The following is a 72,089-nucleotide window of genomic DNA, read 5'->3' on the forward strand; positions in this document are numbered from 1 at the left end:
TGCCGTCCCGACTGTGTCCATTTCTCCTCGAGTGCTGTCCTTCAGCACTGACTAGACCTTGTTCACCTGAGTAACATATAACCACAAAGAAGAGCCTGAGGCACAAATCCCACCCTCCATCATGGTTCACATGCAGAGACATGTTTCCAGCACCATTTTCTTCTGCCTCCCATGACTCAGAGCCTATCTCCTGCTAACTCCTTTGTAGTCCATCTCTCTTCCTGTCTTTTCTGTTTTCTTTCATTCTCAACCTGTAAACAATCCGCACTATCACACCCCCTTCACCGCCATCATCACCCTATCCTAGCAGTTTTGAATACTTAAATATATGGTACACACTGTGAGCACTACATAACAGGATTTCCTCTCACCATAACATTGATGCTAATAAACAGATATTAACATATTAATGGATGCCCTTCTCTTCAAACTGGAAGTCAGATTTGAAGAGTTAAGTGAAGTCGATTAAAGCCATGTTTCTGGAGAGAACAAAGCCAGGTAGATATGATAGCAAGGACCTGCAGAAAAATCTAGATATTCCCACCACTTTAAAACTATTTTCTCTGCCCTTTGTTATTTTCTTCTGAGAAAAATATGAAACACATCTGTTTCACTTACCTCTCCTCATTCCATGCCACTAACACACTAATGCATGCGTCTCCTTCAAAAAGTCGATGTTGGAGTAAAATTAAAAATAATCACGTTAAATCTTCAACCCTCTATAGAGGGATGGCATGGGATCTCCAAGAGGACAAATAAAGCTTATAAACAAAAACATGGATTATCCAGGGTCCCCAGGCAGTAAGTTTTAAGCTGAGCTGGCCCGGAAAACCGTAAGCTTAATACCCACACTGGCAAATATTTCCACAAACATTAACCCCCGTATAGCAGTGTAGAAGGTCAGAGGAGGAGAGAGACACATCTTGGACCCCGGGTGACTGTAAAATTACAAAAACCACGGATTTGGTGCTGGCCTCTAATATTTTGGCTTTTCTTTCTCTCTTTCCTCTCTCTCTCTCTCTCTCTCTCTCTCTCTCTCTCTCTCTCTGCTTCCTTCCTTTCTTCCTCCCTCCCCCTCCCTCACTCTTCCTTCATTTTAATTTTCATACCAAGGTAAATAGTTCATGGGTTGTTTATTTTCTGTCTATTCCTGGTCAAATTGAGTTCAAAATAATCAGATAACCCAGGAGCATCTCTGGTTGGCCCTGCTAATTCTAACTCGTGATTTTTCCAGAGTAGCTATGCAGTGAATGAATGGAGTTATCAGTTAAAACAAGCTTAAAACTATTAACAGAGGGAAATTACAGCTTCAGCAGCTAACCCCAGGTAGAGAGGCTCTGGTGTGGCACTAAGGCTCAAGGTTGGGGGCAGCCACTCATGCCCCCCACAACAGCAGTTGACTGTTCCATGCCAGACAACACTGCAAACTTGCTCCTGACACCTTACTCTATTTGTGGCCTTAATTGAGGGACCCAAACAAACAAATTAATCACTCTGGCCCATAAAAGTGACAGAATTCATAGGGCAGCATTCTTCATTCCCTCCAATTTGTTTTCTTGAAATCCCCACAGCGATTTATTTGCTGAATATGCGAGTTTTCCCCCCTTATGAAAATTACAAATTGTTGCCAAGGTTAAGGAGTTAATATTCTCATTCAATATTTATTTTATGGGGAGTCAGAGGAAGCGCAACTGTCTCTTCTCTCCTCTCCACTGCGAAGTCGGGTTTCTTAATCAAAGTGACAAGGACACTGTCCTTCGGATGATCCCCTGAATCATCGAGACTAAAATATGAGCTTTATTAATCAACAGACCCTGATTAATTATTATAAAGCACAGCTTCTACGGTTCTGTACATTTTAATAATTCCTGCAGAAGGCTAACAATGTCCCAAGAGAACCAGAGTCTTTGGGGTTTGAATTTTTCTCAGCAATGTCACAATAAATAGTCAAGAGCAGCAGCAAGCTTCCTCTCATCCACTCAGCTTCAAGCCAGAAAGCCAGAGACAACCTTCTCCTCGTTTCCATCTATAATTCATCATTTGCATACAAAGTAAGGAGCCAAGAACCAGCCGTTTCATCAGTTTTCAAAATACCAAGGGATGATGAGGGTGATTTATGGACAGTCATGTGATCTGGTTCACACAATCAGGCTATTTCTGTAGAGAACAGCCTGACAGGATCTACTGATAAGAGTTACCATGCTCAAGACAGATGAGGGGCAGGCTGTGGTCCTGCCTGGGAACTCCTGTGACTGTGGACACTCTGACCTTGTTTGTGTGCCAAGTCCATCTCCAGTCCTTCTTGGCACCAGGACAGGATTCTGTCCTAGTGAACCGGCCAGCATGTACGTGCCTTTTTTGAGGCCTCTGAGATAACACTCTTAGTACTAATGCCTGCATCTTTGTCTCTTGCTCGCTGTATGTATGTATGAAGGTTATCTATCAATATATTACCTAGATGTATACACATTTGTGTATATACATTTTATCATTTTAAGTTAATATTGCATGACACATACATACTTTGAATTTTTAATTCATATCTTTGATAACCTTTTAAAAATTATTAAATTGGGGTCAACTTGTTATGCAATGAACAGGACATATTTTTTTAATGACATGATGTCACAAGCTCTTCTTCCCATGCACACCTGGTGTGACCCAAGTTTAGTCCAGGAAGAAGAGCATCAGTTGCAGAGATGTCAGGAGCTCCAATGCAGAGCCCTGAAATAAGCAGAATACTACAACACAGACCCCACATCTGGTTCCTTGGCAGTTTCTTGGAACACAGAAAACATTAAGAAAGAGAAGATATTCTTACATTGAAATAACTTACTTCTATCATTTGACATAAGAACTCAAACCATTTGTAAATGCAATACTGATATATGTAATTAAAAACACAGATAAGGATACAGAAACAGATTTCTCCAGAGCTGCCAGTAGACATGTGGGGTCTGGTGGACAAGGCAACTCTACCTCTGCCCAGGAACTCTATCCCACTTATTTCTTTTCTTACATCCTTAGCCCAAGGCTTCCGGCTTCAAGTTCTTCCTAGACGTCCTCTGTGGCTACTAGAACACTGACCACTGAATCAGCATTCCAGAAAAACACAAACAAGACCTGGAAGCAGAGAAAAGGGAAACAAACCGGAACTCACTCCGGCCGGTTGTTGCTTTTTTATCTCTCTGCACTCCAGTGGCCACAGGCATCTTATGAACCAGCAGGCATTACGTGGCCACTGCTAGCTACACACATAGTTGTGAAATGTTACCTTTAACATGCTTCATGGTTACCCTGAGAATATAAGAAAGGGAAAAATAAGTATTAGGAACACGGCAGCCCCAAATCTCACCAGAGAAATTAACTTAGAGAGTGTTTGAGGCTATAAGCTTCTTCTCACATCTGTGAGGTTACAGCTATCCCAGCTGTTCCAGCCTCCTCTTCTACCACACCCCTCCTTAAGCAGGAGATAAAATGTGCAGACAGGGACACAGTACATGAACGTAGGAGTTACCCACAGTCCTTTTCCTCCATGGTCGAGCTCACTGAGAAAATACGATAGCCTGCCATCCTTATTGATGGCAGTGTGGATTATACCAAAGCTTCCCCTCCCGATAAAATCCTCTTGGGAATTCGCCCAAGTCTATGGAACTTTTGGAAACCCTACATGTGACTGTAGAAAAATCTGATAGAGAACCCTGGGCTGGGGCTGGAGGGATGGCCAAGCCGTTAAAAGCATTTGCTGTTCTTCCAGAGAACTGAAATTTCACTCCTAGCAACAAATCAGGTGGCTCACAACCATCTGTAACTCAAGCAGCAAGGGGTTCAACGCCTCTGGCCTCCATGGGCATCTGTATTTGTGCGCATATTTACACAGAGACCACAAAACTACACACAAGTAAAAACAACAAAATAAATCATAAACCAACCCTTGGCCGGTCTATCCCTAAGACATACAACAGGAGGACAAAAGGAATCCTAGCTCTGACACTTTCAGAGGTCAGCCCTGCTTGCCTTCCCACATCAGGAGTTCCATTCTGGTAACAAGGTCTGTGTAATGCACATGTCAGGCTTCCTAGAAAACCCCCAGGGCACTTTTGAGGGCAACCATTGTTAGCCTTAACACTTCCTCTCATGCAATTCGGCAGTAACATCTTTGGGCTCTGGAATCCAAGGCTCCCTCACCCGCTTGCCCTGTGGAAGGTTCAAGTTCTCATCACAGATAGCAAGGAAATGAGATTATGATGTTAGCTTTCTCTAGAGATAACAGCAGTCCAGGTCATAAAACTACCATATGGCAGATTTGGCAGCCTCCGCTGAGCACCATGGACTAATTATCACATAGACAGACTCTGGTCCCCATTTGCCAGCGCCTCAGGCCCCCTGTGGCAGGGCCTGGCAACCTGGCAGAGGCGAGAGGCTCTATTGTGTTTGGCAGGGACACGATGTGACCTTACTGTGGCCAGTTCTATCATCTCTCTTAACATTTCGCTCATGATTAAGCTTATCATTTCAAATAAACACAAAATGTCAGGTCTCAGGGTCTGCTTAACAGAGAGAGCCAAAATAGACCTCTGTTTGATTTAAAGGGGGTCTGGGCCAAGGGAGCGATCAGATCACTTCCCCCATCTGACTTTTATTAGAGCCATGCAAGAGCAGGGGGAGGGCAGGGTCCTTGCTGCTCCAATTGGATGGCTGCCACCAGCCAAACCCACTGTGTACAGCCCGCGACTCTCCTCCAGTCTCTGACATACTGACTCAGAGGGGTGGTCCTGAAGTTGACCATCCTGCTTGGTACCTGTGTGCTCTGGAGTTAGTCATTCACAGCTTTCTGGATTCAGTATGGGAAAGGGGACACTGAGTCTGTCCCTCTGAATAAACTCTCCCTGATAAGATGAGCCTTAGGGTTTGTCAGTCTTCCTGACCAGGCCTCAAGTCAGTCTGTCTTTCAGCGGATCTCTTTGATTTGGACACAGCTCGGGAATGCCTCCTCAGGCATGCCTTGGCTCTTCCAGAAGGCACCAATGGGTGAAGGGGAAGGGCTGTGATGATGCTGCTGTAGAGGAGATGCAGTGGTATGGGTTTTGCACTCCTGTGCTGGATGCCTTCACAGCTCTTCCTTCGCCCTGTCACCGGTTTGCAATTGCAGTGTGCATAATTGAATGAGTGGATGCTCCACAGCCACAGAGTCTAGGTGACTGCGGGGCTTGACGCGAAGCAGAAGTCAACGTCTCCACTTTCTTGGAGCCCATTTGCTCGTGGATTTATTTAATAAACATTAAGATGCCTGATTTGCTTCCTGTCTACTCACCAGCTCATCACTCAAATGTTTCCCTCCCTACCTCCCTCTTTCTCCATCCTCAAGACAAATGGACCTCCACTTTGTATTTTGAACAAGCCGAGGTTGGGGTCCTAACTCCTTCTGAGTTCTCTGCTGTTCCCTGACTGAGCAAATTTCTCCCTCACTACACTCAGATGCCGTTGCCTACTTACAGTCTATTCATTTATGTTCAAGGGGTCCTTCCCCAGAAGATAAACCAGGACACTGTGTTCACATGCCTCCAACAATGGCAAATAGCAGACTGACCACTGAATTCATCATGCTGTGCTTTGAAACCCACCCTCTTTCTGGCTAGACACAAGCTTCATCAAAGTCTTGGCTCTAGATTGATCAATGCAATCCCCACTAACCAGCCCAGTGTCTTACACAAAGTGGCACTCAATAAGTATTTGTTTATTGATAAATTGAGCACTTACAAGTGTCGCCAGAAGGGTCTCTCCTGAGACGATGACAGAAAGGCTCCCGGCTTACAGGTAAGGTGACAATGAAGACTCAGAATGATAAATGCTATCATGCATTGGAGACGAGGAGCTGCCATGCTGCAACATGGGCAGCTTTCGATGACTTTAACTATGTGTCTGTAGCTTCCATGAACACTCCCCAGGGGAAGGCAGATGCATGCTAAGACCAAAACAAAACAAAAGCAGTTTGCAACTGATGGAAGACAGAAAACAGATAATTCAGTGAAAACCAAAATGCTTGATTTTCAGAAATCTGGCAGAGCTATTAGGATGCTAAAAATCAATGCTAAAACTTGGAGGACTACTGTGGTTTATGCATTACCCCCCCCAAAAAAAAAAACAGTAAAGGAAGGGAGATAATTATGTGGCCTTGTTCTCATCCAGGAAGGAGATTTTTAAGTCATGACGATGATGGGGAAAGTTTTGAATAAAACCAAAGCCTTGGGCAGCTGTCCAAGAAACAGCTTTACCCTTTGTCCCTCGAGTGAAGCAACCTGAGATGAGAGAATCTGGGTGGGAGAGATGTCACCAAGTAAGCTCAGGAAAATCCCCTTCAGGAGGACATATAACTCACTTCCTCTCCCCTCCCCCTATTCACACCCAATACAACATTGTTTCAAGAAGGCATGCAAGAAACACAGGTCCTGAGGAGTTCTGGTAAGGGCTGAGAGACACCTGTACATAAAGAACTCTAAGGGCAGGCAGTGACACATAGTATCACCATACCAGTGTGGCCAAGCAATCTCAAGGTCCCAAGGAGCATGGATATGTGCAAAAACATAAGAAACAAACAAAGAATACAGTGGAGCCAAACATGAGAAGAGGATTGAAATACATGACCTTCAAGCCCCAGAGGGAACCACCTCCCTGCAGTGAAGGTCAGTGGCATGACGATGGCATGAGCCCTAGAAGTTTCTCTTTTGCTCTTGAATGGCTTTCTCTCTCGTCATATTCTAATCCTCTGAAGATCATAGAGCAAAGGAAAAATGGATACTGAAACCTCAATATTATTGAGACTAAACCTGAGAGTAACCAAAATGATAAAACCAAGGATTTTCAGTCATCAATGGAAATAAAGATCATTGGGTTACACACACACACACACACACACACACACACACACACACACACTTGTAGAAAAATAGGACTGCATGTATGCAACAGGATTCTCTCTACACTGGGATCCGTGATTATGCAGTCACCATGAAAACGAGCAGCAAGAAAGGCTACGGGAGCTGGACCATGAACTCTAAGTCTAAGATGATTAAAGGTGGAAGGAAATGAGCTGCAGTGTGCTGGGAAGGAGTGATGGACGGACAAGCATGGGCCAAAGCAAAGAGGTCTGAGTAGCCTAGGCTAAGGACATCCCCCAGTAATGAAGCAGGTTAGGAAAACCCATACAAAGCAGACTCTAAATGTAAAGTGCATGATTTCCTCCAGGGTTCTGCATTCGCCAAAGCCTTATAGGCTTTGAAAATGGAAGCTTTTAAAGTGGAGAAGACATGGTTAGACTTGATATTTTAGAAATCAGGGTTCTGAAGTCACCACTTCAGGTGACTGGCATTGCAGCCAACAAAAGCAGGAAGATCCAGCAAGGGAAGGTGACAGACAGAGGACAGACAGCAGAGGCTTGGAGACTAGGTAACCTAGGGAGACTACAGGAAGTGCATGGTGATTGGGTGTCAGAGAGGCAGTGCAATGGGAAAGGAAGCACTGCAAAGACATTTCCATCCATCTTTTGCTGTCTTTGATGCTTTTGTCTGTGGCTTAGCTCCTAGTGTGAGAGAGAGGCCAGAAGACAATCTCAGGTGTCACTCATCAGAAGCCCTCCACCTTCTGTTTGGAAGCAAAATCTCTCACCAGCATTGGGATCACCATTTAGGCTAGCTTAGCTGGAGAGTGAGCTGGAGAGTGCCTGTCTCTGACTCTCCCACTCCCCCCACTTTAATTGAATGATTAAAGGCATTCAATAACACTGCTGGCTCTTAAACTGGGTTCTGGGGCTTGAACCAAGGTCTTTGTGTTTGCGTGGAGCCCCTCCACCAGCTGAGCAATCTCCCCAGATTCAAGTCCAGTCTCTTCTGAACTACTCTCCAGTTTGAATTCTTACCGCATCCATTTTGTTGTCTCATTGCCTACATGTTTTATTATTTAAAATGTCCGTATTTTATTTTACGTATATGAGCATTTTGCCTACTTGTATGTATATACGCCCCGTGTGTCTGGTTCCCACTGAGGTCAGAAGAGGGTATAGGATCCTCTAGAACTGGAGTACAGATGACTGTGACCCACCATGCCCCATCCTCTGCAAGAACAGACCTAACCTCCACACAGTAGACTGTTTCTAATGGTAATAGCTGTGAATCCAAGCAACTACAGCTAATGCAGTAAAAATTATATTCATGGGAACCTTAGGGAAGCCAAGGGCAGGTGTGTCTGGGCTTGGCCATTAGCAGACTACTAACAGTATCAAAGAGAGTGTGATAATTGAGTTGGAGCCTTTCCTAACACCAAACCTACAGGCAACTTTTGCTAGGTAGTCTTTTGTTTGAAAAGGCCAGGTGTTATGTGCATTGCATCTTGAGAAAGTTAGCCTCTACCTCTTAGCTCCCATAGCAATAGGCCTCCCGCTCACTTACTGCAACCCAAAATGCCACAAGACAGGATTAAGGCTTACTGAGGAATTACACTTTCCTGGGGCAGGGGGAAGCATCAGTTTAACCATCAAGAGTTTAAGGAGTAAGGTTGAAGGGTTCAAACCCTACACATGCTGAGAGAAGGTCATGCATTTGTGGTACTGAAGGGCAGAGAATGCCCTGTGTGTCTTAGTTTCTCTGTCCTCAGACACAGGAGCCAAAAGAGCAAGAATTCATCAGCATGCTGTAACTGATCTCTGTATGGGAGGGTACCTTGATCAGGGTTCCCCACTTCCTGCTGGAGAATCGGGAAGACCCAGGCTCCACTTACGGGTTTAAAGGAGGGCTTCTGGAATAGGAGGAAAACTCAAGCAACTTCTACCAGCATGCTTTTTTGTTTTGTTTTGTTTTAGATTTTGTTTTAGCTCAGACAGTTTAAAGGCACCACATGGTTCTGTCTTGAAGTGTTGGAAGCAGCAGTGTATGAAGTCAAGCACGGCCACTGTAGCGATGTTTAAAGTAGGGGGAGAGAAGGGAAACGGTCCAAATGTCCATTTCAAGAGACTGATTTAGGCAGAGGCGAGTTATTATGCCCATGTTAAAAGTAGCAATATCCACTGCTATTTCTTATATTGCAAGATGTCCAGGGTGTGAGTCTCAGCCCGATTCATCTCTTCAGGGACTGATTTAACCTCTTGGGCATCCTATCTCTTTGTTCGTGAAAGAACAGTATGCACATGCCTGTCTCACAGAGTAGTCAGCATTAACAAATGAATGAATACAAAAAGAGGGTTTGAAAAAATGTGATGTGTGGTGTATATTACACAAGACACTTGTTCATTAATGCTATTCTATGCTTTAGAAAATAAAACTCAGCACAAAAATTACTCTGTTATACATCTCTGTTATACAAAATTACATAAAAGTTGCATTACTTAAAAAGTAATAGTATCTCTCTCAAAATAGATAGAAAAATTAGTGCTGGGAAGCTTGTCGGTGGGGCTGTGGGCTATAGACTAAGAGGAGAAAGTGCTCACTCTATTAGTTCATTCCTATACGGTTTTAAAATTAAAATACAACATAATTTTAAGTTTTGGGCATTTAAGAAATGACAAACACAAAGACAGCAATATTTGCAAAATATATTTGTTTCCTAAATCGTTCTGAGGCAGATTTACACGATATTTTTTTTCACAAAGCCAACGTGATGGATGGTTTTGTTTTCCTCTCGTGTCAGGAGCACTGTGGCACTGAGAAACCGTGGGAAGTGTCCAGGCCAGATTCAGCAACCAGAGCCCCATGACAGGACCAGACCACAGCCTCCAAAGTGCAGAGCGTCTCCAGGTGCTCCAGTTTAAAGACTGGGCCAAAATGGAGTCAGCCCCATCTAAACTGAAATAAGAAAGCTGAAATGATTGGGATTATTGAGATCCGCAGTAGTTTAGTTTAAACTTTCATTTTTTAATGCGCTGAGCATCTTACTTAATGAACCCAATCCATTGAAGAAATTTTTGATTTGTATAATTACACAGAAGATAATAATTATATTCATATAATGTTAAATATTTATAGGTTGAATTAGCAACATATTAGTTCTTTAATTTAATAAATATTATTTTAAGGTGTTAAACTGGCTAAATTTGATTCATAAAATATTCATTAAAATTAGACTGCTATTTATCTCTATGACACTGGCATGGGAACTCTATGGTGACCTCTCTTTCCTTCCTTCCTTCCTTCCTTCCTTCCTTCCTTCCTTCCTTTCTTTCTTCCTTTCTTTCTTTTCCCCTGTGAGGGAGAAGGATTGCAGACAAGGTTTCTCTGTGTAGCTCTGGCTGTCCTGGAACTTGCTCTGAAGACCAGGCTGGCCTCAAACTCACAGAGATCCATCTGCCTCCACCTCCAGAGTGCAGGGATTCAGGCAAGCATCATCACCACCAGGTTCTTTGGATTACACACCAGCCAGCATCAGGAATGGATGGAGCGAACAGCTCCTGTGTGCAGCAGGGCCCACCCATCCTGCTGTCAACATCCTTTTGCATTAACCTCCCAAGGACCATTTTCTCTGCAATGACCCCTCCAGCCTCCCGGGCCATGGGGGAAGTAGTTCAGAGCCCTGCTGGAAATCTGAGTGCCTTCCTCCAGGACAATATCCCCTGAACTTGTAGAACAACCCTTACCCTCAGAGAGATACCTACTTTCTAAAAATGATCCAAAGGAAAACAAAAGAACCACCATGTAACTAGCACTTTGAGAATGGGTAACTCAGGCAGTGGCATTTCCTGCGTAAAAAGTGCCCCTCTAATTCCCCCTGGAAACTGAATCAACACACTGCTCTCCCTACTCATAAAGCAATTCGCAGTAACTGTCCAGCATCAGCTGATGATCGGAGATGGCCAAGAAGCCATATTTCAGTGTCAGTTTGTGAGAATCAGCCCTGCTAAGTTGATCAAGTCGTGGTGGAGATGTCCAGCCAGAATGTAATTAACACTGACGAGTGCTGGGGTTTTAAAAACCAAATCAGGAGAAAACCACATAAAACTACAGCATAATATAAAACATTCTCAAGAGCTGGCAGGGAAGTGGACTGCGCGACCCATGGGGTCCCTGTTCCAGCTCTAATTGCTATTATTCTCTGGGATGTGATATCTTAATCAGAAACAATAGCTTGTTTAATTGACTAAGATTCGGGGAGGGCTGCCACCTCTCAAAGATATCAGAACAGCACTCATAGTAGATGAACACTGGGGTGAAATTAAGAGGCCTCTTTAGACAGTGTGGCCCAGTGGATTGTGGGATTGCTGTGCAGTAGCAGGAACTTCCTCATTTGAAGGATTTATGAACCTTCAGATGGTGCTCCTTCCTCCAGAGATGATGTTCTACAGAATTCCCTTCTGTCTGCCTGCCTACCTGTCTGTCTGTATATGTATGTGTAGATGCACTTGTGTTACAGTATATGCTCACGTAGGGGTGTGTGTGTGTGTGTGTGTGTGTGTGTGTGTGTGTGTGTGTGCGTGCGTGCGTGTTGCACCCTTGCACATGTATTTGGAGAACAGAGAAAGACAGTGGGTATTTCCCTCTGCCACCCTATCTTACTCCTTTCAGATAGGATCTCTCACAAAACCTGCAACTATGCTGGCATCCAGCTGTCTCCATCCCCGGGCAGTTTTGCTGTTACAGTGTTACAGGTGCCAGCCAACATTTCCTTTTCACATGGGTGCTGGCGAGGATTGAACCCAGGTCTTCGGGCTTGTACAGTAGGTCCTCCGTTACATTGGGCCATCTTCCCCAGATACCAAATCATCTTTTATTTGTAAGCCTGGGTGATCTGTTTTCAAAACTAAACATGTTTATTAGTATGGTTCATGTATATGGTGTCTCAGAGAACCTTTCAAAGAACATTCATGAATATTACCTTTTTGTCTGGAGTGATAACCACCACAAAATAGAGTTTATTGCCATCTGAAGTGTTCAGAGCTGGTTGCTAAAGCAGAGGCGATCTGTTTCCCATGATTCACCAGCACACAACAACAAAAATCCAGTGCACTGCGGTATGAGAAGGACTGCCTCTTGAAAACAATATTCCTGGGGGACCCTAATGTCCCCACACATCTGTTAGGAACATTCCAAGTAAACAAAACAGCATATCTGCTTTTATTCAGCTTGAGTCCCATGACAGTGGAGAAATCTCTTCCCTTAAAACTGTTCTGTAAGAGAGATTGTTCCTGTGGCACATTCCCCGAAGGTGAGGCTGGCTGGTCAGTGAGTCTGTAATTCACCTGCCTCTACTTCCCAGGCATGAGATCCTCAGTCCTTCACCACTTGAAGGGTTTTATGTGGGCACTGGGAACTGAACTTGGGAACTTGGGTTTGCACAGCAACCCCTTTACCAACTGACTGCCCTTCCCAGTCCACTTCTCCCCCTCCTTCCTCTTCAGTAGTAGCTTCGGGCCCTGCTGCTTCTGGTGGGTTCTCTGTACCCTTCCCACAGCTCTGTGAACAACTTCATCACACCCTTCAAAACTGTGCAATTTGAACAACTCAGGCGGCCAACCACAGACTCCAACCTAGGTCCAGATGACAAAATCTAAATTACCTGTTTGGCTTTGTTTTGTTTGAGACAGGGTTTCCAGCTGAGGGGAGGGAGGGACTAGAACTCTCTGAGGTTAAAGATGGTCCCCTCCCTATCTCTCTGAGAACTGGGCCTACAGGCATGTGTCACTGATGCCTGGTTCCCCAAATACTTTACGTCCACGTCACTCTCAAGCACAGCTATGGGCAAGCGGTGTCATTGCAAACTCCACTTGAAGGGTAAAAACCTTTAAAAATAAATACATGGTAGTACCCTTGAGCTGTTGGGAGGGAGACTGGTGTGTAAATCCAGGGCATTAGTGTTACATCGTTGTTACCCGCCAGTGAAATCCCTGCTGACATGAGATGGCCACTGGATACAACCGCTTCCGCCAGAGAAAATCTCCAGGAAACAGATTCTGTTCCCAAAGTCCACTCTGCTTACTGGATGCTGGAAGCTGTCAGAGGACTAACTGGTGAAGAGAGGAACCTGGGATTAACACATCAAGCCTGGAACATACCTTCTGCAACAGGGGTCAAGGGCATCATTCATTGCATGAATGGAAGGGTTGGGATTGCTTTGGGGGATGTTGCATGCAGAAGCCAGAGCGGGCATCAGGTGTGTCTTCTGCACGCTCCTCTCTATTGCTTGGAGGCAGAGTCTCTTCTCTCACTGAATTGTGAGCTCACTCTTTGGCTCAGATGCCTGGTCAGAGAGCTCTTGGGCTCAGTCTGTCCCAATAGGCTGTGACACACAGTATCATGGGGCTATAGGTGTGCTCACCCATCTTCCCCCATGGTTCTGGGGATTCCAACTGGGGTCCCCATGCTTGCAGAGAAAGAAGTATTTTCCACTGGACCATCTTTCTACACTTCCTGACATTTGAAAAATTCTAATAATCATCTCCTCTCATTGTTTTTACTTGTGTAGTTTCTACTTATGTGCTAAGGTGTTCCTTCGGCATTTCTAAGTTTTATTTTTACTACTAATATGGTAAAAAGCCATTTTAACGAACAATGTGTCTATACCCACCCTACTAATTTATTTAGATGTATTTTCTCAATGTGAATATTTCACTCAGTTCTGTATTAATTAGGACATTAGAGGAGAATCATTTTATCTATTAGATGTGTGAATCACCTTTCTGCTGTTGCAACAAAATGCCTGAGACAAATAAATTGATGAGGTGGGAAGATTTATTTCAGCTCCTGCTCAGAAATTTCAGCCCATTGCCATTTGGCCCTGTGGTGTCACCGTGTGTTGGAGTCCATGGTGGAACAAAGCTGCTCCCCTCAGGGTTACATGGAAAGGGATAGGAAGAGGCCAGGGTCCCAAACGCCCTCCAGTGACCTTCAGCATCCGTTGCATCCAACCTCATAAGAGTTTGGACACCTTCCAGCAGTGGCCAAGGCTGCCAATCAAGCCTTTTGTGCATGATCCTTTGTAGGTATTTAAAATCTAAAGCGTAGCAACACAAGAAAGTAGAGACCCCCAGTGTGCCTCTTCTTCATGCCCAAAGGCAGACAGTGAAGACACAGTGGGGCAGAGACGTGGCAGGTACACTGTGCACCCGGCACTCTTAACTTAAACTCTGCACAAAGCAGAGCAAGAGAAACAGAGAGGTCCACAGAACAGATGGATGCCGCCAGAGCATAAAAGGAAACAGCAAATGCCCCACCCAACACAGGGCCAGGTGTTGTGTGGCCCCAGCTGCTCTATGGCTTCCACAAAGATCAGAGAGCTGGCAGAGTCTTCTGTGTTTTAGAAGGGAATCTTGGATTTTATATGGAATCTCTGGATTTTATATGCAGACAGTAAGTCCATGAATGCAGCTGCAGCATCCAGGCTCAGCTTGTTGGTTCTGGGGTTGTGAGCTCTCCCCAAGACAAGGAGGTGGCTTGGTTAATTCTACAGTTCCAAGGATGGCTGCTGGAAACATTTGACAGGGCTCCTGAGTGAGCCACAGTGCGGTGACAGCACCCTGTTAGGACCATCCTGGCTGTACGTCAGGAAAACCCTCGTCTTAGCCAGGTAGGGACAATTGGTCACTGGTCTCTGCAGAAAACCAACTTCTGGCATGTGTAAAAGCTGCAGGCCACACTATCTGACCTTCAACACATGTGCTTTCAAGGGAATTCTGTCTCCTTTCCAGGCGCTGAGGTGCTAAAGCTGGGGTATCTTCACTTCAAAAACCAGAATGCTTCAGGTGCCAGGATGTGAGACTCCCTAAGGCAGCTCTTGTCCCACCCCTACCCCAAGCCAGTTTTCTAGAACTCTCTGAAAGAAGGTGAAGGCACCAACAAGCAATGACATCCCCAGGATAAATTCTGGCCGTTATTTGTCAGCAAATCCTAATTCGAATCCAGATGGGAGCTGGCCATTATCCGGGACTCACACAGTCCCAGGTACACAGCTAATGAGCAGGTTGCCAGCTCCATCTTTCTCAAGAGCCCTCGGAGACTCAACCGCGCCATTTCATAAAATATGCAGATGATAGTGCGGGGAGAAGAGCAAAGGCTTTGAAAATGATTCACACAACCTAAAAATGATGTTGAAAAGGGAGGAATTAAATATTCACAAAGTGAGAGAAATTAAGGCATATTAACTGTTAGAATGTGGAAATGAAATGACTAACGGGCATGGCGTTGATGAGTACGGCATGATTACAGATCTGTCAAAAGTTGCCAATTCTGACTCTGTGGGATGCGGAGGTGCTAGTCGGCTGGTAAGGGCAAAAAATTAGGTATGGGACAAGCTGCACGGTAGTGACAGATCAGAGTCAAAGGGAGGAAGACAGTAGTGATTAACATCGGGCACTATTCAGTGAGGAGCTTGAACTCTGAAATCACAAAATGAATGCTAATTACCAGCATGGAACAGCCTAGGAGTTGACTGGACCCTGGAAGCGGAATGTGGCTATTACGTTCCTAATGAGGAAGGCCAAAGAAAGCCTAAAGGCTGGAGAGGCTAAATCCAGTGAGGTCACTGCAATTGTCTGTATGCAGAAGCAGGGGAAAGCCAAATTGTGGCCCATCCAAACTGGAATTAGCAGTAATTATTATATAATATGTAGTGATGGGATTTAAATGGCTTACACATTTTCTCTGCTGAGATCATTTCGACGTGATTCATACAAATGATTAAATTAATAGATCTTCCCTTTTTTCAGACTGCCAGGCAGCTTAAACTAGATTTTTCAACAGAGATGGATCCTAGCAAAACCAAATGAATAGAGAGAATTGGGGGAGATTCCAGGCAATCTGGAGCCTTCAAAATAGAGAATTCACCAATAGATGAGGATTTGGCTCCTGCCCTTTGTACTTTACCCATTGTTTTTTCTTACTTTTAAATGTGGGATATTCTCAAAGGGTGTTTTAGATGATGTATCAAGCATTCTCAAAATAGACATGAAAGCCAAACCAAAAAGAAGCATAGTGATTTATTTTCCTTACCCAAGAAGGAGGAGGAGGAAGAGGAGGAGGGGGGAAGGGAAAAGAAGGGGAAGGCAGGCAGGCAGGCAAAAAGGGAAGGAAAGAAGAAAGGAAGGAAGGAAGGAAGGAAGGAAGGAAGGAAGGAAGGAAGGAAGGGAATACGATCCAGATCCATATGCACAGAAATGCCCTCTACATCGTAACAGAGAAGAGATGTTGAGAACTTTACATTTTAGTGGCAATGGAAATCCTTTGGAAAGCCGATAGAGTTTGCAGGCAAGCATGCCTTTCCCGACTGGAAAAGAAGAGAGAAAGAAGGAAGTCTCTGAGCCAGGAGGCCCATCCTTGTACCATCCCCTCCTCCTTGTACTTCTGCAGAAGCAGTTACTGGGTGTGGGAATGTTTTTGTCTTCTTCCAGCAGGAGGAGGCAGTTCTTAGGGCCAAGAGGAATCATGGGAGACCCAGAGCATGCTCCAACCAGAGAGCTCTGGTCTCCTCAGCCACACATCAGGAAGAACAACACAGCACAAGGCTTGGGCATGTAGCAATTAACAACACCTTGGTAGTTTCTTGGCTTCTTGGAATGAAAATATTAATCATCCACAGCTATGATTGCCTCCAACTCTTCTATTTCATTGCCTTGACACATCCATGGTTAACAAGACCATCTATGAAGATAGGCATGTATGTGAGTGTTCTTATCATGTGATTGCTTCCCTAGAAGACATCTTAAAGCAGATGGGAAATGTGTTTCCCTGAAGCACATGCTACCGTACTCATGATCCCTACTTGAAGTCCACCCAACCCAACCCTACTTCTGAACTTTACTTAATTGAGCACCTACTATCCAATAGAATTTTTATGTGCCTTTTGCTTCAGCCTTATACTCACTCAATGGTTGGCTCTCTAGAATGCAAAAATAGAGTTTAGAGAGTAAAGTCAAGCTGCCAGAGTGCAAGCTCTTCCTAGGCCACAGATTCAGCGGGAATTCTTGAGTACCAGGTAGCTCTGGTTCCCATGGTGCCCTCACTCTTCTTGGTCTCAGGATTAGATTACTTTGGCAGTTGATTCATTTGGAGACGCAACTCTGACTTTGTCTCCTCTTCTTCATTTTCTTTAGTCTCTGTGCACCCTTCCAACCCTTGATTTAAGCATTCAACTCAAGGCCACGTCCTTGGCTGAAGTGGGAGTGTGCATCTCTGGAGGCAAATTTATCTGGGAAATTCCCCATTGTCCTTAGGCTACAGATGGAAACTGCTTTCTTCCCAAATCTTGAATGATCCCAAGCATCTTATGTCCTAACCCTGTATCTCATCTCCCTACCTAAACATTTTATGTTAAATTTATCCATTTCTATGACAAAAGGTAGAGGAAGGGGAATGTTATTTTGACTAATGATTTTTGAAGAATCAGTCCATTATGGTGGGTATGACAGGGCGGGGCAGGGCGGGGCGGGGCGGGGCAGGGCAGGGCGGGGCAGGGCAGGGTGGAGCCAGAAGTCACAGAGAGTATTGTGTCTGTGCTGTCACTTACTGTACTTCTTCCCCCCTTCTGTTCCATCTGGGTCTGGAGCCTAAGAAATGGTGCCACCATACCCAAGGTTGGTGCTCCCCTTAGTTGATCCTCTCTGAAATTATCCTTGGGTAATAATGAAGTACATCTAGAAGCGTACTTCACAAATCTCCTAGGTGCTTCCCAATAAGGTCCAATTGGCAGTCAAGGTTAATCAATAACAATCCTTTACTAATTCTTCGAAGGGGGAGGGAGTCTGTGTTCTTAAAAGCTGGTCATTAAGGCTATCCTAAGCCTTTCACCATGCTAAGATGTCTACACCCCCAACACAGCTTTACCCACAATGCCACTCCCAACCCAACACCCTAGAAGTTTCTTTCTGTTCATAGGCTCCTTTCTAAACTTTCATTGTTTTGAATTATAAGAACCAGAGGTCAGGGAAGTCCAAAGAAAACTTCTTCCTTGTTGTGGGATAATCTTTTTGTACACTGGGAAGATGTGTCACTTCCAAGTACCATCTAATTGGTTTAATAAAGAGCTGGTCTAGGAAAAGACAGGAACTCTGGGAAGAATAGAGATGGTAATCACCAGTGAGACTTGGAGGGAGTCAGACATGCAGTATAGAAAAGAGGTAATGAGCCACGTGGCAGAATGTAGATTAATATAAGTGGATTAATTTAAGTTATAAGAGCTAGTTGAGAACAAACCTAAGCTAAGGTTAAACTTTAACAATTATTAAGAAGTATCTGTGTCATTATTTGGGAGTTGATGGTCCAGAGAAAGACCTGTTACAATATCTTCTTGATATAACTTGACTATTCCGTTCATGAGTACATAGCAGTTGAGTTTGTATACACAAAACCAAGCTGGCCAATGCTCTAACATGGAGGGGTGAATTTATTAGCTCTCACCCACAACTAAAGAAGAACAGACAGTTGATGGCTTCTGGGGGAGGAAGAATCAGATTTCTTTGAGGGTTTGGCTCCTGGTAGGTCAATCACCCATGTTCTGTTGGATGGTCCCACATTTAGGATTATATGAACAGCACAAAATAGAGCCAATGGGTTACTTTTAAAAGAAAAGGAAAGGAAGAAGGCACATATCTGTAGGGGAGGAGGTCTGGGAGAAGTTGGGGAAGAGATGGGGTGGATATGATCAAAATACATTGTCTGAAATTCTCAAAGAACAGCTCTTAAAGTTGAACATGTCAGTCTCTAGTCTACTTAGACTTATATTTCTGTGACATTGTATACCTTCGTGGCCATTGCCACAGTTAGTCAATTATTCTTTATGGGGTTGTGTCTGTCACAGGATCTGACCCTCGCAATGCATTTCATTCTTCAGGGTGGCAGACTCCAAACTCTCAAGGCCAAGCATAAAGCACATACTCAACAAATATGTGCTGAAAGAATCGATGGGTGAAGGAGGCTGCATGAAATGTCAGCCTCAGCCAGAATTCTTCCGTGTGAACTTTTGCTATCATCTTATTCAGCAAAGAACTTTTTCCTGGTGACATTCACACTCATTGGCAATAACCAAACATGATTACATCATGAGCACCCAAGGGGGAGGGAGAGTTGAATGTATGTCCTCTGAGAGGCACATGGCAGTGGGATCACTAACTCCCCAGGCAAAGGAGCCTTCCCTCTACCTCTGGCCCCCTGAACCTGATTTTATGGTCTCTTAGGTCCTTCTAAGCTTATCCTAATTGCCTGTGTGCACTACCGGCTCCCTCACTGGGCTCCCCAGGGCAAGGACTTAGCTAGCTGGTCTTCACATCCCTTCGTCATCCAGCACAGAATCTGAGTACCCTAGACACTTAGTAAATGGCTGTTGATAAACAATATCATTCAGTAGTGACTTAGTAATTGAATATCTACAGGGATCAATAAGTTAGTGAGTTCATATTAAAATCAAAGAGAGTTAATATCAATGCAGCTGTTCCCATACTATTTCTTAAACCATGGTGTCCATGCCATTGGTGTTACTCAAGGTCACTTTAAGGAATACAGAAACTAACATCGTTTTACTCATTCATTTATTGCTTGTTTACATGCTTGCTTGCTTTAGGACAGGTTCTCTTAAGTAACAGTCTCTCCTTGCACTTGCTACTTAGCCAAAACTGGGCTTGAACTTTTGATCCCCCTGCCTCAGCCTCCACACCTGGCATCAACTAATTTTTAAATGTTATTTACAGGGCAATAAAGGAGTAGGTGGTAGGGAAAATTAATTTGTATAATCCATACTTTATACCATTGATAGGGCAAATTAGGGTGCTTTAGGTTGAATAAAATAATGAGTAAGTATGATTAGAAATACATTATGGAAGATGTCCTCTCCCTGAGATTTCATGAACATTTGCCATGCTCTAGTTAAATAATATCCAGTGTTAACTCAAGAACCCAACAATCAAAATGTTATCTCATTTTATAGGTTAGGGAACGAAAAACTCCCCAAGGGATATCTTTGCCCAACGATGTGTATCTACTGAGCCCGAGCCAGGATGTACACCTGAGAGGACCTGCTACTCTCAACCACAGCTCTGCTCAGGCCCCGCAGCAGATGGACCCATGGGACACAAGAGGGCACGAGAGGACTTAATGCAAGTTCCCTTGAATACAGAACTAGCCCTTTGTCTCACTTCCTTCATTTCTTCAGCAAAAGTGTCCATTGGAGGGAGTGTCCTCTCCATGTGTTGCCTGTGTCTCAGGAAAAGGGGGCTTGTCCCGTAGCCCTCCACTGTGGTGAGGATGGGAAGGCGGTGGCTCAGTCCCCTTCCAGGTAAGTCAGGGTTTCCACTTGCTCCCACGTGACCCAGCCCACTATTATGAGCACCTGCATTGTGGCAGCACCGTGCAAGGCCCACCATACAGTGAATTCACACACTTGTATCTTGCACACTCAGTGACCCCAGGATCTCTGCCCTTGGGTTAACAGTTGCCATTCTAACTTGAGACTGGATAACATTAAATTGTTCACATTGGCCCTGAATCAGGGCCAGCCATGAACCCTTCCTCTACACCTGCACATGCATACGTGTGTATATGTCCATACACATGCTCTCATACGTATGTGCACTCACTCCCCTCCCCTCCTCACAACACACACACACACACACACACACACACACACACACACCATCTATGAGATTCTCTATGTCAGGCGCTGTTTCCCATTACCCTGGGAGAAACAAAAACATTCTGCCCTTTCCCACCCTCACCCCAGCCTGGGATACTGCCTAGGCCAAAGCCTGGAAACTGGCTCTGTGCTCAGCATGGATATGGAAATTCCAACCATCCATGGCTGAGCTTTCTAGAAGCTAGAGAAGAAGAAAGCTGTCCCTTCAGCCATCGGAAACTGCAGAGAGAATTAGGATGAAGAAACAGGAGTGGAGAATTTACAAGCTATTAGCAAGTAATTCTCCCCCAGTCTCTTCCACTTATTCTTCCTGAGAGCCTACATCTGTGACTCTGTGATGCTTTACTGCAGGGTTCATATAGCGTAGAGGGATCTCCATACAGGCTGAGTGCCCATTTGAAACTGTGTAGGCACTCAGCATCTATTGTCCTGTTACAAGTCCCCATACAGAGGTATTGCACAAAGCTGGGTTTGCAGTCTGTCATACAAACTCAGACATGATACTTTGTCTTCTAAATGTCACCTTTACAACCACCCTATTGGTGTAGTTACCCAACATCTTCCTTTAAAAAACATTTGGTGTGTATTCATTTATTTATTCGTGTGTGTGTGTGTGCACTTATATATAGGCTTATGTATGTATATGGGCACACATACATGGGCCATAATGCACATGTGAAAGTCAGAGAATGACCCTTAGAAATGGCTTCTCTTCTTTCACCATGTATGGTCTAGGGATCAAACTTGGCTCATCATGTGTGGTCTAGGGATTGAACTCGGTTCATCAGTATTGAGAGCAAGCATCTTTGTAAATGGATGGTTGGTTTGTCCCAAGCACCCAGTCCCAAATAAACACACAGAAGCTTATATTAATTGCAAAATCTCAGTCGATAGCTTAGGCTTATTATTAACTAGTTCTTACACTGAAGTTAACCCATTTCTACAAATCTATGCACTACCACATGGCTCAAAGCTTTACCTGTCCATTAGCATCTCGCTTCCCTTATGCAACTGGCTAGTGTCTCATCACACTCTGGCCCTCTTCATCCAAGTCCTCGGTTTGATTGTCCCACCTAACTGTATTCTGCTTGGTTAGAGACAAAATACTGTCTTTATTAACCAATGAGAGGAATACATATACACAGTATGCAGAAGGATAATCCCACAGCACATCTGTACCCTACTGAGCCATCTAGGCAGCCCATCCCTACTTTTTCCAAGTAAGAAAAAAGATGCCAACATGGATGAATCACTGAGTGTCACCAAACTACAGGCTAACATTCATGTTTCCTTGAGTCACCTTTTAAATAGAGGACTTGAAGTAAGTAATAAAGCCTGCTAATGAAGGAGATATTTATTTAAAATTAGAACTTAAGTCAAGGCAAATCACTGGTTTTAAAAAAAAAAAACTAACAAATCACCAACATGGCAAAAAAAAAAAAAACTTCATATTTTATTAATTGTCTGACACCTCTAAAATATTTTTTTTATTCTCACTCTTTGATAACCTCCTTATTACAGGAATTTACTTAAAAATACTTCTTTAGAAAAATAGAAAATAATTTAGTCTTTCTCCTACTATAATTGATAAAAACTTTCAAAAACTATTTACAAATACTCCTATGTGTTTAAAACACACTATTGATCTAAAGAGCATTTGCTTTTTAGTATATTTGTAAGGTTTGAGTAAGACCTTATCAAGTTCCATGCATGAGCTATAGGATTTGGGGTCAATTTCAAGTTCTCTCCTGTCATGACTGGCCTTAAGCACTCTTTGAATTGAGACTCCCACATGCCCATATGTCACTAACACCCTTAATAACACATTATGTTTTATCTATCTGCATATATTTTATTACCAAATTCAGTGTCAAATCAGCAAGATATTCCAACAGTAGAACTGGTGACCTTTTAAAAATTTCCCATAAAAAAGAAAAACAATACATGACATATTGATACTTGTGTATGCAGCACTAATGAGGGCAACTCTTGAGCGCTGAATACCCAGTTCCCACCAGGTGCTGAAGAGAATCAAGTCTTCCTCTTCCTCCTTGGGGCCAGGCCAGCTTCCAGAGTCCTTTGGACACAGCCACAGTTTTCCTCTGATGGCCGTCGGGCAGTTCAGGTTTCACTCATTTGAAGGTGCTGACATTCACCCTGAGCTTGCCCACCACAACAGTGGTTCAACTGCACAGTGGGTGTGGCATCTTCCCAGACATTCATCACTGCAACCAAGATGCTAACAGGACCTTAACCATAAGTGCCAATGACAGAAGGTCACATCAATTCATCATATTAACCCCCATCTAATCTCACCCTCGACTCACCTTTCCCATAACCAGATTTCAAAATGCCAATAGTCATTCAAATAGCACCTAATTCCAAAGGAAGGGTGAAGGGTGATGGAGAGGGAGCTGAAGCCCTTGGAGACAACATCGTAACCAATTGTTCTTAAAACATTTCCCTTTGCAGATGTTATCTAGGCAGATAACCATGACAACAGGCTGACAGAATCCCTCTCGGGGCCTTTGTTATGGTTTAACTCTGCAGTATCCACACAGGCTTCTGTATTTGAACATTTGATTCCCAGCTGGTGATGCTGTCTGAGGAGGTTGTGATCCAGCAGGAGCAAGGGGGTCATTTGATCCCAACTTCTCTTCTGCCCATTCTCTGCTTTCTGATTTGAGATGCAACAAAGCAGCCAGGCCACATTCCTATTGCCTCACACAGCCTTCTCCGCCATGATGGGCTATGCACTCTCAAACCATGAGCCAGGATAAATCTTCCCCCACCTAAGCTGCTTCTCCTCAGGTATTTGGGGACTTTACTTTCTGAAGCACGGGTCCACTCGGCAGCAGGGTCCGGGAGTACAGCCAGAAGCCAAATCTGGAAATTCTCATTCTATTCACTCAGCCTGCAGACCCTGTGCTCCAAGAAGCATCCAAGAGCCTGGGGACACCTTCTTGCTCTATATTAGCCACAATTAATAATCAGAAGCAGAGCCGCAGCCACTTAACGTATATCAACCACCCTTCTGGGAGAGGGCTGTCATCCTCTGGCTCGCTTTTCCCGAGATAGGAAAATTGATAGGTCACCAGTGTCTGTGAATAGCACTCAGAAGGTACCATATTTATTTTAGCTGCAGCTTCCAGTCAGTGGCTATCTGTGCTATGAAGAGCTTCACTCTATAAAACACATTTGGTCTTCATTTTTCAAATGCTCCTGAAGGAAGCATATGGTAATCTATTTAGCTTTGCATTCCATGGAGATACTTACTCCTCCCACAGACCCTCATGTTATTTCATTATGAAATTCATGTCCTTTTTATACCCCTGCATATTTGTCCTTCTTTTCAGTCAGAAATACCCGAGGCTATGAGACTATCCTGCTAACCATCAAATTCATGAGTCCTACCCGAAAGTCATGAAATAAAACAGAAATACTGTTCACTGGGGCCCTGGCGAGGACCTGTCTGTAGAGTCCAAACTCTCTTAGGTTTCGGAGATGAACCGTTCTGAATATGTTTTTATTTTCTATTAGGGCTCATTCTAACACAAGCTCCATCTTCTCATTTATCTCCTACTGGAATCGAATCCTTGAATTTTTTTCTCTTGACTGTCCAGTTTTAAAGGCTATATTTCAAAATCTGATTATTTTTCTAGAACTGAATCTGTCTTCTCTTTCCCCACAACCCCTGAAGTAGTGTTATTCAAAGTACTGATTTGACATCTTAAATATTCCTAAACTCACTGCCTTTCCTTTCTCCCAATGTGATCTCAGGATGGAAAATAAAATGGGAACACAGACCTCTGAAGACGGTGCTTAGTGATGTCTCGTTGTAACCAGGGTAGGGTGGCTGTTTAAGTTGTTTGCTACTATAATGGAGGGGATACAGTTCCCAAACCCTGGTTTGTGGGAAAGCCGGGGTTTCTCTTCTTAAAAAGAACAATACTATCTCTTCCCCACCAGGCACAAACAGGGACTATTAGCCCATCCTTTCGTACACAGCAGCATTGCAACACAGTGGCCCAAGATCCGCAAGCCCTTGCATTCAGATACATTTAAATCACTTCATTTAAATGGTCTCTGTTTGGTTTTCACAATTTTTTTTTCCAGTCCAGAAGTTCTTCTCTTAAGCTAAACATGTATTTTTTTTCATTGATTAATCAATTGCATGTGGTCATAAACTTTTGGGTAATGGTGCTGTGGTTCTAAATTTTAAGTGTCTAATCGCACCTTACCCCAGTCAGACTGCCCGGTATTCACCACTTACATAACAGGCTAGAGACTGCTGTGCATTCTTCTGCAAGAAGGCTTTTAAAATTCTGAGTGAACTAGGGGTCAAGATTTAGTGATCAAGCATCCTTGCCCCTGGCCTGGGAGTGCCACTATGACCTGTCACTGCGGGTGAGAGGGCTTCACTCAGCCACTGCTAATTCTTGGGAGGAAGACTGTCTGCTTGTGGCTGTCTTTGAGAAACAGCAATGATCTGAAAGTTGTTTTATTTCCCTCGACTTTTTCCCTTTTCTCCCTTAGACATGAAAAGTGAAATTTCCGGAACTGGAGACATGGACCCACAAAACTGTCCCTTCTCATTCTGTGCCCTCTTAGTCATCCAGGCAACCTTGTTCTTAATCTCTGTCCATCTCTGTCTCTAAGTATGTCTGTGCCGGTACCTGTCTCTGTCTCTGTCCATCACTGTCTCTGTCCATCTCTCTTCTTCTGCCTGCCCCTTCTCCTCCAGCTCTTCAAATCAATCTCTCCTTTCAGGAAGAACAATGATTGTAGATGCCCCACAGGTGCATGCTGGGTAAGGTGGTTTTGGAGCATCATCATTGCTGGTTCTCTCTGCCTCCCTAAATCAGGGTATAGAGTTTTAAGTGAGAAATGCCTCCCACAGGCTCCGGTATTTGAACAGTTAGCATTCCGGTTGGTGGCTGTTTTGGGGGAGGTTTGAGCTATGGCCTGGCTGGAGGACGTTTGTCACAAGGGGTGAGCTTTGAGTGCTTATGCCTTCACCCCACTTCCGCATCACTCTCTCTGTCTTGTGTTTATGGTTAGAGGTGTGATTTCTCAGCCTCCAGGTCTAGCTGCCTGCTTCCATGCCTCCCCCATGATATGGACTCTCCCTCTGGAATTATAAGCCAAAATAAATGCTCTTTCATACATCGCTCCTGGTCATGGTATTCTTTATTACAGCAGCAGAAAGTAATTAATGCATACTTACTTCCTAAGAATAACAAAATAAGCCCTCCCAAGACTGGGAGTTTCAGAGTTTTAGCATTTTTATCTTGTGTGTGTGTGTGTGTGTGTGTGTGTGTGTGTGTGTGTGTTAGGCATTTGGGTATGTGTTTGGTATATATGTGACTGTGTGTGTGTTTGGTGTATATGTGAGTGTGTATGCTTGGTGTATATGTGAGTGTGTGTGTTTGGTATATATGTGAGTGTGTGTGTTTGGTGTAGATGTGAGTGTGTGTGTTTGGTGTAGATGTGAGTGTGTATGTTTGGTGTAGATGTGAGTGTGTGTGTTTGGTGTAGATGTGAGTGTGTATGTTTGGTATATATGTGAGTGTGTGTGTTTGGTGTAGATGTGAGTGTGTGTGTTTGGTGTAGGTATGGATGTGTATGTTTGGTGTAGGTATGGATGTGTGTGTTTGGTGTAGGTATGGATGTGTGTGTTTGGTGTAGGTATGGATGTGTGTGTTTGGTGTAGGTATGGATGTGTGTGTTTGGTGTAGGTATGGATGTGTGTGTTTGGTGTAGGTATGGATGTGTGTGTTTGGTGTAGGTATGGATGTGTGTGTTTGGTGTAGGTATGGATGTGTATGTTTGGTGTAGATGTGAGTGTGTGTGTTTGGTGTATATGTGAGTGTGTGTGTTTGGTGTAGATGTGAGTGTGTGTGTTTGGTGTATATGTGGGTGTGGTGTTTGGTGTAGATGTGAGTGGTGTGTTTGGTGAATGGAGTGTGTGTGTTGGTGTAATGTGAGTGTGTATGTTTGGTGTATATGTGAGTGTGTATGTTAGTGTGTGTGGGGTGTAGGTATGGAGTGTGTGTGTTTGAGTGTGTGGGTAGGATGGGTGTGTGTTTGGTGTAGGTATGGAGGGTGTTTGGTGTAGGGAGGAGGTGTGTGTTTGGGTGGATGGAGGATGTTTGGTGTAGGTATGGATGTGTATGTTTGGTGTAGGTATGGATGTGTGTGTTTGGTGTAGGTATGGATGTGTGTGTTTGGTGTAGGTATGGATGTGTGTGTTTGGTATATATGTGAGTGTGTGTGTTTGGTGTAGGTATGGATGTGTATGTTTGGTGTGGCTGTGAGGGTAGATGGACATGTGTACGTGGGGATGTGCATACCCAGAGGCCATGGGAGGGCTGTTTGCTATCCTGCTCTATCAGTGAACCCAGAGCTAGGCTGGCAACCAGTAAGCCCTGGATGTTCCCATCCCCCACCCACACCCCATCCCCATTTCTGAACTCTGGATTCTAGACACACAGGGCCACCGGGGGCCACACAGGGCTTTTTACACGGCTGCCAAGAGAATTTGAACTAAGGTTCTTATGTTTATGCATCAAGCACTGGCCCACTAAGCCATCCTCCAAAACCATATTTTAAATGTTTATGTCTTTATTTTGATGAGTGGGGGAGCATGTGGAAACAGTGTAGCCCCTCCTGCTTGAAGCAGCCTCTCCAGTTTCCAGTCTCAGATTCACTAGTTATTAGAAGCAAGTTTCTAATCTCCGGGTTCTTTTCTCACTTACACAATGAATGATAATATCAATTCTTACCTCATAAAAATGCTAATATGTGTAAATGCCTAGACCATTGCCTGGCACATGAGAGTCATCAGTTAATGCTACCGCTAGAATTAGCTGCTCTTTCAATGACCATTTAAGGGAAACAACTGCAAAATTTCATCCTCTCCCTCAGGACAAATTTAAGTCCCATTTTTAACCCCTCTTTCCAGAACAACTATGAAACACATGTTTAAAAGTTTATTTTGTGCTTTTGTGTGTGTGTATGCATATGTATAACCTGCAGTATGTGTGTCAGTTGTATGTGTGTCCTGCTAGTTGTATGTGTGTCCTGCTGTATGTGTGTGTACTCATGTGTTTGTAGTGTGCGTATGTGTCCATGTGTGTGACCCTCTGTGTGTTTGTTATAGTGTGTGTCTGTGTGTTTGTGTGTGCCCATCCCATATGTGTGACCATGTTTGTGTGTGTGTGTTGTTGTTGTAGTGTGTGTGTCTGTGTGTGAGTATCTATGTGTGCCAAGTGTGTGGCCATGTGTGTGACCTGTGTGTGTGTGTGTGTGTGTGTGTGTGTGTGTGTGTGTGTGTGTGTCTCCTTCTCTATGCCAGGCACTGTTGTAAGAAGAAGACATGGCCCTTGTGCCCTTGTATTTGTACAAAAAATGAAAAAGACTTAACAAGTTTGAGAACAGACACTTTTGTTGAGATGCACACAGAGCCCTTAATGCAGGATCTTGTGATGGAAAAGTAAAGGAGCTGTTACTCTGAAGCCATGGTTAGGAAGGGGCTCTCTGGGAAGGTGACGTTTCAACTGAAGTCTACTGTAACAAAGAAATTACTGCATCCAGAGCCAAGAGAATGGGGCATCTGGCAGATGGGACAAATATAATTCATCAGGTAGTTATCTGAGTAACATCTGCCTCAGTCATCTAAACCACAGCAGGGAAACTGTATCTCATGGGGGAAATCTTGCCAGCATCCTTTTATAAATAAAGCTTTGTTAGAACACTGCACTGTCCATTCATTTACTATCGCCTAATGTAAATGTTGTTACCCACTGTAGCAAAGTTGAACAATTAAGGCAGAGACGGTGGACCCCTTTAGTCTGAAGTATCCATTACTAGGTGAGGCCCTTCTAGAAATGCATTGACCATGCCAGCTTTATGCCAGGAGGCCCTGGAGAGGGATGACCTTGTGTGTCTTCCTGGTTCCTCTGTTTCCTACAGCTCTTATTGTTTATGACATGGCAGGCTGGTGAAACTAGCAAGTTGTGAGCCTGTGTCAATGGAATTTTGCTTGAATGTTTTTTTTAAAACCTTAAATCTCTTAAAACGAAGTTTCCAGAATATACAGATAAGCATCACTGATTCCCACATGTATAGAGTAGCATAGAACCCCCTCATGGCTGTTCAGATAAGAGTGACTCTCTGACACACCATATGAATTATGGTGTTAAAGTATTAAGGTGAAAGCAAGGTATTAAGGACCAGGCTGGTTCTACACTAAGAATTGCACGGTGGTTCTGGGTAATGCTGCCCAATGTGGCAAAGGCAGAACTAGGGGAATTGAAGCCCTTAGATGCTGTGTGGAGGTGGTCTTGTAGAGGGCACAGCACTCACTCACAGTATCAGCCTTCAGCTTCTTATAAACCAGAGGTAAAATCTTAGCACAAAAGCTCATGGGCCAGAGAATTCTTCATGGTGGAAACTGCCCTGAACTTCCTGATCCTCAGTAGTATCTTGAGATGGTTGGTTTAATTGTCAGCTCACACAACCTAGAATCACATGGAAAGAATCTCAGGGAGGGGGTGTCTACACTGGGTGGGTCTGTGAGTGTGTCTGGGAGGAAATCATCTTAACTAAGTTAATTGACATGGGAAGATTTAACTCACAGTGGGTGGCACCATTCCCTAGGCAGAGAGCCCTGCACCGTGTGAGAGTGGAGAGACATTGGTCTGAGGATAAGAAAGCAAGCAAGCAAGAGAGCATGCCTACAGTCATTTCTTTCTGCTCTCGAGCAGATGTGATGGGGGCCAGTTGTTTTAAGTTCTTGCCTTGACTTCCCCATGATGCTAGACTATAACCCTGAATTATTGGTTTAAAAAAACTTCTTTCTTTTTCTTTCCTAAGTTGCTTTCTGACAGGAAACTTTACCACAGCGATGGAACAGAAACAGCCACATACTGCTTCTCAACTCTGGATGTGACAGTTAAAATTCTGTCTAGATTTTCCCGGTGACCCCCAGGGTACTGTGCACATGGGAGAGTGGACATGCCTCCATGTTTGAGAAGTACCACATTCTCTGTAAGCCTATTCCTCCTTCTGGGAGAACCTGAGTTGTCTATAAAAGCTCTTCAGAGATCAATGACATGAACCAGCCAGCCCTTCAGTTCAAGTTATCCTATGTCAGTGGTTTTCAACCTGTGGGTCAAATGACCCTTTTACAGGGGTCACCTCTCCTGCATATCAGATATTTACATCAGAATTCATAACAGCAGCAAAATTACAGTTATGGAGTAGCAACGAAAATAATTTTAAGGCTGATGTCACTACAACATGAGGAACTGTATTAAAGGGTCTGGGCTGAGAACCACCATCCTGAGTCACTTTTATCTCCAGTGGGATGAAGCTTGCAGTGGGTTATCTCTGGTAACAATATGGAAATTGAGTTTCCCATACAAGGAAGACTTTTGTAACATTGCAAGTTCAGGGCTGTATTCTGTCTTTAGTCTTCGATTGCTACAGTGGCTGTTGTCTGAACATCCTTCTGGGCATGAGTGCCATCACAGGCTGGTCATTCTCACATTGGTCATCCATCAAAGGTGATAAGAAGCCGATGAATTCTCCCTCTGCTGTTGGTGAAAGCTGAGCAATGTTTGCCCACGCGTGGCCCCTGCCTGCCCACGTGTGGCCCCTGCCTGCCCACGTGTTTCCCCTGCTCAGTTAGATTCAGCACCCAGAACATGAGCACAGGCAGGTAGCCTTCTTTGCTGAGGAGACAGAAGATCTCAGAATAAGAGAGATACGAGAAAAGCCAGAGAGGCCAGAACCCACATGGGTCAGCCCTTTCAATAATAAAAGAAAAATGGCATTGATGTTAATTCTGGGATAGGAAACTTACAACACTGTCACTCTGGCTTAATTAGGTATTGGATCTAAACACTCAGTGCGTGTTAATGTATTTTACATCCCCCAAATCACTTGACCCTTTTTGGGAGGGGTGACCTAGGTTAGCCTAGAAGTATGTAGTTTAGGCCAGCCTTGAACACTCCGTCCTCCTGCTTCAGCCTCCCAAGTGTGGGGGCGAAGGTGTGAGCCACCATGTCTAACTCAGCACAGTTTTTGACATTGTAGGATAATATTTCTTATTATATAATCAGACAGCTTTAGCAATAATTTTCCTAACAAATAAGGTCTCCTGGGTTGTGAAACAGAAACCTATCAACACATTTGCACGCATATACGTAAATATATGAACGTGTACATAAATAACAGCTAAATGACACAATATGAATACCCTTGATTCACATTTTAATTTTCTATTTGAGTGACAAATATCTAAAATTAGTAAAGATGTTTTTCATGGAAGAGTTTGGATGGCTTCTTTTCAAAACCTGATGAATTTGACATTACCCCTAGACCCATTTCCTTATGAGACAACAATGCCTTGGAGGAGAGTGGAAGGTGTGTCCTCAGCCCTTCCTCCTCCATCCCTGATGCTCAGTTCTTCCCCCTTCCATGTCTGGTGGTCTGCCTGGTATGTGCCGGCAGCTGTGAGATCGCCACTCTTCTGTAACTTTATTCTCATGTTCATCTTCAGCCCAGTCAAGTCTCTCTGCACTTTCAAATAATCTTGCCCAAAATGCATTATTTCCACAGCAATTTGCCTGACTAATCTTATGTAAAGTTCTTCTTTCTGCTGCTTTCTCACTCACATATATATAACACCTTAGACTCGGTAACATTTCCCCTAAATGCATGATCCGAAACAAATTTATGTGACCTAGAAAATAAAAGGAACCGGGCTAGAGAGAAGGCTTAGCAATTAAGAGCACTCAGTAGCTGCAAGGTGGGTTCCCTGAACCTACACAGTGGCTCTCAAATATATGTAATTCCAGTTCCAGGGACTCTGAAGCTCCCCTCCCCCCCCGCCCCCCCACCCCCCCCCCGACTTCTCCAGGTATTGCATTCGCGCATGCGCGCGCACACACACACACACACACACACACAGAGCACAGCACACATACATACACACACTTTCTCCATTCTCTTCGGTAATGTTTTCAACCACAGCTATGTTGAGAGGTGATTGTGAAGGAGAGGTTACACCATCATAGAAAAGCCAACTTTCTCCTTAATTTTCTGAGGGATGGTCTTATGTAGCCTAGGCCAGACCTCTAACTCACTGTGTAGCCCAGGATGACCTTGAACTACTGGTTTACGCCTCTCTACCCCCTGAGTGATGGAATAACAGGAATACAAATTTGCCAAAGGTCATCCATAGAACAAAATAGAGAAGCTGGCATGGTGGCACACACCTATAATCCCAAGACGATGATGTCTGGGACAAGAGAACCACTACAAGTTCTAAGCCAGCCTAGACTACATGAGACCTTGTCTTAAAACATCGTGTGTGTGTGTGTGTGTGTGTGTGTGTGTGTGTGATGTGATATAATAAAAAAGCAAAATTTAACCACCAATGACAATAAAGATATTTTCATGCAGAAGACATTTTAATAGGTGTGTGACATTTCCTTGCTTGCTTTCTGTTATTTTGTTGAAGATCTGTTTTTGTTTTTTTCTTTTTTTTTTTTTTTTAAGAAGTAATCCAATGTACAAAAGTGAATTTAGAAGCATTGATCTATACTGGATTCATTCTGGCAGCTGTATAACCCCAAAACTATTGGAAAATTCATTCAGTCACAAGAGCAGAGTCAGTGGGCGATTCTGTAAATGCTTCTTTGGAGATATAGGAAAACTCGAGCAGTGACGTGAGATGCGAAGGGGGAAGAGATGGAAGTGGGCTTCGTTGAGAGAAGTATCTGGTGGCTCCTCTTCCATCCGATCTGCTCTACCATGCCTCAGAATCACCCTGTCCCTGTGGCGTTCTTGCGTGAGCGGCACTCCAGCCTGGGTGGGCCAACACTGATGGGGCACAGGAAAGGACCTTGAACTGAACAGATCTGAGCCAGCAAGGTGGTGCTTGGACAGCTGCAGGATTGTCTCCCAACACTTACCAGAGATGCTTTTCAGGCTGTTTTGAGAACAGCTTGTGTAACTTAAAGGAAGTTCCAGTACAAGGCTCACATGTTCCTCCACTATTTGCCCTGTGCGGACAGATCTTGTCCTCTTACAGGAGGGTTATTGCCTGGCTGAAGAGCAGAGCCCACATAAGGCAGGGGCTCTGTGGGTGTCCTAATATAGTTTATAAAGGATGCCAGTGGACTATAGTGAGGGAGTGGGGAGCTTCCAAAGAATCCGTTTCTAGCTGAGAAGATGTTTGCTTGTCTGTTTATTGTTTTACAGTTAATGGCTCCACAAGAGAGTAACCAACCGTTAAGGACAAGAGAAGATGCATAGTTTAGGACCCTCCATGCCCAGGTACAGTAACCCTTTCCCTAAATGCCTTTGTGAGGAAAGAAATGAACAAAAACCAGAGAAAAGTATCTTTCATGCTCCTGTTTTACATTTACCAATTAAAACCTTTGTTTTGACTCACATGCAATTGTTAATGCTACTGGGAGATCCTATGTGCCCTTGACCCAGTTTCTCTGGGAGGAAACATCTTGCAAAGCCACGGTGCGACATTACAGGCAGGACATTGACAGTGATAAATACCCCATTACTTCCTCCACTGCAAGCATCCTTCATACTGCCCTTCAGTAGCCACAATCCCCCACCCCTGGTAGAAGTCCAGCTTCCCTACTGTTGTGTGAACTTTTCCTGGGTGATGAACAAATGTCTATTCACCCAAGATAGAATCTTCCCCCTCCCTTCCCCAAAAACTACCAGAGAAATTATTCCATTCAAACAGAGCCTAGTGCAAGCAGAGGATCCAATATGGGTCAGTTACAGGGACACGTGAAGGATTACCCATAGTATCATACACTACTGAAGACAATGTTCCCCCTCTTCCCAGCGACCATTAACTTGTTTATATATCCTCAGTGGGGCTGAGCCTCACAAGTCCCTTCTCCCTCGAAATTTTTAATTAAATGTCAATACCTGTGCTCCATGCCAGGACTCCAGTGGCCCAACTTTTTCCAGTCACTTGTGGGTAATCTCAGTCCTGAGTGTACAGCATTTTCATGAGAGTCCTCCTCATACTCATGTCTATATCTACACACACACACACACACACACACACACACACACACACACACACACACACACACACGCTGTTTTAGATACCTTTTTATACTGTGACAAAAACATCTGACACAGATGTTTAAGAGGGGCTTCTATTTCAGCTCATGGTCTCCAAGATGTTTCTTGGCTCCACTGACTCTAAGCCATGGTAAGGCAGGAAAGTATGGTCGGGGGAGAGTGTGGCCAAGGATGTTCATGTTATGTAGACAGGCAGCAAGGAAGGGGGAATACAGAATACATCCCACATTATGTACTTTTTGTAACTAGGTTATATACCCTTCCTCACCACCTCCCATTAACAAGGAATTAATCCATAGACTAAGTGAGAGCCCAAATGGTCCAGCCACACTGTAAAGGCCACATAGGAGCCTATGAGGGGCATTTCATAGTCAGATCATATCATACGTGCATACATACATATATACATGCACACATATGTATGCAAAATGTTCAAGGTTTTCATTGTGGAAAACTATATATACTCTCTCCCTTTGTACATTAAAAAAGGAAATTTAAATTCCTTGTGCATAAAACATTTCAATAACCTTGAAAACTATTTTTTTAATGCAGGTAATCACTAAACTATTCTATTAGTTTTCATCCACTTGCAAGCAGTTCCCATCAAATTCCAACTGATGGCTATTAGGAATCCATGGTGAATTTAATAAATAATAAACTTAATAATTTCGGACATGAACCTCAGTTTATCTCGACTGTCATTTTGAGTCCCATGCATAAGTACACACAGGTCCTTGGTGACAAGAGGCTTTGGTCACATCTACTGTCCCCTCCATTAGGGCAAGTAGGTTTTTTAGGGGGTGAACTTTTCAGAACCTAAAAGAAAATTGAAGAGGCTGTGATTAGAGACACTAGAGTTGGAGTAATTTCTACCCTGCTTTGTTGAGGCAGGGAAGATAGAAACAGCAATGAAGGGAAGGTTTTCGTTTGCTTTGCCCACAAAGTGTGTTTTCCCCCTTTTAAAGAAAGCTCCTGTGTTGGGGAGGAACTCACGAGTCTGTAGCCTTGGCTTCAGATCGCCAGAATGGGTACCCTATCACAAAGGTTTGTAATTCGTGTGCTCCCTTGGTGAGAGGCAGACAGGAACACCAGATCCCCAGAAAGCTGAAAGCTGGTATACAACATAGCAGGCAACAAGAGACCCTGTCTGACGTTGGGAAGCAAGGATGGGTACCTTCGATAGCACTCTGACCTCTACATAGTGCTGTGCCCACATTTACACACACGTATACACACATTCATACATTCACACACATCCACATCACATTTACACACACGTATACACACATTCATACATTCACACACATCCACATCACATTTACACACACGTATACACACATTCATACACACACACACACACACACACACACACACACACGAGCACACACTTGCATACACACATTCTTTAAAAAAAAATAACAAACCTAAATCTCAATTTTACAATTTTACCAATAAAGACTCAGGAGTCAGGTGCTGCAGTGAAAACCTGCTAGCTCAGAGAGGCCAAAGAGCAACCAGATGTCCTTCTTCCTTTGCTGATATCCCAGAAAGAGTTTCTCTCCCACTGCCCCAAACAAAAAAGCCACAAAACTCAAAGCCCCTCCTTACTTCCTGTGCCTTTCTCTATCAGTTTCTCAGATTCTTTGCACTCTGTATGGCCACCTCCTGTCAACTAGTTCCTGGCTCTGCCTCTTGACCCAAGGTTGATTTTATTTAATTAACACAATCTTGGGGGTCAGCGTGTGACCAAATATTCTGCAACATATACACATGCACACATACTTGCACACACACTGGAACACACACACACACACACACACACACACACACACATTTTAAAAGAGAAAGTTCCCAAGTCACTAACATTCTTTGAAAAGAGAGGGGGGAGGTTCACTGTTCCTTTTTAAAAACGTTCATTTATTTTTAAAGTTTCTTGCAAGTATACCTTGTATGTTGAGCATGTTCCTGTACACCCATCCTGCCTTCCTTTTCCTCCTCTCTGTCTCCCTACCAGCCCTTTTGAATTCCTAGAAGGCTTCCTTCACTCTACTTTGCTGTTACAAAGACACACATGAATGTATGTATCTATATGACATCTAGGAAGCATGAATGGGAGAAAATATGACTGCTCCTATCTTATTCCGCTTAATTTGACGATCTCCGGCTGCCTGCATTCTTCTGCAGATACCCGTCTTTGCTGTCCTTTGTTGCTCAGATGTTTCTACGCGTGCCCTCTTTTCTTCATACACCCCTCTGCTGTCGGCCCCATAGGTTGGTCCTATAACTTGGCAATCATGAGCAGTGCTACCATGAACATCAGGACCATTTGATGCTCTCCTCCACAGGAAGTAATCTCTCTTTAGTACTTGGGACTTGGAGAAGCTGCCAGGCTCCTGTCTGCCAGCATAGAGTAGGTGGCAGGAAACATGCAGGCGGCAGAGAGAAGCCTTATGCCAAAGACATTTTGATCTCCCCAACCTGTGTGCCAGGCCCTTGACTCGGCTCACCCCTTCCCTCCTTCTAGAATCAGGGTGGAAACACTGTGAAACACTCAAGGAAAGAACCCAGATCTAAGATTTAGAAGCAGTCATGAAGAGAAACTGTTCCTGGCCTGGAATGTGGCAGGCCGAAGCAAGGGCCTACGCTTATAATTTGGAACTGAACACTGAAAATAATTGAAACACCTGAAACCTCAGTGTCTAGAAATCTAGCAAAGGGTCCCTGAGTTAGCCATTGGTTCAGGAAGTCTTGTTCTTCACTGATATTTGTGCACAGGTTAAAAAAAAAAAAAAAAAAAAAAAAAAGCCATGTTTCAGAATTTCCAAAACATGCTCTGTCCACCGACAGCTCTAATCCGTTTATCTTTCTAGTGCTTTTGTCTTGACTTTCATTATAATTAATCTCATGTGTATATAACATATTGTGTGGCATGTGAGTGTGAGCCCTGGGCGCCACGGATATGTGGCAATCGTTGCTCAGAAAACTGTCTTGTGTATTAGTTCCCAGGCTCTCTCCACCCAGTAGCTGGGGTTTTCTTTCCAGCCTGGTCCTGCTGCTGCTTCAGCCCCAAATAAACACACATTTATATTAATTATAAATTGTTGGCTGATGGCTAGGGCTTCTTACTGGATAGCTCTCTCTTTATTATTAATCCATTACTATAAATCTATGCATTTCCACGTGGTCTTGGCTTACTAGAGAATGCCTGGACCTATTACTCCTTTGGCACCTTCATGGAGTCTCCTCGTGGCACACTCTGCCTCTCTCCTCAGCATCCTCCTCCTCTCTTAGCCCCACCTATCTTCCCGCCTTTATTGGCCAAACAGTGTTTTACTTATCAACCAATAAGAGAAGCAATGTATACAGAAGGATGTCCACATTACCGCCTTGATGAATGTCTTGTTCATTCTGCTGTTGCCTTGTATATGCCCAGCTAGGCAACCCCTGAGCTCCTGGATAGTTCTCTCTCCATCTCCAGCCTCTTGACTTACAGATGCATGCTAACACACTAGACTTCTTTCATGGGTTCTGGAAATATGAACTCAGGTCATCAGGCTTAAATAGCAAGGACATGTACCCATTTATTCATCTCCACAGGAATGAATGTCTTATTTGATTTGATTTAGTATCCCCAGTACCCAGCAGGTGACAGACATTGGGCATCACATGTCATATAATGATGAATCTTCTATCAACAGAACCATTTGGAAAATACAAAAGCATTTGTACACTATTTAAGAATGAAAACCTTAACCCTGAAGGGTAGGGAATCTAGACTGTCACAGATTTTAAATCTACACGCATATTCATAGTAGCATCATTTTGTGGGCAACAAGTCAGAAACAACATAGTCAAACACCCCAAAATGAACAGGACCCTCAGCAGTTTTGAAGGAATGCACATTGACACTGGGGGACCTCAGGAACATGGCTGAAGGAGAAAAGCAAATTACATGTTATGTTCTGCTCAAGGACACTTCTAGATAAAAGCAAACAGAACACAAAGCAATTCTATACTGTTCATGTAAGAATAACAAAACAATTATATGTATTTTCTCAGGGAGAAGAGCATAGAGGTAATTTATGCCATTACAAAGTGTTCAGTCACTTTGGAGTTGGGGGTGGGGTGGAGTGGGGTGCAGTGTGCTTATTGTAAACACTAGAGGCCTTGGGCTCAAGCCCCAGTACCACAAAAAACAAACAAACAAATAAAGTGCTCAGAAAAACCATACTGCAAGCTTTTAGATGTCTTCCTGGGGGAAGAAATGGAAAACGAATATGAGGTCAAAGGGGACTTGGCAAATATTCTTTTTAAAAGTTTTTTGATCTTTGTATCTGTGTATGTGTGAGCATCATGTGTATGTGTGCCTTTGTGTGTATGCATCTGTGTGTGCATCTGTGAGTACATTTGTATGCATGTGTGTACATCTGTGTGTGTCTGCACATATGCATGTGCACATATACCTATGCCTGTGTGCTCATATGTATGCATGCAGACATGTATATGTCAGAGCACATGTGTGGAAGTCAAAGGACAGCCTTAGCTGTTAGTCCTACTTCCCACCCAGTTTGACAGAGGGTCTACTTTTTGCCAAGCTAGATGGCCCAAGTTGCAGAGAAATTCTCCTAACTCTACCTTCTACCCCATCACAGACACACTGGAACTAGGGGACCATGATGCCATCTCCAGCTTCATATGGGTTCCTGGCACCTGAATTCAGGTCCTTGCTCTGTGTGGGAGCTCTTTGTCCACTGGGCCACCTCCCCAGCCTTTGATTAATATTCTGATTGGTCATTTCTATTCTTTTCAGAGTATTTTGTTTGCAAATATCATGCCTATTACTGTCATAGTTAAACGGTTTTTCTTTTATATGCTGAAAATCATTAAATTACTAGACTCCATACTTCCTTGTTGTGATACCCCCCTCCCCAAGGCTCCAGGATACCTTGTGAGGATTTGTGGGCTGCCTTCATCCCTTTCTTCATCCAGAGCACTGAAAAACACTTGCAAAGGATAGTTGCTGTTTAGGCCGATCCTCTTTATTCTGGAACCATCTCTGTTTGTCAACTGCCAGCATTGACATTCTCTCTCACTTCCCACGGTCTGGCATCAGAGAAGGGATCTTGAGCCAACTTGATTCCCCCTCTGAAGAAACAGCTTTGCAGTCTGCACTGTGTTTTCAGGGAACTAATAAAATGTGCAAACCCCACCCCCAAATGCCTGAGTGTGTGTTAAGATGGGGGAAATCTGCCTTGTAGTGGAAGTGAGCCATTAGCATCCACCATGAGAGTTACTGGTTAATAGCCCTCAGTCCTTGATGGAAGGATGTGACAGCATATCAAAAAAGCTTCTAGATTCTGCCCCTTATTTCCAAAAGTTTACAATTAAAAGCAGGCAATATGAATATAGATGCTTTGTAATAAAATATAATAATGCTGGCAGGTGCTAAACACTCAGTGTCTCCAGGAACCAAGACCCTGACAGCCTCTCGAGCTATCTAGCTCTCAGCACATGCAAACCCTCAACAAACACTTCTCAAATCCAGGAAAGTTGTATGTATGGCAGACGAAAGGGCACTGTGTAAAAGCAATAGCCAAGATAACTACTCACAGTATAGAGGCAGTGAATATCATGACCTCGTATAGAAAATCAACATGGGGTCAGTCATGAAGATAGAGCAATCTTCCAAATGTGGAGACATTTCTCTGTCTTTCTATGCTTTCTCATTTGGCTGGAAGATTCTCATTTACCCTCTAGTGTTGGGTGACCCACCCTCCACATGGCACGTGATAGAAAACTATTCCTTCAATTAGGGAGTAACCAGCTGATTATGGATTAGCTGGATGGGCCTGATGTCATCAGATGGATTTATGAGAAAGTGAAGCATCAGAGGAGCAAGTCCTTGCTGACCGAGTAACCCACCAACCACATCACACACTGTCTCCAGGACTCTGGACAAAGCTACAAGTGAGCTCTGGGGTCTGTGTGAGTGAGCTCTGGGGACCGTGCATCGTTCCTGGTACACATGTAGCAAAAAACAGAGCTATGCCAGCCACGATGGGACCAGAGATGAGATGGGAGTCCTAGCTTCTACCAATACCCAGTTGGCACTCGCAGAGACCCTGATCAGAAAGCCCCGCTAAACTATGTCCTGGTTTTCAGCCATCAGAAACTGCAAGTTACAACATTTTTACTGTTTTTAGCTGCTGATTTAGTCTTCATTTTTCATATATGAATAGAAGACTAATTGGACAGTGATGCATCCTATAAGGGTATAAAACTTAATAAAGATGAATTGTTTAGCACTTGTAAGATTCTAATACATACTGCTGGCTTCACTGTGAGCAATTAAGCTTACTATTAGAATAGCAATATAGCAGTAGTTGCTAGTCCAAGACACAAGTGTGAAGATTGGAGTTCCAACAACCATCTTGACCAACGAATTCAAGAATCACACTAGATAAATGGGAGAGTGGAAGGTGCCTGGAGCCCTTAACCATCATAGAACAACTGTACAAACTCAGATCTGTGTACATAAGCAACACTCCTCAGGACTCAGGAGCTACCATCTGGAAGTTTGTCCACTAGTTCCCACCAAAGTGAATTCTAATATCAACATGTTTCAGTCAACCAGGGCATAATCCAATCTACTGCTTCATCATCAGAGTCTCAGAAAAATAAACTGACATTCTGTTGCCGTGGCTAGAGGCAGGGTATTCTAGAGACCAATTCAAGTGCCATATACTTTGTATTTTTTAGCTTTGGTTTTGTCTGATACAATGTTTCCAGTAGCCCAGGCTAGCCTCGAGTCCCTGACCCTCTTGCTTCCCCTTCCCCAGTTCTGGCTGTATCATTGCATCCTGCTAAATCAAAGGCTGCCCTAGGACTGATCCTTCTGTCTTTACCTCCCAACTGCTGAGATGATAGGTTTGCATCACCCTCCATGCTAAGTAATGTATCCTTTTCAAAAGAATGGAGGGTTACTCTCTTGATGGCTAAGAATGTTGGAGGTGAGGTGAGATTTTTGTCTTTGATTGGATTCGATAGAAATAAATGATGAATGAGAAAGAGAGAGCTCACCCAAGACTGCACTTGGAGCGGCTGATTCTGCAGGCCCCACCCTGCTTAGGAAGCATCCATCCCCAGCACTGCCATTATCCCTCAGGTCAGAGGAGGAAGAACATCCTCATCAATGGAGAACCAGCTGCCCCCACCCCCGCGCCATCTCACTTCAAGGCTTTCTCTGCAGCCTCCCTTTTCCTAAAGAGAATTCCTATTTTATCATTAAAACTGCTGATCGTAACCCCGCTAATAGACGAATATTGCTCACACACACAGAAAAGGAGCTAATGCGATCAAACACAACACTAATATTAAATTACTGTAACTCATTTACCTCTCCTGGGCGTGCTGAGCCCCTCCCCTCTGTGAGAGCTCCTCCATGCACACAAAATCTATAGACTCTTCCCCGTAACACAGAAGCTTCCTCTCTGTTCTGGATAAGAAACAGGACAGTCACTCTCTCCTGACATATTTGTTCTTTAAAAACAAATCAATGGCGCAGGGATTTGGCACCTGAATGCAGCGTCTAGGCTTGATGAGGCAAAGATTGTCTTCATTAAGGACATTAATATTCATAGGGAGTAGGAAATCTGACACAAGAGAGGACTCGCTAACCTTTTCTCATATTAGATTTTTACTTCTTAACACAATTACAGTCCGGCAATGACTTAATTAATGCCGCTTGTCGTCAGCCGCCTTTAAAGGGCTGTCAATTTGGTCCTGCTGAGGCTGTCAAGGAAACAGAAAGACAGTCATCTTGGTGAAAAAGACATAGGAAGAAATTCGAACACTTAATAATATTCAAAATGCTAAGCAAAGTCACATATCAACTGGGGCCGAGGAAGGCTTTGTCTTCTTCCTTTCTGCTGGCTGCCCTGAGGCTCAGTAATGGTGGGGTTGGGAGTGACCACTGCAGAAAAGGATGCAACAAAAGATGCAAGAAGAAGGAGAGAAAACCCCTACTCAAGCACAGCAGCGTGTCTGCAGCCTGCAAGTCAGGGTGCCCTGGCTGCTCTCCTGTGAAGCCACAGGGCACAGCGTTGAGAACTGTAGGGACCCACTATGGAGAAACTTCAAGGAGGATACTCATCTCCATGAGTCTGTCTTCAACTTGGCTGGTGCACACCTGAGTTTTGCAGACCAATGTTAATGTTCTCCCAAGATACTTTTCTTTCCTTACCCCAGATTTGGGTGATAATTTTAATTCAAGAATTGGCTGAGAGACCATGTTTTACGCTGTGGGCTCCTTTCCTGGAAGATTCAGAATGTTCTGGAACTCTGCATCTTTGTGTCTTCACAGCCATGCTGCAGTCAGGACACTGGAACATCCCTCTTGTTCCACTGTGTCTCCTATCTGCTTCACTTCCCACCCTTATCCTTCCTGCTGGCCCTTTGAAATGCATGCAACTGACTTCACCCCTCTCCAACATTTCCAGGCCTTTTCGGGGGTCAAGCTCTGTGTGCAACTGTAGAATTGGCAGCTTGAACAATCTGTGGTATTCCCTAAGATAAGACACTGGTTATTTTCTGGTTCTTGCCATGTGTGGAAATTCTCCTCCCAGATCTTATCCTACGTCAGTGCTTCTTGGCCATGATGCTGCTGGCAGTTGGACCCGAATAGTTCTCAGTGGTGGGAGCCATTATGAACACCATGGTGCATTCAGTAGTGTCTTTGAACTTCAATCTTAGATGCCAGTAGCACCCCAATACCCCTTCAGTGAAATAAACAAAAGTATCTCTAAAAATTAGGGCTATAGTTTTGTGGGCAAAGTACTTATTGACAAGCTTGCAGACCTGAGCTTGGACGTCCAACTCCCACATAAAAAAAGGCAGGCACTGTGGTACACATTTGTAACTCCAGCGCTGTGAGAGATCATGAGATCATTTGCATGTGAACTATCCTTCACAGGTTCATGTTTTTGAACATAGCTGCTTTGCTGTTTGAGGTTATGAAACCTGTAAGAGTATAGCCTTCCTGGAGGACGTATGACTCCAGGGCCAGCATTTGAGGGTTTAGAGCCTCACCCTACTCCCCCCACCCATCTCTCTGATTCTTGTGTGTGGATGAAAATGTGATCAGCTAGCTTCCTGCTCCTCCCACTTCATTCATGTCTTCTCTGTCATGATAGACTCTAATCCCTTAGGAATGTTAATCTATAATAAACCCTTTCTTAATTAAACTGATTTGGTCGTGGTATTTTATCTCAGGAGAAAAGTTACCAATATAAGTGGAGACCAGAGGATCTCAAGGGCTTGCTATTCAGCCAGTCTAGATAAATTAGTGGGTTCCATGTTCAGTGAGAGAACCTACCTCAGAAAAAAATGATATGGAGAGAAACAGAGCAATATACCAAACTTTGGGCCCTGACCTCTTCACCTATATATATACATATGCACATGCATACACCACTCATACATGGTATCTCTAGAAATTACCAAGGGTACATTCAAACAAAAGTCACTCTGAGCTAAGGACCTCTAAGAACATACCCCCTTACCAATAAGGGATGTCCTTCTGTATTTATGTTTCTCTTATTGGTTGATGAATAAAACACTGATTGGCTGACTGGCCAGGCAGGAAGTATAAGCAGGGCTAGGAGATGAAGAGAATTCTGGGAAACATAAGCAAACGGAGTCCTCGTGTAGAGTCTAGGAAGAGAGGATGCACCAGTAATTCTCTGGCAGGCCAAGACCACATGGAAATACATAGATTAAAAGAAATGGGTTAATAATTAAGACAGAGCTAGCCAATAAGAAGCCCAAGCCACTGGCCAACAGTTTTATATCTAATATAGCATCCGTGTATTCATTTGGGGCTGAAGGGCAGCGGGACCAGCCGGGACAAAGAGCCTCTCCTTACACTTCACCCTCTTCACCTTCAGTACCCCACTGTGAGGGGGTCTGTCCTGACCATTCTGCGGTGTCTCCTATCCCTGCTCTGGCTTCCTATGCATTTCATATACCATATACTGCTACTACAGAGTACATATCTATTTCTTATTTTCAATAGCATATATAACATGAAATTGGAGGCCACTATAAATACTATTTAAATAATGCAGGATTTCACAACCCACTGTAAGGCAAGCTCCTATTTTCCTTCATCAGCAGTAAGTTTCTTAAATGTGGTCTCCTGAGATATAAAGCGAAGCTACTTTGTCATGCTGTCAGTGAGAGGTCACTCGGCTTGACAGGTGCCTTCCGGGTGGCCATGTGGTTCTGATTTCTGTACTTAAAGGTTTCAAAGCCTGTCTCATTTGTTGCACTCCGGATCTTGACTTTTGGTGGAGAAAATATGAACAGGTTTGTAGGAGGGTGACCTTGGATTGATACCTTTGTGTTCGTAGGAAATGCTACCAGCTTTATCTGTTCAGTAAAGCCACAGAAGGAAAACTGGGTGCATTGTTTTCTCTGGGTGTCTCTAGCATCTTATGATTTGCAGGACGGCAGAACAATCTGTACTCAAATGTTCACAGAACAGTACTGGAGAAGCCCCTATGCATGCCGAAGGCTGGGAGAAGGATTTCAGAACATTTCAAGAGTCTTAGTCAAGACAAGGCCAGAGGAAAATGTTCTTAGACACTGCATCACTTTCTCAAACCAGGAATCCCAGGGCTGAGTGCTGGGGTTGTGTTGGACAGAGGTGGAGTCAAATTGGACAAAGAAAGTCACTCATTGTTTTACCAAGATGGGGGTGGGGGAGTGAGCAAAGGCAATGCACTGGAGGCACTGCTTGGCTATGCAGAGAATCAAGGAGACTGTGGGAGTTTAGGGAATTACCTCCAAGATAATTTGTCATTAGTGTTCACTCCCGGACAAGAAAAGGCACGAAGCCTAATGCAAAGGTGAGTTTCCCACACCCTTAGTTTGAGGCATATTCTCTACATTGTCTGTTTGACTGGGCTCTTCCTATCTGAGGTCTCTCTGCACAGCCCAGGCAGGATCTCTCCAAAGGGAAGAGCATCCTGCCTGATGATTCAGTTTGTATACTCCCCTAAAGACTTATGGAGGGTACCTGTTCAGGGTACAACATGCAACTTTATCTTTAGCCCAAGAAATCTTGGATCTGGCCATTCCAACCTGAAGGGAAGACTATAAATTCACTTTGTCTATAGAAATCAAGGGGAGCAGGGAGCATGGGACTCAAAGCTTAAGCCATATCTGGTGGAAGCCAGGATCTTAAGGAGCCTAGTGCATCCCTGCAACAGCAGACTAAGGCTTACAGAGCCTGTGAGATCAGTTCCTGGCAACACCAGGTAGAAAAGGTAGAAACAAAGGCAGGGATCTGAAGCCAGCCCCTAGGCTTCCCAGTCTGTCTTTTTTTCTCTGCAAGTGACTTTTGTAGCAAGGGCAACTCCATGAAACAGGGGCAACCTCAGCCTCAGGGGCAGTTCCTCTGTGCCTGGGGTCACATGGGGATGGGGTCAGGGGAGTTAACAAAGAAAAACGCTTGGGTTTTTATTCCTGAGTGTTTATGGGTCTTCAAATGATTAATTGGAACTAATGAGAAGCATGTAGTTATTTTTTTCCTAAATTGTACAATAACATTATGCCAGCAGTGCCTTTTAGAGTATGCAAATTGACCTGTCTCTGCTGTTTGAAAACAAAGGACTCTGTTGTAAGACCACTAGCAAGGACAATGCAGAGAGCTCAAGCTTCAGACTAACCTGTGAGGGTGTCTTCTCTTTGCTGTTGTCTTTCTCCCTAGCCATGAGGTCGCTGGTTGATGTACATTATACTGGTTAGTCCTATATTACCAAAGCCAAGACTTCATTGTACCACCTGCTGTGGTTTTATGGGTCTTTCCAAGGATTAACATGCTAGAAAGTGATAGCCAGAATGGCCTCTGCAGAGCTGAGAGAGAGAGAGAGAGAGAGAGGGAGAGAGAGAGAGAGAGAGAGAGAGAGATTGGTATTCAGACCTCATAAGAGACTAAAATTCTTCTGAGGTTAGTAGTACTCACAGGATTAAGTTATAAAAGAGCAATTCTAGGCTCCTCCCCTTCCTGTTTCCACAAGGGACCTCTTCCTTCCACACATGCTCCTGGTATGATACCATCCAACACATTAAGATGTGGGTAAGAAACCCTCCTCAAAGCCAAAAACATTCTGCTTAGACTGTCAGCCTCCAAAACTACATAAACCCCTTTACACATAGTCCAGCGTCAGGTATCATGGTATAGCAACAGAAACCAGACTAATATCCTTCCCTTTCTGAACTCTGGGTTCCTGGTTGTACTGGGTTAAACAGAGAGGCACAATGCAGATCACAGGGATCAAATCCTCCTTCTGCCACTGATTCCCAACCTTGAAAAATTTCCTACATCACCCTAAGATCAATTTCCTTCATCTGTAGTATTTTTATCTCGGTGTTTATTGAGAATTTATCACAAGCCAGCATAGTACTGTACATGCAACAGTCTCAAAACCACTAAGTAGTGTGCAGACTGCCTTTCAGGATTAAACCCTGAGCCCAAAAAGAAGTTGTTAGTGAGGTGAATACTTGAACAGACTCAGGCTGCCTTTGAACCTGTGCTCTGGCCATTATCCTATGTAGATTCTGCCATGGGGGGGGGGTCTTGTGATAATGAAACAATATCAGGCGTGTAAGCACTGACCACGGTATTAGCATGCAGCTAGTAATCAACAAACGTTCCCTTGTTATTGACACACACTGGTACCCTCCAACCCCAACTCCTTGCCTTGGATTTCTGGTGAAGCCCCTTGGTTGACTTTCTCCTTGGTCTCAGTCTGTTTCAAGCTAAGAGAAAAATCACTTCATGCATTTTTGTTCAAAAAACAATTTTTGTCCCCACTTTAGATCTCATCTTCTTATCTACTCATACCTAATACATTTTTTTCATATACTCCTAACATGAATGTTGGGATTTCTGTCTAAATTGGGGGGTCTGATGCCCTCAGTGGCATCTTTCTCCAAAGCACAATGTCTTCCGGTTGAGAGTGTGACTCTTTGAATAATTACTTGTGTTGGATGAAGCCTGAAGCCACCGAGAGCTTATCACTAAACAGCTCTGGAAGCTGGTTTGGCTTGGAAGTGTCTTTAGGGATTCAAGTCATATTTTTTTATCATCATCAATTATTCTACATTAAACTACTTGCTCTCGAAGCGATCACTGGAAGAATGACTTTCTGCTTCTCCCACCGCCCCCCTTGGTCCTCAGGTTAGGCCCAACATGGTGGTGCGAAAGGATGGTGATTGCCTCTGTACAGGGCTAAATTACAACTCAGAGATGCCTCACCCATGGGTGGCCCAGCAGTTGCCCTGAAGCTGAAGCCCACTTATCACTGAATGAAGTCACTTATCTCTGAGGACTCTGTGTCTTTTGGAAGTCACAGCTGTCATGGGGGGAACTGAGTATACCTTTCAAAGAAAGCCTAATTTACTTAAAGAAAAGTGTGTGTGTCCCTTCACCACTTTTTGTGTACTGTTCCATGGACAGCATGATGGAATGGACAATCCCAAGCCAAGACAGTTTTCTTAGACATCTGTCTACAGATAACAGATCATGAAATACAAGTGTCTTCCAACGCCAGGGAAGAGGAATTACAACTGCTTCTCCTGTCATGGGCTGGGGCAGAGACGGACGCTCACACCCATCCTGAGAAAACCCTTTCGTACTCACAGAAACAAAGAAAGATGGTCAGATTTAACCAAGAGTCACCTTCATCCCAAATTCTCCAGGCCTTCCCATCATGGACTCTGAATGACTCCTAAAGGAAATGAACAAAATAAGTCTCATTCCATAAAATGGGTTCAAGACGAAGTGGGGGGGGAGGGGAATCAATATATACAATGATAAGCAATCAGCTTCTCTGGGGGTTGAAATGCACAACCATAAACAGTTATTGGTATTGATGGACATTCATACGAAGTCAACCGTGATAATAGGTAATATTTAATGGGCATTAAATGCATGCCAGGCAATGTTCTCAGTTACTTACATCTCCTGCCTGGCCTCACACTAACAGCATCTCAGTGGGGAGGAAACTGCTGTTTATGTTCTGTGGATACTGCAGCTGAGATAAGATATGGATTGTGTACAATACGGCAGCATTGACGAGAAGAGCTAAGATAATGTGAGCATGCTCTGGCTCGTGTGCATGTGTGTGCATGGAGTGTGTGTGTGTGTGTGTGTTGTACATATGTGTTTGCATGGATATATGTGCCAACATGAAATGTGTACAGATATATGGACCAGAGGCTGATATCAGGCATCTTCTCATTCTTACTATTCTATCTGGTTTTTGGAGGGCGGGGAGCAGACTCTGGCTGAGTCTAGAGCTCATCAGTTCAGCTAATGAGCTCCAGTGATGAGCTTGTCTCTGTTTCCTGAGACCTGGGGTTACCTGTAGTGGCATCTTGTCTTGCCAGTGAACTTGTAGTGGTGGCTACATCCCTTGGGTGTGGTTTCAGGTGCAGACGTGACCCACTATAAGGTAGAGGAAGATCTGGCTTAGGCTCTCTTGGGTCGGTGGAAAGCATTGGAAGGGTAGAGACTGCATTCTCTGGCGCAGGAAAACCTTCAGCGGTTATTTACTCTGTAATAAATACCTATTTATCATATATCTTGGGCCTGGTGGACTCATTTGAACCCTGCCTTCACTACCCAGTGCTTATGTAGGTATTGGGAATCCAGTCTTAATGCTTGCCCCGAAGTCATTTTGCCACTAAGCCACTTCTCCAGCTCTCAGTGGCATATATGTCCTCTTAAAATGACACTGCCTACCTGCATCTCATGCACACACCTCCACACACGTGTTTGTGTCTGACTGCATACTCCCAGAGTCTTATGAATGTTTGTGGCTGGCTCTCTGAGCTGCCTCAGATCCTACTTCAATGTAGTGTGTGTGTGTGTGTGTGTGTGTGTGTGTGTGTGTGTGTGTGTGTGTTGGGGGGATTCACATGGCGCACAGGGGTCATCTTCCAGGTGGTCTTCATGTCGATTCAGTTAGAAACAAGACACACCACCAAGGTAGAGGCTTACACAGCCTCCACCCTCTATCTTTTCTCCCGCCAACTCAGAGCCCTGGGAAAGGAGGGGTGGGAGTTGAAGAAGGATCTGGTGTCTCAGTGTGGGCTCATCATCTAAATGCCTAGCACAACCTCCATCTCAAAGCCCCCTGTGATGCCCTGCGATGCATTTAAGCCAAGTCCATTTGGGAAACTTCTTGGAAGCTGTTATGGGAGGGAGAAATTCAAAAGAACTTTCCAATAAAAACTTGTGCTCTCTCTCGCACTGACTTTTAATGAACAGGCCGTATGTGGTTCTAAGCTTGTCTGCAGCTTTCCTTAGAACTCATTTCTCCCCTTCAGCTGTAATGAGAGGGGAAGAAAGAAGTAGTGAGCCTCTCCCAGCCCCGCAATAGTTCATAAATATCTCTTTAAATATGAAACCATCTAAGCCCTTGGTGGCCATTACTTATTTACCAGGCTCCCTATGCAAACTCCTCTCCATATCATCTCCTCTCTCTGAACTCATACAATGCATTCCCACACGTCAGACATGGACCCGCTTTCTAATCAGAACCTATCAATCCCCTCTTGCCTCTTTGCGATCACTTTTGCATTGGCCCAACTTTGATATTAAAATTCAGTACAGTTCAATTTGCCATTGATCCTTCTAGACTGTCTGCCATGGAATATAAGATAAAGTTGTGAAAAACACTAAAAACATGCATATTTGAAAACCATCTAAGGAGGCAGGATCCAAACATGTCACTTGTCATTCATCTAACAACACATTTATTTCTTTCCTAAAAAAAAAAAAATAAATAAAATCTGCATAGAGTTGATTTAAAACATTTGTAGGGACTGAAGAGATGGCTTGGTGGTTAAACTCACTCACTGCTTTTGTGGAGGACCTAAGTTCACTTTCCAGCCCCAACAATGGCCAACTGCTAGCAGCCTGTGACTCAGGCTTCATGAGATCCACCACCCTCTTCTGGCCTCCATAGTTACTGTACTCATGTGCACATACCCACACACATTACACACACACACACACACACACACACACACACACACACACACACACACAAACATTTTAACAGAAAAATTTTATGAAGAAGAAAATGATGAACATCTCAGCCCAAATGTCAATTTTAAACAGGTCAGTGTGCTCCTAAGTGACTCTTGCATTTTTTCTATTTCACAACTGGTGACAAAGAGAGTATTACTCTTATGAAGAATTAAGATTTTTACATATCAACAAAAATGCTTCCTAAAAGCCACAAATGAGGTGCAAACATATGTACTTATGAAAACATAAATTGGGTTAAAAAAAAAACGAGAGGAAGGAAAGGAGGAAGGAAGAAAAGAAAGGAAGGAAGGAAGAAAGGAAGGAAGGAAGGAAGGAAGGAAGGAAGAACACTATACCCTTAGAACTTAGTTTTATATATTTCAGCTTGATTCCACAGTTCAAATCTCTCCTGCCTTGTACTAGTTACACTGTAGGCAAGACTGGGTGCTCTGTGAAGATTAGTGTTCCCGTGTTTATTGTAATTAATATCCCTGGTATTCTTAATGATTAATAATGCTCATATTCTTGCCTAAGTTTATCAGGCAAGGTGGCTATTTCTCATCTCCATCACAGATTCACTCCCAGGAACAATGCCAGTCATGTGCTAACACCACACAGATATGTAGAATTCATACATGTGCCCATTCCTCAGGTGAATATCATGTGCCATCATGTGGTCTTAGGGCTAGAGTCATAGAACGGGGAAACAAGGGAGCTTTGTGGTCACAGCTCACCTAACACGAAAAGGTAGGGTTCCCACCTATTCCAGACTTGGTGTTGATTCTCAGATCGGCTCGCTTCAGTGGGACTTGTAACATCTGTCTTAAGTTCCCTGGGAAGTAAGTTTGAGGAATTTCTCGGTGAGTAGTTGCATTCACATCAGGAAGGGTAGAATTTGCCTGTGTTTCTGCTCAAGCTCAAGGTGTCTGCTGGTTCAAAACGGCCTTACATTTCTCCCTGGCTTCTGTATTGATTGTGGTCCCAAACCTACACATTCTATCTTCTTGGGATTCTAACTGGACATTATCCATTCTTCCCACCCGGGACGATGGGCACATGGGTTTTTTACAGTGACCCTGGAGGAAATGGTGGGGGTTGAGCTCCCCTGTCACTGGTTGATGGCTTCTACCTCCACGCAGGCAACTGAATTTCAGCTCCTGCCCACCATGCAAACCAAAGACTCAAAGACTCATCTCCCAGCCCCTCACAGATGTTAGCAGTCAACATGGGATGCACTCTGCCTGCGACCTCTTTGTGCTTTCAAGCCAAGCTTTGCATTTAACATCCACAACTTACCAGCATTTCTGTGCTACATCAGTACTAGGGCACTTCACCCATCATCTGAATCTGCTTAACAATCGGGCACACTCCAAAACTTTCTCTGGACAGCCTTTAATTTTGATGCAATTGTGTTCATAGTAGCTACACAATTTTTTCATTAAGTATTACAATAAAATTACTAAAATGTCCTGAAGCCATTAAAATTCTTTGTAGGCATTTTGCTGGTGGCAAGCTATCCCATCAGGTCTGAATAGACTAACACATTTGACATTCATCCCGTAGCTGGTCATCAGGTGTCTCACTACATTATTACTAACTGGGAGCTCACCTTGTCTCTTGTCTTCTGGAAGGAAAGAGGTACAGCTTTGTGGTTGTTGCTTTGTTGATGTGGGGGTTCTGTTATTGTTGTTGCTGCTTTGAGACTGAGCTGGAGTCCTGTGGTTAGTGAGAGCATACATCACTGTGAGAGAAGACCAGAGAAAATCAAAGGAGGCAAGATGTACATCAACTCATTGTTCTAGAAATATCAATCTGTGGCTCCTTAGTTCTGTTGCTTTGGACCTGCGTTGAAACAGGATATAAGGATGGGAAGACATGATGGAAGGAAACTGTGCAGCCAGGGAGCTGAGGTGGGTGAGGGTCCCAGCATCTCCTTCCCCCATACCCACACTCCCAAAGACCTAGCTTCCTAATTTCCACTAAGGCCTGCCTCCTCAGAGCTTCCACCGAGCTTAGGTAGACTTTAAGCAGCCATTTAGGACATGAAAAATAGCACTCAGGGAGCACAGAATCGCAGGCATACTGCCCAGTCATTCTTGTCTACTCATGGACATTTCCAGAAGGTCTCTCCACTTGGGATTACCCACTGTGCTGCAGAGTGACCTGCACCATTTGCTCCTCTTCAGATGGTAGGGGGATACCATGTCTCCAGAGCACTCTCTTGTCAGCTTTGGAACATTTCCAGGTACCCAGAAACACACAGCACACAGGCTTTGATTGTCTATTCTCCAGTTTTCCCTGTTTCTGGAGACCACCAGAATATTATGTTATAGATTCTCTGCCATTTATTATCTTTTGATCCCAGAGTAGCATGTTTACAAAGACCATTTATTGAATTTTATTGATCCTACACATTTTATTTAAGCCAGATCTAAAATACTAGCGAACCTGAATGCATATTTACAGAGATGCTCGGCGAAGCATCTTCACACAAATATTGTTCAGTTCCATTGGTGGTTTCAGAACCATCACCACACATGAGACTGTGAACACCCCATCTTATCAACAAGGTAGTCTTAAAAACTGGCATCACATTCTCTCTTCTATCACCCTAGTTGTCCTAGGGCACTGAGGTAATTTATATCTTACGTGGTAGCTTTTGATTTTTGGTGCTGTCTTACATTTGTCTTACTTTCGGGGACCAGCTCTCACATTCTGTCCCAGACTGGATTCAAACTCACAGGGAAGTCCTTTTGCTCCAGCCTCGTGAGTTGCTGGGGTTCTGAGTGGGAACTGCCATACCTGGCTGCCTATGATTTAAATTTGATTAAAAATACATCTTGTTCAAGGTATATGCACCAATGCCAAGCAGGCCTTTCTTCATTTGATAAAACAGATGCCTCTAACTCGTCTTGGGTGGCTTTCCCGTGAGCACTGCTTAGGGGCTGGCATGGCTCACACAGTGGGTCTCTGTAGAGCTCCTTGAGAGCGGGTGTTCAATTTTCACTGAGAACAGCTGCTTGTTTCCTGGGAGGAAAAGAGGCCTCAGGGTTAGAAGGGACCAAACTGCTCAGGCTTTAATGTTTTTTGCAAAATTATCTTGTTGACAAGTGCAGCGTTGTAAATTTGAATCCATTAGCTACAAGGATCCATAAATATTTGAATAATGGCCTTTTTAGAGTGTTACCAGTCTATCAGGCTTGTCGCTTGTCCACTTTTTTTTTTTTAATTCTCTTTTCCATTTTTCCTACTGCTGAAAAGGAAGGGGTCTAAGCTAGATCTTGCCAATGCTCTCAAGGCATGGGTATTTTATCTTTGCTTTCAAACTGGAAATGATTTCTGCAGAAGGGATTTAACGAGGCCATGGCAGTGTCTGCACATAGCAGTACAGGGCACTGTCTACTGAAACTTGCCCTTCCCCTGTGTGCAGTGACACCTGGCCAGTGGAGCTGGCCTTCCTAGCTACACATCTAGGAAAAGCCAGGGGACGAGGCTGGTCGGTGACATCTAAGCAGATATGACACAAGCCACATCCAGGGAGAGTTTTTGTGGAGGCTGTACTGTCGCTTGCTTCTCTCGTCTTCTTGTTGAAAACTGAGGTATATGGATACTAACGACTGCAGCCATAAGGCAGCTCTGGGATGCTACAGTTCCCCAGCTGCAGTGAAGGCAGCAATGGTCCGCTATGCATGTCTGAAGTTGCACGACTGCCCAGCTAAGCCATCCCATCTGACACCAATCTCAGCATGCAACAGTGTCCTAATCAGAGAGCCATCCCAGCTTAGATTGTAGCCAAGCACCATTTCTCATGTATCCCTCCTTGAGACACCAGCTTGATTTGCTAATTTTTCTGGTTGTTCTTCTAAACCCCTTACATCCCAAAGCTGTAATCACACCCTAAACCTCCTTCCAAAATATGGAGGGGAGACAGCTCTGTGCTGCTCATTGGGCAATAAATCTCTCAGAGACGGTGGGAACACCTTGGCCACTGACAAGGCATTCAGTGTATATTTTGGACACCCTGTCATCTGCTGGTCTGACGGCTGGAGAACACGAGACGAGGCTCACCCAACAAAGGCAAGCAACAGCACTCTGGTCACCCCTTTAAAAGCTGCCACAAAGCTGCTATTAATGAAAGGTCAGTCAGTCTGTCTGTCTGTCTATCCATCAGTATGCATGTATGTGTGTCCATCCATATATCCATCCATCCATCTATTTCTAGATTGTCTTATATCCATCAGCAGGTTAAACACCTCACAACAGATCTATACCCGGCAGCCTCCTCCAACCAAAAACACACAGTCTCTGGGAGTGACACCTCAGTATTACTCTCTCCTCTGCGGAAGAATCGTAACAGAACTTTTCTTTTGTGCCAAGAACTGTGCAAAATGTTCTACCAGCACTGGGTCTGCTAATCCTTACCACCCTGTAGGCTTTACATAAGTATCTCAAGGAAGCTAAGACTTGAGTAATAGTGCAGTAGGTATGTGGTGGTGTGAGAATCTGAATGAGCTCCCCTCACTGCGGAGGCTCCTATTGTGGGGGTAACCTGGGCTGCAACAGAACCTCCACATGAAACCTGGTTGGATGCCCCAGGGTTCTCATTCTTCCCTGACAGACATTTGGAGCAGATGTGTAGATGTTGTGAGTGTGGCGTAGAGCCGCACTCTTGGCCTTTGCCCACCAGATACCAGAACCCTGCCCATTTTTCCCATTGTCACCAGCACAGTAAATCCCCACTCATTACCAGCTATCTTCAGAGGACAACGCCACCGTTATCTAAAATCAGAATTTTACTCTAAAGTTAGAAATAAACTTTATGTCTTGTAGAAACTGGCGCTCTCTTTTCTGATACAAGGGGTGTGTCTTTGCTTTCACTGCGGCTGCCATGGAACTCAAAAATAAATAAATAAATAAAAATAACTTTCAATTACAGAAAACAGGCATGCCCAACATTCTGAGCAAGAGCAATCTTCCTCCCTCCTTCCCTTCCTTCTGTCCGTCATCCTTCCTTCCTTCTGTCCGTCTGTCCTTCCTTCTTCCCTTCCTCCTTCCCTCCCTCCCTCCCTCCGTCCCTTCCTTTCTGCCCTTTACACTGTTGTTGTTTTGCTTTTTAAGATAAAGTATCATTTATTGAAGCAGTCTTTAATGTAGAATGATTTTTAATTAATTAATTAATTTAATTTACATCCCGGCCAGTTTCCCCTCTGTCTCCCTCCCTCTTCCTCTCCTCCTAGTCCCTCCACCCACCCCCATGCTGTTCCCACCTCCCAATGCACTCTTCCATTTCTGTTTAACAGCAGGAACAAGGCTGTCTCCAAATCTTTTCGCTGGCTTTTGGGACACTGCTCGTCATGCTGAGTCACCTTGCCCAGCTTTAACACATGGAGAGGTGTGTGATCACACTGCCACACTTCATTGATACTCATGGAAGACCTGCCCTTGCCTTTTGTTCTTTAAACAAGGCCTCTTGCAATCCAAACTGGAAAAACCTTGAACTTCTGATCCTTCTGCCTCCACCTCCCAATGCTGGGATCATAAGTATGTGCCATCATGACCAGCTTATACAGCACTGGGGCTCAAAACCAGGGCTTCCTGCATGCTAAACAGGCTCTACCCACTTAGCTACACCTCCAACCACACCCATCATTGTCTTATCCCTACCCACTTAGACACACCTCCAACCCCACCCATCATTTTCTTATCCCTACCCTACCCACTTAGCCACACCTCCAACCACACCCATCATTTTCTTATCCCTACCCTACCCACTTAGCCACACCTCCAACCACACCCATCATTGTCTTATCCCTACCCACTTAGCAACACCTCCAACCACACCCATCATTTTCTTATCCCTACCCACTTAGCAACACCTCCAACCACACCCATCATTTTCTTATCCCTACCCACTTAGACACACCTCCAACCACACCCATCATTTTCTTATCCCTAACCTTCCCACTTAGCCACACCTACATCCACATCCATCATTTTGTATTCAGGGTGTACATTTTTTTTCTACCCACCCTTTTTTCTTCTCTACCTCTATTTCCTCCTGCTATCCAAAGTCATTTGAAATACTTCACACAGGAAGCCAGGTATAAACATTTTATACTGGTTTTAAAGTTGACTTCAAACATAATTATTTGATCAAAGCCAAACCTCTCAAGAAATGTTAAGTATTCCTGTTTCTTTTTAACTCTTTTCAATGATTCCCTCTGATGTTAAAAAAACATGAAAGTTGAATTAAGAAATTGAACTTTCCTGGAATTTCCTAGTTTCCAGCATCATATGCTAACATGAGTGTAAGCACCGCAGACAGAGAGCCAGGGAGAAGGAAGCAAAAGGCTAGGGAGTCCAGGACTTTCTTAGCTAATTAGTGAGCTCCCAGGCAGGCCTCGGCTACGTGAGACCCTGTCCCAAAACACAAGAAAAGGGGGGAAGGAGAAAGAGACAAAGGGGGAGAGAGGGCCGAATGCATGAAGACTTTCGGAATGGTGGATTTATTGTTTCATGTAGTCCCTTGAAACCAGAGCTGCTCATTTTCAGGAAAACCCTTTTTATTACTAAATTTGTAAGAAGGTCGCGCAGTGTGCCAGTGCACCTCTCTGAGATACCTTCTTGAGAGTGTCCACCCCTCCTGCTCCAAGCTGATGGCCAGGCTCCTTCAGTCACTAAAGATGCACCAATCTGAGAATCACACCACATGCCTCCCTGATAAATTTTTCCAGCCTGTCAGTTACTGGGAAGATAAAAACTAGGTCCAGAACAAAGGGTGAATCGGGCTGGATTGGAAATTTGGGGTTTCTGGCCCTGCTTTGACAGATTTGAGAGCAGAGGCAAACATTTCCTGTAAATACCATCCCTGGGACAGATTCTCCCTCTCTTATCCCCCCCATCAAACAGAAATCTATATTGTGCCTTGAGTTGAGCCCCAGAGAAATTATCAATATTCACACATCTGGCACAAATCTGTTGGAAAGAGAGAGGGGGAAGCATTATGCCATCTGTATTTCTTCAGTTGTTTTGCAGCACAACTCTGGTCTCTTGAAGTCACTTTGTCACATAGTCTTGTGAATACCAAGTTATGTTCTTGGCTTTTTTGAGGACACTGTTTATAATGGGGGGAGATGATGTCACTGCCAGGAAAAAAAAAAAAAAAAAAAAAAAAAAAAGCTTGCCTTTCCCAATCCCCCACCTTCCCTGGAGTACGGACGAGCCAAATTTCATCAAGTTTGGCTCAGTTGTAGGAATTAACATGACTGAAATGTATGCCAGATTTCAAAACAATCCCTAACAGTTTCTGCGAGCCCGTGTAAGCAACTGAAAATTGACATGTTGTGTTGTGCCCAAGTCAGCCAACTGCTGTCACTGCATAATTAGATTTTCCTGCATGAGAGGAAATGACTTTCCTTTTTAAAAAAATTATGAAACAAGGCAGAAGGGAACAGAAACCAGGAGCAGGTCTCTGAGTCGCAGGGAAGTAGCCTTCCGCTGCAGAAGGACGTTGGACCCCAGTGTGTGTGAGCACACCAAAGAGATGGACCACAAACCCCACCCAGGAGACGCTGGGCTTGCTATGTTCGAAACATCCGCTACTGAGAGGAGTTGTAGCACAGGCCTGATGGATGAACACCCACTTGGCTTCCCAAGGAAAGATGGCAACCCAGAACTGAGAGGAGTTTGGGAGCGAATGAACATGAACAGGCAGTAACTTCCTTCTGATATAGCGACATAGAGACAGCAGGTATCTCCACTGCTTTAACAGCACTAATGGATTTTTCTTCTCCACGGGGTCATTGATTAAAAACTACATCCCCCAGGCTCTCTAGTGCCTTGATATAACCATGTGACCAGGTTCTATGCAATGGGGGCCCCAGAAGAGGAATGTAAGTTTCCAAATTCTCCATCATGTCTTAGTTGAAAGGGGGAGGGAGGTCCTCCCTGCTCCCCGCTTTCTTCTCAAGGGTGGGGTATAGGTATAACCTCATCTTTCTCTGGTTGTAAGATTTATTACAGCTCTCAGTTGACTATACAAATGGCAGAGAGCAACAAGGTAAAGCCACATTCCTGTCACTTTGAGTCCCTCTGCTGACCCAGACTGGCCCTTTGGACTGTTGGGAAGGGAAGGTCAGACAGTCCTTTGTCTGATCCTCCAAACCAACAATGTGCCTTGGGAATGACCTGCAGGGTCCATTAGAGAATATCTCAGGAGACATTGGGGTGCCAGTCCAGGACATGTGCATCTCTGCTTTCTAACCACCCTGGTAACTGCCCTTTACTTACACCTGCAAAAGACAAAGCAGGATTCAAAAGAGCAACCACTCGTCCATCAATTCAGCCATCATAGCTTACAAATGGGGGAACCATAGCTTAGAAAAGGGGAGCAGCATTGCCCAAATTGTACAGCCAATAACTCCATATGCTCAAGTGGAATGAGATCCTAACCTACAAAAGATACTCAACAAAGGTCTGTATCAGCTGACAACAAAGTATTGCAGTCAAGCTTAGAACGCGGGACAATGATTTACAATTCTGCATTCTCCTTGTTTCTTAATGATGGACACGCAGGGTTTGTTTTAGTTAAACATGTAAGTCACTGGGTTTCTTACAACAGGATTGGTTCTGTACCCAGTAACTGGAAGCTCTAATTTGAACTAGCTGATTATTAATGAGGCCCAGTTGGCTGATGTAACTGAAAGGTTTACAGGGAGACCTAGCTCAATCCAGGTTTATCCTGGACTTGGGGATATGTACCCAGAATGCCACTCTTGCCATCTTTCCCCTCTCCAAGCTGGAATGACTCCCAGGTTCTGCATGATACCAAAGTAGCTGCCAGCCATTCTAAGCCTGTGTCCCATCTTAGTTAATTCCGATACATTTTAGGTTGATTGCTTTGAGACCCGTTTGTCAACTAATAACCATATCCTAGAAGGTTCAGGTCTCTGGCAGGCCAGGACAACAGCTCTAAGAGGTAAGATTGCAGTTCTCAAGAGTGCAATCCTACTGCTATTTCAAGATGACCAAGAAGTTGGCACTGAATGAGCAATGAGATCAGGTGGTCAGTACCAGGCACCCCACACTTCCAGACACAGCATCATCTGAATCTTTGCTACTTAGACATCAACTCCTCTGACTTCATTAGAACTACTATTACATCTCTACAGAGTCCTCTGTGATTTGCAATCCCAGGCTCTTAATCATGTAAACACACACGCACACACGCACCCTTCTGTATGTGCTGCTGCAATCTCCCTATACAGCCCTCATCTTTCAAGTGAGTACTTCCTAGGGTAAGACTTCTCCACAAGGCTGGACTAGAATCTCCAGAGTTGTACAGCTTAGGTAGGCCAAAAACTGACTGAATCATCTCAGGCAGGAAATGTTGCTTCTGTAACCCTTGCTATCTTCATCTGATCTTGAGATTCAGTGTTCTCTAAAATCTAGAGCTGATGTCAGTCATAAAGGGGATGCGTATACCGTACTGGTGTGGCTGCAGACATGGAGTGGGTACTTAAACAGGAATCATTCTTGTACTTGTATTTTTACTTTGACATGGGGTCTCACTATGTAGCCTTGACTGCCTGGAGCTCGTAGAGATACACCTGCCTCTACCTCCAAAGTGCTGGGATTAAAGGCGCATGCCATGAGATGTATTTAAAACCACTTTCTCACTTTGCTTTCCTACCTTACTTATCCCAAGAAAGAATCAAATAAATTTAACTGACCCAGAGTTATACTTCTTCCTCATCTGATTGAATCAAACCCAGATGTGTTGTGCAAATGCCATAGGCACATCAGAGCAGAAAGGACACTGTCAACAGGCAATTTTCAGAGACTTTCAGAATAGCTTTTACGGACTGGAGATGTTCTGCTTGCTAACTGTATCTCATCTGGGCTCCCATGCACCACTCCCAAAGCCTAGAGACAACATGACAGTTCTATGACCCAGTAATGTGTCTTGTGGTTTTCCAGTTGCTTTACTTCAGGTTCATCCACACAATGGTATCCAGACGGGCAGGGGCAGTGCACTACTCAGCTTGGTTTTGCTAATCCATCCTGCAGTATATGGTTCTCCAGGTTCAGCCACACTGGCTTTTCCACAGCATCACAGTACAGGATGGAATTCCAGAGGGCAGTATCATGGACTAGCACTGAGTGCAGTTTGCATGACTCACCACAGCAGCCAGTGTTAGCCCTTTAGGCATGGCAAAGCCCAGAATTAATTTGGATGAGGACTTAGACTATGCCTTGGAAAGAGATGTGTGACCAGAATTTGTGGCTCTTTTTCATCTATGTATGCCAGAGATGCTTTAACAAAGCATCATATAGCAACCAAATGGCAGGGACAAGAATGAAATTCAAGTATGAATGTTCCTGTGATCGACTGAAGATATTTAGATTAGTAGGTTTTGTCATATTATTATAATTCCCAAGGGAAAACACCAGAAAGGGGCAATTATTTACTTTTGACTCACAGTTGTAACAATTCCAGAATGCAACCCTAGTTTCATTGTCTAGGGGTAGAAGGTCATGGTGGCAGGTGGAGCACAAGGAGGAGGGAGTTCTCCCAAGGTGGGTGGGCAAGGAGAGACAAAGGAGTGGTGTTGTCAAGCATCTTTCCCCACAGACTCGCTTCTAATGACTGGCTTTCTCTAACTGGTCCCCACCTCCTAGACATCCCAAACCTTCTATATCAGCTCCATCACTAAGAACAGGGCATCTCATGTGTGAGTCTTCCAAGGAGACAGTTCTCCTACCCATAACTAGACCACAGTGCCTCAGAATAGACCCAGGGTGGAGATTGCTAGCTACACATTCCATTTTTTTAAGAGTTCCTATTATTTATCAGACATCATGCCCTGTCCCTGGGGGAAGGGAGATTTGAGGGACAACAGGAGACCCAGGCTTCAGATGGCTAAGGTCTGGGAATATGATTAGATGCACAGGATGAGAGTCCAGGAGAAGAGGGATTTGCATTGAATGACCAATGAAAGGGTCTCTAAAAATGCTTGAAACAAGTGTAGGGGAGCGGCTTGAAAGACTGTTTAATCAGAGTGTCTGACACATATAAATTCTCCAGAGCAAGAAGAGTCTGGGTGCTAGAGGGATGGAAATAAACCTGTTTAGCTGATCCAGAGAAGCCAAGGAAAACAGAGGAATGGCAAGAGGTGGAGAGGGCACATCATGGGGCCTTGGATGTCACCGACAGGAGCTTGGATCCTACTATAATCGAAAGAGAAAGACGTTATGAGTATGCTGAAGCCAGGAACGGTCTAGTTTACATTGGGTGTGAATAAGAGATGGTAAGACATCATTGCCTTCCCTGTTCTATACCTCATGTAGATTGTCAAGGAAGGGAAGGGAAGCTGCCACCCACTGAGGCTAAGTGCTAACTGCAACCATGGGCAGGGAGACTAGAGCATGTTCTGTGGTGTGTTTTGTAGCAAGACTTTATGATTAGTGTATTATGAGTTAGACAGTAGTAAGAGGAAGAGCTGACAAGTTCAGCAAATGCCCTTCCTTGAGGTCATGAGTCACCAACCAAGGGTTAGTCTACTTGATGAAACCAAACATCTTTGTTTTATCTTGTTTCTGAACAGCACAAATGGGGGTCTTTTTTTCTATTTTTCTTTACTAAAAAGAGATTTTTGTTTCTACAATATATTCTGATTACAGTTTTCCTTCCCCCAACTCCTCTGAGATCTTCCGCACCCCCCCAATCTGAATATACCCTTTCTGTCTCTTGTTATAAAACAAACAGTCATCTAAAGAATAATAATAAAATAAGACAAGATAAAACAAAATCAAACAAACCAGAACAGAACAAAACAAACAAATGGAAGATAAAGCATAAGAAACTCATATAGATGCAGACCTATGTTCATACACAGAAGAATCCCATAAAAACACAAAACTGGAAAAAAATGCACTAAACAAAAAAGAGATCTCTTTTATTTTTAATTATGGGTGTGCATATGTCTTTGGAGCTATATGGATGTAAGAATAGGCATCTGTAGAAGCCAGGAGAGGGCATCGAGTCCCCTGGGGTTAGAGTTAGAGGCAGCTTTGTGCCACTTGATGCTAATGCTGGGAACTGAACTCTAGATCCTCTGGGAGAGCAGCAAGCACCCTTAATTGATTAACCATTGCTTCAACTAATGAATAGAAGTCCTTTTTATTCTTTTCAAATTCATACAGAGGAGGGCAGAGGAATGATTTGCTATTATACAACAATTGGATCTGTGTAAGGAGTACAGGTTTTTTCGCCAGCCACCTGGTCTTGTCCCACTGCTGCTCCAGCCCCAATTAACACACCGAGACTCTGTATTTGATATTATGCTGTTGGCCAGTTACTAGTTTCTTATCGGCTAGCTCTGTCTTAATTATTAACCCATTTCTACTGATCTATGTATTTCTCTTACCGGGGAGCCGGCGGCATACTGCTTTCTCCAGACTCTCCATCTTGACCCCTCCTTACTACTTCCTCTTCCTCCTTGTCTCCTAGTCCCTCCTATCTTCCTTTCCTATTGGCCAACAGTGCTTTATTTATTAACCAGTATGAGAAACATATACAGAATGACATCTCCCATCAGATCTGAGACTGAGGAATGCATTCTTCCTGGTTCCCGAAAATGTGTTCCATCCAGGATTCCCAGGTGCATCTTCTTATTAGAACATGGGCAATCACCTATGAACTAAAACAAATCAATCTTGGTAAGGAGAAATAAAGGAATTCTTATCAGCTGGGCTATCATCCACTATCCCAATACAGTAAAATAAGCACACTGATATATTTCAGTAAAACTGAGATGCTGGGTTAGTTAGATCTTCGTCAGTGACCTGTTCACACTCTTGGCTCCCCCAAACTTTGATTCGGTCATCTCCCATTCCACAAATTCTAAAATTGCCCTTGTTGCTTAAGCCAGAAGAGCAAATAGGAGTATCAAACCTTTTACACATACCCATGAGATCCAACACACCTAAACCAAACCCCAGCATTCAAGAGGCAGCCACCATCTTGTCAAGGCAAAAGGCCCACATCCCCTTGGCATCTAATAAATTATATCCTGAGACTGAACTCCCTGTTGTCTGCATCTCTTTCGCTGCAGAAAGCTCCCCAAACAATAAATCATCTTCCTGTCACGCCATTATGTAGAAACTCATCACTTCACACATCATAATTATAATCAATGAACAAAACTCAAGAAAGAGATTTTGAACAATGAAAGAGTACATTTTCCCCTTAACATCAGTACAACTTTGTGTGATCAAAGCTTGTAATGATGTAGACGCGTGACTCGGATGATTTCAAGGTAGGTCTTTTACATTTTGAAGCAGTTTTTAACAGGTCCGACTACCTCAGGGGGTGCAAAAAAGCTCTCTTGCCTTCAAGACTTCTAAGTCTGATTTCTTAAGTGCATAGATAACTTTAATACCTAAATTGAAAAATGAGAAGAACATCCATGGGGAAAAAGGAAACTCACTGCAGCCTCCCTGAAGTTCATCAAATGTTGTCACATATTTCTCTAACATTTTTGACTTGGTTAAGTGCAAATTTAGGTGAGCACACTCTTTTCCAGGGTTCACAGCAACAGAAATATAATATATGTATTTTCAGATTAATGAGCGCAGTTCTCCAGTCTTGAGCGATCAAAGACAGATGGCACTTCTTGGAGGCAGAGGGCTGGACAAAATGACCCCTCATTTCCATTATTTCATGATTCAATTGTCACTTACTTTTTAATAGCTACTTCAAATTCCTTCTTAAGTGTAAATCCATTCTCTAAATATAAATCCTAGACAAGAGTACATATTAATTTCTCTTATTACTGTGTAGAAAAGGAGGTGATCAAACAAATGTGTAAAAAAAGGCTCACCTTTAGTTTCACCAATTAACTTATTATATCCCTCAATAAATGAACGGATTATATTTCATATGACTGATGAAACACAGCCATGTATGTAAGCCCAGACCTTTCTTCCATATGCACTTCTGACATCAGTGTCTCATTTGTTAATGATAAATTCAGATCTGGTTGTTTTACTTTTGCTTGGTGAACTCCCTGTCATTTATTTTCATGGGGGAAGGATAGTGTATCTTGACTTGGGATTTCAGAGGGTTCCTGCTGTGGTCAGCTGACCATGTTGGTCTTGGGCCCGTGATCAAGAAGACCATTGTAGTGGGGAGTGCATGAAAGAGCAGTCTGGAGTGATGCTAACCTTGACTGTCAACTTGACTGCATCTGGAATCAACCAAAACCCAAGATGCTGGGCACAGCTGGCAGGGGGATTCCTAATCAGATTATCTGAAGCAAGACGAAGGATCCCAAATCTGGGTCACACCTTCTAGTGGCAGCCCACATAAAAGGCTATGGAAAAAGAAAACATTGCTTTGGCTTGCTTGGCCTCACTCTCAGTAGCAAGTTCGTCTATCCTGTTGCTACAACCAGTAATAAATTCAATTTCTTTAGGATTCCAATATAAACTGAAGACCAACAGCTCTCCAGGAATCCACCTGCCCTCTTGGGTAAGATTTGGACTGCTGAGACATCCAAACTCGTAGACTGAGCAACTACTGGAGTTTTGGCTTTTCCTTTGTGAGACAACCATTGTTGGACTACCTGGACCACATACAAACATCCTGTAAGCCAGCCTAGTAAATCCCATACATATGGATTATGTATAAATATATATATTCAGTCTAATGTCCTACTACTTTAAGGAACCTGGCTAACTCAGGTGATCTCCTTATGAGTACAAGAAAGCAAAGAGACAAAGAAGGGTTCAGATGTCAATACCCCTTTCAATTGCATGCCACTAATGCTCTCACTACCTCCTGCTGAGCCCCATCTCAAACAGGTGCCAGAGGCTGGTAACCATGGCCACACCTTTTACAATGGTCCCTTGGGAGTCCTCCCCATTTTAAATTGTAGCAGATGCCCAAATGCAATTAAATAGGAAGAATAGATTCTAGCATTCTATTTCACAATAAGGCAACTGTGGCTAAGAACAGTTCATTGCCTATTTATTTTGAAAAGACTTAGAACATCGTGGCCAATAGTTCTTGACACAAACAATATATGCTTAAGGAGTCAAAATGGCAATTGCTCCAACTCAAGCATCCCATAAACAATGATATGGTAAGTGTTCATAATCACAGTGTCAATTTAATGAAATTCATATTATAATGCCTCTGAAAGAGGGCTACAAACACACACAGCAAAGTAACACCAACATGGCAAAACATTAACTGTTGAACATAGACGGGTGGGTGTCAGAGTACCTCCTTTCATCATTTAATGGATTGTATTTGTCTTCACTATCGGAACCAGTGAAGCTCTCCTCTGAGACACAGCCTAGATTGTGACTCCCATAGGGAAAGTCAGCCATTGTGTATTTTGAATATTCCTCTTTCTTTGTGACCTTAAGAAACGTGGTAATGTTCAGAAACTAATAATGCATCACAGAAATGAGGATAAGTGACTGTTGAATGCTCAACCCCAAATGAGACATCTGTATTCCCTCTTCTGAGTCCCAGGGGACATCACAGAACCAAGCAGAAAGGCAATAAGAGCCAATGATGGAGAGGGATACTGAGAAAAGTTCTTTTCTGCATATGACATGGCTGTTCCAATCATGAATGCCCCACAGGGATGGCAACCTGAACCAGACCTGTGTAGTGAGATATCCATCACATCCCCGCACCTGTGCCCTAGCATGGTCAGAGCAACAGGTGCAGGCGGGGGCGTTATCTCACTACAGACCTGTACCAGGTAAAGACCTGGAAGTAGATAGGCTCTGGTTTGGAGCAGAAGGGAGCCAGCACACTGGGAGAATGTGAGAAGGGATCAAAGGAGAAATGTATCATACATATATGTAAAACTGACCAACGTAAAACATAATAAATTAACTTTTCTATTCTAATGATCAAGTGATCCCAAAACTCCTGTTTTAGAAACACATGCTGGACAGTATTTTATAGACAGGGCAATGGAATCTGAAAATAGTTCTAAGACATGCCATGGCATAATGAACTCTTGACCAACTGAAGTGGTGGAGGGATAGAAAGTGTCTCAGCTACCTTTCTAGTGCTATGAAGAGACACCACGACCAAGGACACTTACAAAAGAAAGCATTTAATCTGGGGCTCATGGTTCCATAGGGTGTAGAATCCATGACCATCGTGGTGGAGAGCATAGCGGTAGTCAGGCAGACATTGTGCTGGGGCAGTAGCAGAGGGTTTCCATTTGGTTTCCAAGGGGGAAAAGTGGGGTAGCAGGAGAGAGCTAAATAGGAACAGCATGGGTTTTTGAAACCTTAAAGTCAACCCAGTGACACACTCCCTCCAACAAAGCCACTCCCCCTAATCCTTCCCAAACAGGGCACCAAGTAGAGACCAGGCACTCAAACAGGAGCCTATGGGGACCATTCTTATTCCAGCTCCCACAGAATGAAAAGGAAATGCCCATGAGGAGAAGGGACAGTGGGGCTGTGTGACAAACAGGACCTAGAAGGAAGGTAGGATAGAGTCATGGATACTTGGCAACAGCCACAACGCCCCAGGGCTTTGCATGGGGTCTTTGCCACAGTGGACTCATCAGAAATGGAGGAAGACAAGATTTGGCTTTGTTGGATTTTTTAAAAAAAGAGGGTGACATGAGAACTCAGTAGGAGGAATTACTTAAATGACTTGAGCAGTGACATGGTATCCATCTTGGAATATCATTAACACATAGGTATATGGAAGAAGCCAGGATATTTGTGCAGGAGTCAAGAAATGCAGATGTTTAAAAAAAAAGCCATTCAGTTTTCCAGTCATTCAAGATCAGGAGACAGATGGTGACCCTCCAAATGTCAACGTAACTAGGGGAAAGAGGCAAATGATCATTGGGAAATTCGTGGAACAAGTAGAAAGGAGTGTTAGGAAGGCAGAGAGAAGAAGAAGTGAAGTTCCAGGGCAGTTTCTTGAAAAAATGTTTGAGAAAGTAAAGGAAGTTTTACCTCGCTGGGGATTACAAATTGCACCGGAAAAAAATACAAAAAGGAGAGTCTATCAACTACTTAGGATACAAAATAGGTCTACAGAAAATTAGACCACAGAAAGTACAGATCAGAAGAGATCGCTACCAGACTCTTAATGATCTTCAAAAATTACTAGGAGAGATTTCTCAACTGCAAACCATTATTGGAGTAGAAGGGCATGATTTGAAAAACTTGAAAATGGCCCTAAAAGGAGATAAGGACTTGAATAGTCCACGAATACTATCAGCTGAAGCTGAGAAGAAATTAGAATGGGTAGAAAAGAGGATACTAGAAGCACATGTGGACCGTGTGGGTCCAAACCTAGACTGTATTCTGGTTATATTACCATCTAGAGAATATCCTTCAGGGATATTGATGCAGAGAGAAGATATCATATTAGAATGGATATTCCTACCACATAAACAGAATAAAAAACTAAAAACATATGTAGAAAAGATCTCTGACTTGATTATAAAAGGTAAATTAAGACTTCGTCAGCTAATAGGAAGGGACCCAGCAGAAATTATAGTACCTTTAACTAATGAGGAAATGTCTTCCTTATGGAAAGATAACAAATATTGGCAGAGAGCTTGCAGTAACTTTTTGGGAACAATTAGCAACAACTATCCCAAAACTGAGAGAATCAAATTCATAAAGAAAACGATTTGGATCCTTCCACACATTGTAAGAAAAACACCTATTTCTGGAGTTCATACATTCTACACTGATGCAAACAAATCAGGTAAGGCAGGATATAAATCAGGAAAAATTAGCAAAGTGTTTCAAAGCCCTTACAATTCTGTACAAAAGGCAGAATTGTATGCCAGACTGGCTCAGCGGTGGGACAAGACTAGGCGGCGGGCAGAAAAACTGTACTTCTTACATATGGCGCTCAACATGGCTGATAAGAACTTCCGCTTAAAATTTAACAAAAGCTTAAAAAAGGGTTTTAGAAACAAAAGAACAGAGACAAGCAAGGCTTCTTGGTAGCAGCATTTTTCTCTTGCGAGAGATAGATTGCACGGCTCCTTTAAGGGAAGATTCCTGACTCAGCATATGCGGCAAAAAAAAAACTGCATGGCTTTAAAAAAGCAGTGCTAACAATTTATTGGTGTGTATGAGAGATGGCGATGGCATCGCCGGCAGCATGCCTGCTGGGTGGCAGCATTGACCAGGGCAGTGACCACAGCTTTCATTGCTGGCGGTAAAAGTACCCGCCACCATCTTTGGTAAATCGCAGATGACACAGCTATGACTTTCATTTTAGTAATGTTGTTGTTCAACAGATAAAGACTTGTGGCCAGATGAAGATAAAGATTTACAGTAAAGATAGATTCATAATAAGAATCTAAAGTTTTACAGGGTGTTTTAAAATATACATAGACATGGAAAAAAAATAAAATGGTTTTAAAAAGTCAAAGAGGAACTGGGTGTTGTGGCACACACCTTTAATCCCAGCACTCAGGAGACAGAGGCAAGCAGATCTCTGTGATTTGCAAATTAAACCTGGTATGCAGAGTAAATTCCAGGACAGATAAGAGTTACACAGAGAAACCCTGTCTCAAAAAAATAGAAAAGAAACAGAATAATAAAAAAGCCACAGATGGAGAGAATCTGGATACTGTACGGTATTATATTGTCTTTGTATTGTTTGACTGATGAGGAAACAACTGTTAAAGGAAATACTGCTGAATTAATTCAATTTATATATTTTAAAAATGCTTTGACTTCAAAATTTAAGTTCAAGGACAAGTTACTGGGGAAAAGGATTTCTATTTTTGTTTCCACAGAAAATGAAAATCTGTGGATTCCTTCCAGACTAATGTGGTTTGAGCAAGCCAGACCCCCTGAAACAGAGTCGCTGGTGATCCAACATTCAAAGCAGCTTGAACAAAGCAGCCTTGCAGACTACAGCCAGGATTTTTTCATCTTCTTAGGATTCCCCCATGACAGCACCCCCTATCAGCAGGAAGTAGTTTGGAAAGAACAATGCCCAAATTCTGAAATATTGTTTATAAATGTTTGTTTTCATTTAAATGGGCTTGGTTATAAATGGTTAATTATCACAACCAATATTCTTTTTAAAGGTAAAAAGGGGATTATGGTATAGAAATGAATACTTTGTTTTGGAATGGATTTTCATTTATTGACACAATTTAAGGTCAATTTTGTGATATGTATTTCTCCTCTTATTTATGTATTGTGTTTATATAGCTCATTTAGAAATGTAATGTATAATTTAGTGCAGATTATAGATAGTTACCTATAATAGTCAAATCTTATAGTTAAGTTAGTTAAGATTTCTAGATATGTAGAGATGTATTGGAGATAGATAGGAATTCTTCAAACCTTTCAAAGACCTACAGAATATAGCATTTAAAATGGTTTAGGGTTTTTCTTGACAATGAGGCACAATTGCTCCTGGCAATACCACCTGCGTCAGAAAGGAAGATGGACATTGAAGAAACTCGTTATGGATTTTCTTCCAGTATGGCAAGACTAGCCATTTGGACAAGATACTGCTCTTGTCTGGACTATTTGACTTTATGCTGTATAAACTGGACATGCAGGACCCACAGAAAAGTGACTGCTGATTCAAGATGGACATTACTACAGAGTTCCTGCTTCATGGAAGAGTTTGCCAGACATTCTGCAGGACACAGAGAAAAGTGACTGACAAACTGCCAATACAAGAAGACAGTTTAAAGTTTCCTGCTTTGCTGAAGAGTCTGCAAGACACACTATGGCCTATAGGCTGAAGATGGAACATTACAGAAGAACTTCAGGTGACTGACAAGGCGAGATGTCTCTGTCATTTCTAGAGTTTATATACTATCCTTCTGTGGTCTTTGAAGGAGTTGAAGACAGATAGTTATGGTTATAGTTTTCCTTAGTTAGGATTAAAGATAAGTTACATATAGGACTTTAGACTCACAAATAGAATAGATGATGGAATATTTTCTTAAATCTTACTAAATGTTAATGGACTAAATATTGTTAACTGTGATTCTTATTGGATAACTGTTGTGTTATATATTTTGCTATGATAAGGTTAAAACTCTTTTTATTTAGACAGAAAAGAGGAGATGATGGGAGATTCCATTATGTATATATGTTTGTCATACTGGTTAATGAATAAAGCATTGTTGGCCAATAGGAAAGGAAGATAGAAGGGACTAGGAAACAAGGAGGAAAGAGGAAGTAGTAAGGAGAGTCAAGATGGAGAGACCGGGGAGACCAGACGCCTGCCCCTTTCCCTGGTAAGAAGACCACGTGGAAATATTAGATTAACAGAAATGGGTTAATACTTAAGACAGAGCTAGCCGATAAGAAACAAGTAACTGGCTAACAGAATTGTATCAAATATAGACTCTCAGTGTGTTAATTGGGGCTGGCTCGGCAGCGGGACAAGACTAGGCGGTGGGCAGAAAAACCGTACTCCTTACAAATGCCTTCTGCATAACCATACCATAAAGGTAGCTTGGGCACAGCATAGAACCTTGGCTCAGTATAGAAACCTTGTGTTGACCTCACCAGCATCCTATGAGTGCACTGCAAGTGACCACACAGGAGAGGTAGTTGTCCACATGCTTGGGTCTCCTTCTTCACACCTGTCTATCACAGACGTTGCCATCTGTCTGCATAACCTCTGTACTTCCTAATATGATTTCTCCTGTCTCCCCTATCAAAAAGGAAATTCTTGAGAGTAGGGCTTTTAGCCAGGCAGTGGTGGCATACGCCTTTAATCCCAGCACTCAGGAGGCAAAGGCAGGTGGATCTCTCTGAATTCAATACCAGCCTTGAAGATGGAGGTTTCTGCTCTGCCTGGTCCCACAGCTGCTTTGCCTCAAATGAACACACAAAGACTTACACTAACTATAAAATGTTTGGCAGATGCCTTAGGCTTCTTATTGGCTAGTTCTGTCATAAACATTAACCCATTTCTATTAATCTATATATTGCCACGAGGCTGTGGCTTACCTGTAATCTGACATGTTACTCCGTGGGCAGCATGGTGTCTCTTGGCCGCCTCCCTCTGCCTTCCTCTCCCCAGCTTTCTCCAGGTCGGGTAGCTCCGCCTATGCTGCCTGCCTCGCTACTGGCCAATTGGTGTTTTATTCATCAGCCAATAAAAGAAACGTATACAAAAGGACAACCGTCATCACCAGCCTAGTCTACAAAGTGAGTTCTAGGACTGCCAAAGCTACAGAGAGAAGCCCTGTCTCAATAATAATTAATAACAATAATAACAATAATTGATAATAATGATGATAAATAGAAGATGATAGATAGATGATATAGATAGATCATAGATGGATAGATAGGTGATGGATGGATGGATGGATGGATGGGTAGATAAATAGATGATGAATAGATCAATAAATGATTGATAGATGGATAGATAGACAGACAGATAGGTGAATAAATAGAGTAAGACTTTCCTTCCTCCCTATGTATGGTCTCCTCAAGGTTTACAAAAGTTCTTGAGACAAACTTTGCTCTCAATAAAGTGCTCATTCTTGCCTAGGTTCACAGCTGAAGGGTGGAGGCAGAAGCCAAGAATGACATGGACAATTACATTAAAAGGTGATCTGGTGCATTATCAGAGCTGGAAAGTCAAGGTGCAGCCCAGAACTTTCACCTGAAAGCAAAGCTATTGTCAAGTCCAAATGAAGGCAAGTCTCATAAGATTCAAAGATTATATCCCCAGATTTACTTATTAACTACCTGGTACCAAAAAACATACAAGTCCAAGCTACAAGGCCAACACAATTGCACCATTTTTACTTCAATCTCCAGTAAACATACACTTTTGTTGTTGTTTTTCCAAACAGGGCTTCTCTGTGGCTTTGGAGCCTGTCCTGAACTAGCGCTTGTAGACCAGGTTGGTCTCAAGCTCACAGAGATCCACCTGCCTCTGCCTCCCGATTAAAGGCACAGGCCACCATCGCCCAACAAATATATGCCTTTTTTGATTGTTCAGGTGGTCTTGCTATACAGTCCTGGCTGCCCTGGTACTTGCCTTATACCCTCAAACTTGGGCAATCCTCCTGCCTCAGCCTTTCAAGTGCTGGGAATGCAGGAGTATACCTCCATACCTGGAAAACACACACCTTATACAGAGAAAGATGTGGGAAATGTTGGTTGTAATTTCTTTTTCTAGACTCCTTCCTACTCATCTTCAGTATCACTTAGGTGGGGACCTGCTGAAGAGGGGGTGTATATATCA

The sequence above is a fragment of the Phodopus roborovskii genome, unplaced genomic scaffold, assembly GCF_943737965.1.
Source record: "Phodopus roborovskii unplaced genomic scaffold, PHOROB, whole genome shotgun sequence".
NCBI lineage: Eukaryota > Metazoa > Chordata > Mammalia > Rodentia > Cricetidae > Phodopus > Phodopus roborovskii.